The sequence below is a fragment of the Abramis brama genome (genome assembly GCF_963993115.1).
Source record: "Abramis brama genome assembly, chromosome: 16".
Taxonomy (NCBI): domain Eukaryota; kingdom Metazoa; phylum Chordata; class Actinopteri; order Cypriniformes; family Leuciscidae; genus Abramis; species Abramis brama.
The window spans coordinates 24,491,072-24,544,603 of record NC_139978.1 but is presented as its reverse complement, the minus strand read 5'-3'; the positions used below and the strand labels follow the sequence as shown (position 1 = coordinate 24,544,603).

General features: G+C 38.8%; 1 protein-coding gene across 1 annotated transcript; it reads left to right on the top strand.

Moving 5' to 3' along the window:
• Positions 1-598: 598 nt before the first annotated feature.
• Positions 599-46,118, top strand: cacna1fb (calcium channel, voltage-dependent, L type, alpha 1F subunit). The gene is made up of 48 exons (XM_084087166.1): positions 599-883; positions 4,377-4,701; positions 4,857-4,962; positions 12,469-12,608; positions 14,466-14,611; positions 16,892-17,044; positions 17,130-17,326; positions 17,446-17,549; positions 18,739-18,890; positions 21,006-21,080; positions 21,389-21,470; positions 21,822-21,848; positions 22,476-22,636; positions 22,850-23,075; positions 23,433-23,640; positions 24,385-24,505; positions 24,882-24,957; positions 25,361-25,427; positions 25,507-25,576; positions 25,810-25,912; positions 27,082-27,211; positions 27,750-27,809; positions 27,929-28,035; positions 28,349-28,436; positions 29,092-29,199; positions 29,318-29,370; positions 29,528-29,674; positions 29,773-29,974; positions 31,281-31,439; positions 32,233-32,343; positions 32,560-32,643; positions 32,925-33,053; positions 33,142-33,207; positions 33,353-33,444; positions 33,626-33,785; positions 34,410-34,537; positions 34,628-34,724; positions 34,806-34,908; positions 35,183-35,284; positions 35,964-36,091; positions 39,261-39,380; positions 40,703-40,962; positions 41,053-41,076; positions 41,187-41,309; positions 42,235-42,392; positions 42,484-42,596; positions 43,538-43,885; positions 44,663-46,118. The coding sequence occupies exons 1-48, from the start codon at positions 862-864 to the stop codon at positions 44,927-44,929; spliced, it is 6,228 nt and encodes a 2,075-aa protein (XP_083943292.1). The 5' UTR covers positions 599-861; the 3' UTR covers positions 44,930-46,118.
• The last annotated feature ends 7,414 nt before the right edge of the window (positions 46,119-53,532 follow it).

Sequence of the window (53,532 nt, the reverse complement as noted above, 5' to 3'; positions counted from 1 at the left end):
GTAGCAACCACAGCTGCCAGTTTGTATTTATTTTTATTTTTCTGCTCTGAGAAGCTCAACATTGTTTTTTCTAAGGATTTCTTTCTTTCTTTCTTTCTTTCTTTCTTTCTTTCTTTCTTTCTTTCTTTCTTTCTTTCTTTCTTTTAATTCCTCCCAAAATACATTTTTCTCTTGTATTATTAAGGTCGTTCCTCTCTGTAAACATTTAAATAAAATAAAGATGGAAATAGTAGGCTACAACTGAATTTTGATCTGCCATTCTCACATCCTAAATGCAACAGCGCACAAGAGCGCGAGGACACGCGCATAGGCAGCGCGAGTGCGCTCGCGCGCTCGTGTGTGTGTGTAGATTGATCCGTTGCGTTGGAAAATGAGCAAAGACTCGCCCACATTTTCTGTCGACGCTCCATAAAATCGTTTGCCCAATATCCCTGCCTTTAATAAGTTTCTAGGCTGCCTGTCCCTTTAAACGAGTCATTTTTTCTTTAATCCTGAATTGATGGCTTAAATGCGGAGAGAGATAGAGAACGGAGTGTGCGCTACAATCATCAACGGCTATATTACTTTTTTATATGTTTGTCCCTAACGCTCTCAAAGTTCATTTTCTTAGAAGACGGGAAATAATTGAACGCTTCTGATATTTTTAAAACATCTGAATCCAACTCCATAGATTCAAAATGAAAAGCCTTTAGAAGGTGACTGACAGCATCTTTGGACCACTCAAGGATTTTACTACTGGAAAACTTGCCGCTTTTATAGAAAAAGCACCTTTTTGGAAATATGTCTCATAAATGTGTGTGAAGGAACTGTCGTGAGGATCATGCATTCTGCTCCAATGAGGTCAAAGTGACAATATCCGACATGTATGAGGAGAACCGAAAAAGTAAGTTTTGTTTTATCGTTTTCTATTTTTAGTTTAGTTTTTATATAAGCCTATAGGCTACCCATATGTCGTGTAGTCGCTGTTTAAACTTGTCCGTATAATAGGCTATACGAAATGTACTCAGCTATTTTATTTCAGTTCCGTTTAGATGTTGACGTAGGCTACAGTTCATCAAACTAGCCACCTCAATAATTAAGTATTTGGTATTTTATTATATCTATAGGCTATATAACATCACAGTTTTACCCATACAAAAATAAAACACCTGACATGACATAAATAATTCTGTAGGCTAAACATGAACTAAACGACAGAAATTAATATAAAACACCAATTGATCATAACTAAACAAATAATAACTTTAAAAAAAAAATCCAAACAAATATGATGGTTTATGCAGGGAATTTTGGGAATACCTCTTCTCAAACTAAATGTAAAAAGTATGTTTTCTTTTGGATGGTATAACAACAAAGTTAAAAACATAATTTAATAAAATTTTCTGTAAATGTATTTCTTTGATGTATATAATTTTTTCAAATTGTCTTTTAAAATATAATTTTTAATGTTTTTTATGGTAAGAAGGTAATTTACAGTTAACTAATTAACATGTAGCTGTTTTGAACAATGTGAAATAGTACTTGAAATTAGGTAACTGCATTTGTCAGGATAATTGACAGTTGTACTAATTACATGAACAAGAAATGTTCTACATGCTAATTATAATGAAAGATGAAGGTTTTGAGCCCTGAGCTCTGTTGCGATCAAATTATGAATTTATTTTTCCAATTTATTTTTCTTGTTTGCAGCACCAGATGTTTAACTGCCACAGGGTTATATTCAGAGCACAACCTGCACATGCGCTTTATGATGAATTTCTGATTACAGGCAACCTGCAATTACAGATATCATTTGACTTCCGTCATTGCCAAGTAACCCCAGCACTGCAGGTTAATGCACATAGAGTGTAATGAAGGCATCTGGAGACAGCAAATGAATATTCTGCTGGTAGTAAGTTTGATTAAATGGGCCTCTAATCTTTGATCCCTAACTAGCTCAAGAACCAAATCCTTCTGCTTTAGAAACAAGCCGGCACATGAGAGTAGTTGTATGTCTCTTTGCACAGGTTTGTACCCAGCTAACAAAAAAGATGTTCTAAAACATCATTACAGAATGTTCTTGCAAACCTTCAAAATTAAAAATGTTTTTTTTTTTTCTGGTTATGCGAACGTTAAGCAAGAATTCCATTTTATCATTTTGCAAACATTATAGGAACGTTACTTTTGAATGTTCTCTGAACGTTCTGAAACAAGTAACATTTAAAAAAATGCTTGATGAATGTGCAAGTAAAACGTATCAGAAAAAAGAAAAAAAATCCATGAACGATGTATAAATAATGTTCTTGTGCTAACGTTTTGAGAACATTTTTAAAAACCAGATAACTTTAAACAAACATCTTATTAATGTTATTAAGAACGTTTGTTCAAAACTTTGACAGAACATTAGCCAAAGTTCTGAGAACATTCCTTGTTAGCTGGGTAGACCCCTTTAGGTCACTATCAAGGTAAATAAATCAACCTATAAAATAGCAATATGCCTTAAACTGAAAAATAATGCCATACTGAAAGGCACTGATAATAATCAAGTTCTCTATTTATGCCTGTTTGATCTTCATCTATCAGTGAGAATCCAAACATTTTCTCAGTATCCACATTTGCAGCTCATAGTCAGTATTATGCTAGTGAATTATGGATGCAAATAAAATAAAAAGTTCATTATTTTGAGGTCAGTTTTGTTTATTAGTTATGTTTAATATATAGCTATATTCAGTTATATTGTGTGCATTTCATAAATTTAAATTTCAAACTCATTCCTTTTTGAAATTATGGATGCTCAATTAAATATGATACTATGACTGAAAACCAAATGAACTTCTTTAAAGTAGAAAAGTCACAGTGAGGGTTACACAGAGCAGTAGCCTAAGAAAAAAAATTCCACAATACCTTCTTTTAATGACGTGCTAAATTGACCCCTCAATTTCTATTTGGAGCGTGTCTTTATCAGCGCAGTGCAGCAGTCATGATAGCTCATTTTACTAACCTCAAACAGGAGTTTATTTCACTCTCCTGCCTGCCCATTTTAAATGTTCAATGAAAGTACCGATTGCTGTTATCTCTGGCTGATAGGATTCCCTTCCGTCTCACTGAGGTCTTATGCATAAATTTAAGTTATAATTTGTTATCAGCTCAGTGTCCTCTCTCTCTCTCTCTCTCTCTCTCTCTCTCCCTCCCCCTACCCATGACTCTCTCTATTAGCTGTCAGCTAGCTATGCTAGAGGCTAACATCGTGAATCCACAGGTACTCACATATGAAACCGCTGGCCCAGAATCCCTCTCTGCACCCCCTCTCACAGTGGGAAGTAGGTCACAGCTGTTACTGTGTGGTTCTCCTCACCTAGTGCAGAGCCCTCCTGTTCATCAGAGACTGTGGCAGATTAGAAAGCTTTGTCTTCCTTACCCTCTTTAATATGACCGGAGTAATTCAAGTTTCATAGTTTTCAGTTACTTCAGTCACTAGCACTCCATGCCTGTGTCCAGATGACCAGGAACACATGCTGTAGCGTCTCATATTGATAAGATTAGGTGGTAAGACTTTACAATAATGGTCGGTCATTAATAGGTAACTAAGCAAGAAGTAAGGCAGGACAAATGAGTACTGCTACATTAACACCTCAGCTACTCCTGTTAACTAATATGGAAACAAGATTAGCTAATCAGTAAGTAAATTTAAAACTGAGATAGTTTCTTATTAGGGAATCAATAATTACTGAATTAGATTACTGAACTATTAATATAAAGAATTACCAATGAATTACTAATCACAACATTACCTGTCTTGAGATGTGAGCAATTGTCTTTTTTTACTCTGAACGTGGTCATAAAATGCATAGCATTTTAGCTATGTTGTTATTGGTGCTTTTGTGTGCCTTAGCCCTCTGCTAATGTACACTACTATCATTCAAAAGTGTGTGGTTGGTAAGATTTTGTCATATTTTAAAATCTGTAATGCTCACCAAGGCTGCATTTATTTGATGAAAAATACAGTAAAAACTGTCATATTGTCAAATATTAGTACAGATTAAAATAACTTCCTGTTTATTCCTGTGATGGAAAAGCTTTTTGTTTATAAGAACATATTTAAAATTTGATGTTACAAATGTCTTTTCTCCTTACTTTTTTCCTTTACATCAATTGAATGCATCCTTGTTTAAAAAAAAAAAAGTCTTACTGACCCCAAGCGTTTTGAATGGTCCAGTCTTTGACAGGTTTTCTCTGATGTCAAAAGAAACCAACAAAATGGCTTATTTTGATGTCACAACCTTACAAAAGAGTGCCTGTGTCAACAAGCATTTGTTAATTTTAGTTCTTAGACTGGTGGTTTGCTGTGTCATCCACACAAATGACCCTTTATTAAGTGACTAAACCTCTATTTTTAGGGAATGGGTACTCCAACGAGGAAGAGGAGGGTGGTGGCGAAGAGGAGGAGGAGGAGGAGGAGGAGGAGGGGGGTGGAGGAGGAGAGGGCGATGAGGGCGACGAGGAAGAAAAGGAGGATTGGGAGGAGAACGGACGGCCTAAGATGAACCGTACGGAAACGCTCAACTCCACCTGCAGCTCCACTGGAACGCAGAAGAAGAAGAGTCAACATATGAAGAAGCAGGTCCAGGGCTCCAACCAGGTCCAGCGCGCCCCCAGAGCTCTTTTCTGCCTTAAACTGAACAACCCCATCCGCAGGGCCGCCCTCCACCTTGTGGAGTGGAAGTATCCATTTACAAGCTTAAACCTCTACTGATAACGATCAATGTAAAGTGTTCCAATCGTTTACTGCTATAACAACTTCTAATTCGCTAAAAAATGCCTGTTAAATGTAATGCCACTTCTAATAAGATCATGTTTGCCTTAACATGTGACTCCAGACCATTTGATATCTTTATTCTCCTGGCCATCTTTGCTAACTGTGTTGCTTTGGGAGTCTCCAAGCCTTTTCCCGAAGATGACTCGAATGCCACCAACCATGACCTAGTAAGTATTGCTCTGTGTCTCTTGAGAGAGAGTGAGTGTGAAATTAGGGTGGTATGAATATCATTTCAGCTTAGAGAACTGAAAAAAGATTGAAGAAGAACATTTATGGTTAACAATCTTCTTGGTTGCAAACATTAATGGTCAGTTCCTGTAGTGGTAGTCCATCAATTCAAACTGGCTGTAATGTATTGGCTCTTAATTGAGATACAGTATGTATTGTAAAATTGTATGTTGTAAGGTAAACGTGTGCAATAGCCACCAGAGAGCGCGAAAAGGTGTTTCCCTTCCCAGGTGTTGTTTCATAATCAGATGTATTGGGATGGTGCCTAGAACAGACCGTTTGACCGAATTTCTGCTGACCCATTTTGGAGGTTATAGATCTCAGGTGCAGTCAGAAGCATGCATGTGTTTATGTGTTATGTAATATACATTTCTTTTCCTATGGCATATTCTATCAGGTCTTTTCTGGTTTCAGTCTGGTGTGTATTTTGGTAGCTAACTAGCTATAGTCCCTATATATATAAAACTAGCTATATATATATATATATATATATATATATATATATATTATTTAAACCTTGTATGGTGTTTGGGTCTGTAGGACCCGTTTTCAGTTTTTATCAAAAGACAAATGATTCGATGAATTATTTTTTCAAACTCAGACTCATTGGCCTTGGCTCATTTCCTGTGAGGAATATATATCAGAACACATTTTCAATGACCACACACTGTACACCCACCCCCACCCCTACCCCTACCCCCTACACATTTATATTACACACAGGATGTTCGGGTCCACTGGACCCGGGGCTAATAAAAGTTTGGAAATTGTAGGTCCTGTGTACCTTTACTCTGTCCTCCTCCTGTCAGGGCCTGCTGTTATTGTGTGTGTGTGTGTGTGTGTGTGTGTGTGTGTGTTCTTGTATATGGTTTATGAGGACACAAATGTGTATAATGACATGGGTATTACAACGTAATCATGGTTTATGAAGACATCTGTGTCCTCATAAACCAAACGGCTTAAAAAAACATATTATATGGTGTTTTTTGAAATTCAAAAAATGCCAAAAATTTTCTGTGATTGGTAGGTTTAGGGGTAGGGTTAGTGTAGGGGGATAGATTATACAGTTTGTACATTAGAAAAACCATTACGCCTATGGAGAGTCCCCGTAAACCACATATCCAAGTGTGTGTGTGTGTGTGTGTGTGCGTGCGTGCGTGAGTGTGTGTGTGTGAGAGAGAGAGAGAGAGATTGTGCAAGAGTGAGTTTTGTGTTTCTACCCCTGCCGTTCCCGCACAAGGTTGCAATTCTTAAATGTGATCTAACAAAGGTAAAGAGAAAATATTAACCATATATGCTGTTTAGATTGCTTGTAATTGGGATGAAGTAAACATCTGTTGAGTATTTTAATATAAAATTGTTTGATTGTGTTGAATTAAAAACCCCAAAATGCAGCGGGTCCACAAGACCCATGCATGAACACTGGCTGAATAACAAAAATATGAACACCACACAAGGGTTAAACAGAAAGTGGAGACGCTTCAAAGAAAGACTTTTGTTGGCACTTAAATCAAATCATAAATCAAATCTATAACAATTTACAGTACTTTCCATGTCATTTAGAATATACTCTTCCGTTCAACAATTTGGAATAATTAATACTTTTGAATGTTTTTGAAATGTCTCGTATGCTCATCAACGCCACACGTTAAAAAATAAATACGACCTCACGTTGTGTCAATCTCGTTTACACACTGTTTTAAAATCTAGGTTATTCCTGCAATGGTAAAGCAGAAATTTCAGCAGCCGTTACTCAATCTTACTACAATCTTCTCATTATTATCAATATTTAAAACAGTTGTGCTGCTTAATTTTTTTGGGAAACTGTTAAAAAAAAAACATTTTTTTTTTTTTTTTTATATGCACATTTTAAGCATTTTAACATTTTAAATGTCTTTACTGTCACTTTTGATCAATTTAATGCATCCTTGCTGATCAAATGAAAAATGAATTAAATCTTCCTGACCCCAAACTTTTAAACAGTAGTGTGTATGTAGTTATCCCTCTGAAAATACACACAAATCCCAGAGAAACGCACATAAAAGGGGCATTCGCCTCAAGCAAGAGAGTTTTGTCATGTGACTCAATTCAGCCACACTATTTCGATTCCTACTGCTGTTCCAGTGTCAGAAATTTCTGGAAGCTTTGTACTTTGAACTTCACAATTTGAAAATCAGGTGCCATTTTGATGTGAAAATCCTTTTTTTTTTTTTTTTTTTTTTGCTGTTTGATGATGCTGTATTACTCTGTAATCCTCCTCATCTCCCACAACCTCTCATTGTAACCCATCAGAGAGCGTCACATTTGATCCACTCAGTAGCCATTCTTAAAGGAATAGTTCACCTAAAAAAGAAAATTCCGTCATTATTTACTTATGTTGTTCCAAATCTGTATTACTTACTTTTATATTTTGAAAGTCATGGGCAATAAAACATTTTTTGAGTAAATGGTGACATAATTTTCATTTTTGGGTCAACTTTCCCTTTAAACACTTTTACCAGCATCCTGCGTTACTGTGTTGTTTATCTCGGCACCTGTGTCTGAGACTACAGGGCTTTAATTTGCTTGCAAGTTAGTGGCATTAAGGAAACAAATTGGCGTTTTTCTCCACGGCTGCAGTGAGGCATGCGACAATGCGAGGCTGCATGAGCTTGTGCACATTACAGCTTCACCTCGGCATGCAAAGGTCACTGAGATGAGAGAGAAATCGTAAACGAAAGAGAAGCGCCGCTGGCTATTGTTTCTTAGTTTGGACCAAATAAAAACACCTTTCGTTTAAGTCCAGAAATCCTTTCTCCGCATCGCGGCACACTAGCACTTTCACTGGACTTTACCGAATTATCCATGTGAGCTTCATAGTTTGTCCCGCTGTCATCTCGAGTGTACAGGCGTGTGTGACTGTGCCCCATTCGTACTGAAATGCTCGACGTGTTGTGAAGTTCTGTAGTGGAGGGGATCTTCCCTAAGGCTTGTGTGAGAGAAACAGGAAGAGAAAGAGAGGAAATGAGAGAGAGGAGACCAAATGCGATCAGGACTCTAGACACGACCCCCCTCGGGCACTGCCTCATGTCTGTCCCATCAGAGAATCACTTTCTTTTTATAGAGGAAGAATTTGCATTCAAATGTAAGAGAAGTGACACTGAAGTGACAAAAGGGGAACAACAGGGCAGAATGTGCAACCCGGATGAGAGATCACAGTGTAGCACGGACTAATTAACGAATGACAGTGTTTTCTTCCAGAGTCAGAGTCCCATTCCAGAGTCAGAGTCCCATTCACTTGCTGGATTGCATATAGACTAGATTTGCATTTCCAGAGGAAAATACCAGTGCTTTCTAGGCAGCAAAATATTAGTGCTGATGTGTAAAGTAAGCTTTGGTTCCGTGTAAATTAAATGGTGTGTTGTCGCCTTCATGTTTGCCAGTCATGACACACAAAGGAAACCTAAAAATTAGACAAACTCTTTTGTGTTACTGTACTGAGGAAACATACACTTACGACACACAAACTCAAAGCTGAACGGTGAGAGAATGGCAGAGGTGAACATCAGAGCTGAAACATTTGAATTCTCCGCCGTAATGCGATCTCGTAAATAATAAAGAGCAGTGATTGGATTAAAAGAGTTGATTCTCATGAATAATGTGGAGAAAAGCTCAGAAACTGATGATGTAGACGCATACTCTCTGGCCACGGCAGCCAATCACCACACACCACAGCCAATTAACGCATGTACTGTGCATCACATTTCGTGAAGTTGGTTCAACTTTTGCTTCAAAAAATGTAAAAAAAACAAAACACTTTTCCTTTAATAAGAAACATGATGAGTGCTATAGTTGTTTTCATTGATGTGCAACCTGTACATATTTGTTAACACCTCAAAAAATAGTTTAGGGTTTCATGACCCTTTAAGGGCTTTATTAAGAGTTAATAAAGAGTTTATTCAGTGTCAGGGCAAATTAGTTACCTACTTAAAAAAAATAAAGTTGGCCTGTGCTTTTTAGGAACATTATATAAGTTTAAATAAAAACTAAAAATAGTCATTTTTACATGCATTTATTTTGACAGCTCATATTTTGAAGTTAAATGAAAATACTGCATATTCCTTAGATCAGAAATTTTGAGTGCAGTTAGCAAGCTTTAGTTTTTGCCCTGCTTTAGAACCATTTAGTTTAATGAATCAAAAACAAATCAAGACATTTTAGCAAAGGGAACAGTAATGATCCTAATAGTGACTTAAAGATAACAAACAATAATAAATAAATAAAAACATCATAAACTCAATAAATAGAGCTAAACATGTTTTAATAATATGTCCTCATTAGTCCCATGACCAAACAAACAAACATAATGAAATTATTCAAGTGCAAGGGCTTATGGGTATTCCCCCAGTCACAGTGCTTCTCACTGGGCATGCTCAGTAGCAGATGCAGTGATATGAAGTTTATAGTGCTTAGCCTATTTCCATTGCACTTATTATATTTGACGTTCCTTGATGGTTCAAGAGGGAAAAATGACAGCTTACAGATGATACATGTATGCCCACTGTTGGACATTGTTATTGGACTAATCAACTCAACTAGTGAGTTTAAAGAGAAAAAGTGTGTTCACAGGAATTTAAAGGGATAGTTCACTACAAAAAAAGAAAATTCTTTCATCATTTACTCATCTTCATTTTGTTCCAAACTTGTATGACTTTATTCAGCGGAACAGAAAAGATGTTTTGAAGAATGTGTCCAAACAGCATTGACTTCCATCGTATAAACAAAACACTGAGACATTTCTCAATATATCTTTGTCTATGTTACACAGAAAAAAAGACAAGATGGTGAGTAAATGATGATATAATTTTCAAATTGGGGTGAACTTAAAGTTCACAGTACCAAAAGTGCCCACAGCACAACCAAGCTTACAACAAAAACGGATAAAAGAATGATGCTGTGAATTTAATATTAAGCTCAGCTTTTTAAAGATGCGCTCACAATGCAAGCTCAATCAAATCCACCTGCACTGTCGTCGTCTTTTAGTTTTCGGAGGACAACAAGACAACAAAATGATGTGAAAGTGAAAGAGACAGGGAGGGTTATAAAGACAGCGAGAGCAGAAAGAGTGGTGGTCAGGAGAGATTGTAGCTGCCTGTTCGTTTGGCTGCTCTAAATGCTCTTGGTCCTGATAAGCAGCTTACTCTTCCTCCCCTGTCTCTCATCACCCTTCCCCCATCACCCCATCCCTCTCTCTCTCTCTCTCTCTCTCTCTCCCTTTCTCTCTTTTTCGCTCTCCATCTTTGTTCTGATGCTTAAAGCCACATCCTGGATTCCAGGTGCAAAGGAGGGGGCATGTATTTAATGAGTGTGTGTGTGTGTTTGCTGTCAGTCTCTATCAAAAAGCCGGTTGGTCTTTCCCTATGCCATATTGTTTGTTATATTTTGCTGTCCATCATCTTGGTTTCCGTTGTCTTCGGTTCATTACTCAAAGGCATTCAGCACTCTGAGCTTGCATGTCTAATAACAAGGGCTGACAGTTGATTGCAAATTTTAATTGAAATAATTACTCGAGTTGCAGATGAATTAATTGCAATTAATTGCACTTATCAATATATGCTTAGAAAATCTCCTAAGGAAAGATAATTAAAAGATGTTAAACTATTGTGGGAGTCAAGTAAAACATTGAATCAACAGAAAGTGTCTTTAGAAGTCAAAATATAACTTATTTCCTTATTTCCATTCTGGCCTACGGCAATAAAAAGAAATGCATATTTTATAAAATATATAAATTAAAACTTGTTTTTATAATATATATAAATATAAACTAAAATTCTTTAAAATTATTATCATTATTATCATTATCACTTGCCTACAGCAATCCAAAATATATATTTATATATTATTATGATTATTATATATGCCAATTATTTGCATTTATTTGCCTGGTATTATTTTTTATCTTAATTATACTATTACAATCTTTTTAATTCACAGCCCTACTAATTTCATCCATCATTATTATACAAAATTATGCAAAAGTTATGTTTTGAATGCTGCCATGGTCTTTCTGCTCGTCTAAGAAAGGGAATATGCAGTTGAGAGCTTTAGAAATGGTTCAATGACATTCTGTTCCTGTCAGTGTGCAAAAACCTTCTGCATACTTCAGACAGAGACATACGGTCCAGCAAATGGAAGTTTATGCTGTATGCCACTTTACATCAAATCAAGTACAGCAGTGTGTGCATATGCGGTTATTATTGTCCATATGGTATTATTCTTCCACCTCTGTCACAGTCTTACACAGATGGTGTGGTTTTTTGTGGTTAGTTTGTTGTTTTGTCTGTATATGTTTGTTTATATGGAGGGAATGTGTATGCACACAAGTGTGCCGCACAGTGCATAGACTGTCGGCAAAAGAGAGGGAGGAAGAGAAAGAGAGGCTGACAGATTAGTAATCTTTTGAAACGCTTGCAGATTCCCCATTTTGAAGGCCAGCTCCAGCTCTAGACTTTGTCTCTCTCGCTTACTGTATTGTGAACAGGGGTCATGGGGTCATACCAGTGCACACATGTACATACACCTAAATATACAGCCTAATTTTTTACTGACAACAATTTAATATGATTATTTATTATATGCTTAGAATATTGATTTGATCATATGATTTGTGTGACACAGGTTTGTGACCATTTTAATTGAGAGACTACATAGACTATTTGTACTTTTAAAACTGTGTATATATATATATATATATATATATATATATATATATATTATTAAATATAAAATATAATTATAAAGTTAATTATAATTTTTTTAAGACATTTTGTATAAAAGTTTTTAAAACTGTATTAAAAGTTTAAATAAGCTGTTTATATAAAGTTGTTGCTGTCTGTGGGTTTTGCAAATATCTAACCAATGAAAATAACGATTTAACATCGTCTTTAATAACATGAGATTTTGGCCGAACGACAGAAAAAACGGAGCGCCCACATTGCTACAGTAAACTTTATAACCTGTCATTTGCTGAAAACATAATGTGATGCACTTACTGCTTCATATGCAGCCATTCTAATGACGGACAAATTATGTATATCCGAAATTCGCTGGTCAAAAACCTCGTAACTCCATTTGAGCTTGATTTTGGTCAAATGTTAATAACATAATGACACATGCACGTGTCTGACCACATATAAAGCCACAATATCAACTTTGACAAAACAGTGTACTAATTGTATAAAAAATTGCGTTTTTGGAGATTTGAGGTTTCTGCCCGACGGCGACAATAATCTAAATTATTGGTCACAAACTAATCAGGCCAATATTATCCAATAAAATTATTGTTTCCTATTATTGCTTATATCATTTTATTATTAGACTATATAACATTTTTATATTCTAAGTTTTATATAAATATTCTATAATATATCTATAAATATATATCTCTTCCCTCTGTGTCTTCTCAGGAGCAAGTTGAATATGTGTTTCTGATCATCTTCACCATCGAGACATTTCTGAAGATCCTGGCGTACGGCCTCGTCATGCACCCGAGCTCCTACATCCGCAATGGTTGGAATTTACTGGACTTTGTCATCGTCATTGTAGGGTACGGCACCATTTTCGCCACTCTACTCATCCATCACACTTGTTTATTTACTGTCTTTTTCATTTAAAAATGAGTCATAATAACCCGGAGTGACATCACTGCCTTTCCTCCCATGATTCACTTGCATATTAATTTTCATAGCTGATTTTTATTCAGGTTGTGTTATGGCCAACAGCTCTCTTATTCACAATTCTCCTCTTGTCCTGCTGTTCTCTTTACCCCCTTTTTCCTCATTTCTCCCTTTTCTCAACCTTTCCCTTTTGCTCTCTCTCTCGGATTATCTGGTCAGATCTGGCTGTCAATCCTCTCTCCAGCTCGCTCTCTCTTTGTGTCTTAATCTGACCTACAGAGACTAGGCGCTACCCTTAATTTCACACACCAGGCTTTACGGCACTGTGGTGAATATGTGTGTGTATGTGAAAAGAGTAAATAAACATTTCATGCACTAAAAAAGAATCAATCTTTCATAGTGTGCCACTGCTTAAACTCATTTTCTTCCTGTGAACACCATAGAGTGTATTTAAAGAGCGACAATCCCCAGAGCTCTGTCTGTCCTGCTAAAATGGGACTAAACAGCTGTTCTGGGGTCATTAATGGCCAGTTGGTCAAAGTGATGGTTAATTATCTAAAAGAAGATGACTGTCTCAGTCATTTAGCATCTTTTTGAGTATAATTTTGAGAGCTTTTTTTAGTACTGATTAGAGATTTCACTAAGCTCACAGTCAGAACCGCTAATGGGCAGGTGGATCTGTTCCAAACACACGGTATTACACATCATAATATTTCTGCTTATAATACTGATGATGCCATCCTAAGAGTATTTGTGCGTACATGTGTATGCATGAGAGCACACATAGCTGGGATGGGTGCCACGAATATTATGGCCCAGCCAGCTTCCACAACACTTCACAACATTCGTTGGAGAATCAAATTACGCTTGTCATGCAGTATGTTTCCAGTCCACTAAAAAGAACTTCACTTCAGTACCAGCTCATAAGAGTCATTTGTTTGGGAATCGGGCTACAATGGTCATGATATATGTTTTGATTCGCTAACAAGAACCAGCTCATAAGAGTCATTCATACGGGAATCAGGTTTCATTGGTAAATGTTACTAGAAAAAACAACTCATAAGAGTATTTTTTTGGGAATCAGGCTTCACTGGTCAATGTTAGGCCTACTAAAAAGAACCAAATCATAATAGTGGTTAGTTTGAGAATCAGGCTTTACTGGTCAATGTAAAAAAAAAAGAAAGAGTCATTTGTTCGGGAATCGAGCTACACTGGTCTCTGTATGTTTTTGATTCACTCAAAAGAATCATTCGTTTGGGAATCAGACTATACTGATTCACTGGCTGTCATTGGAGAACTGGACTACGCTGATTACGCTGTATGTTTCATTTGAACATAAACTCTTAGGCCAGTTCCAGTGTTCATTTTTACAGTTTTTATTTCGTTTTAGTCATAGTTGTTCTTTCTTTTGATAAGCATATCCTTTTTTTGTCAATAATTTGTCATGTCATAATCAATAGCTTAAGTTTTACTAACATGACTAAATGCCATCTAATTTTGGTGTAAAGTGTAAAATTAAACCAAATATTCATACACTCTACATATTAATTTAATAATGTAATGTATAAACATTTAACATATGACCTTGTTGTAAAAACCTGAACTCCTGTATTCAAATGTCCATTTTTATCTTTGATTCAATGAATATTCGAAGTTCCTATTTGAAAGTAACAACTCAAAAGATCATCCTTTTAAATGTAATATTAATTGTTTAAAGTCAATTACACATTTTAGTATTTTAGAAATATTTATTCAACCACAATTATGTTTTTTTTTTTTTTTTGCAGGTTGTTCAGTGTGGTATTAGAGACTGTTACACATAAGTCCGGTGAAACAACATCCCATACGCCGGGGAAACCTGGAGGTCTAGATGTCAAAGCCCTCCGAGCCTTCAGAGTCCTACGACCCCTCAGATTGGTTTCTGGAGTGCCCAGTGAGTTTGTGTTTGTAATAGAAAAATAAGGAAACAAGTTAGTAAAATCTGGTGTAAATTGCTATGAACTATTCAGCAATGGTGTATCACCAATGCAAGAGTGTTACTGACTGTGCTATTAAGTCTCTATGGATATTTGTATGGAGTGGTGTTTTGTGCAGTTATGATATTTGTGCAGCGATCATCAGGGGGCTGGTGTAGCTTGACCTCTCTAATGTCATGAAAATTTAGACCTGTAGATTTCAGTGTCCTCACCAGATGAGCTTGACTCATCGTTGCACCCAGAGGCTGTTCTGTTTCGCAGTAATTTCAAAATCAGATCCACGGCTACACACTCCTGAATCACTGACCAACTAACCAAAGGGCCATTATTGATTGTGTCTTTACAATACTAACATGATAAGAGGACGGTTTCAAAGAACACTGTCCGTGGTTCTGAAAACACAATTCCATTAGCTACTTTACTGGTGAGGATAGCGGAAAACAGGGATGTGTATCCTGGAACACGGAACAGTCAATGACTTATTCCACCACAGTACTATTAGAAGCTCTGATGTGGAACTTTCCTGCCTACCGGCATGTACGATGGTATCTCCCCCTCATGTGCTCACCCCCACGGTTATCCTGGCAAGTCTCCCAGTGAGGCAAGATGACATTGAATGAGGACACTTCTTCTCATTCATATACCCATTACATTTACAGGAAAACACACATTAAAAATTCCTCACTGTGTGCTCGTGTAATGCTATTAGGCGGTGCGGCGACTCAGTGGTCACTGTCACCTCACAGCAAGAAGGTCCCTGGTTCGAGGCCCAGCTGAGCCAGGAGTAATTTCTGTATGTAGTTTTTTGTTCTCCCGTGTCAGCGTGGGTTTCTTCAGGGTGCTCCAGTTTCCGGAGACTTTAATACGGAACACAACCATATTGAATAAGGCAATAACCGACAAAGGACTAAACAGAACAGGGAGTATATATGCAGGGGATAATCAGGAACTAAGATACAGCTGATGATAATTAACCACAGAAACAAACAAGACTTAAACCAAAACTAAACAGAGTAGGTAACTAATTTAAAGATACGCTATGTACGTTCTTCCCTCCCCCCAAAATTAACAAAATTTAAATAACGAGTCAATACGTCATCAATCCATCTTTCAAACCGTATAAATGTTTTTTCATGGAAAATTGCATACATATGTCACTCACCCGTGAGTGTCTTGTCATAGCCGTAAATAGAGAAAAGATGCTCCGGCTACGTTGACGCGTGTATGATGAGGGAGTGGCATAGGTCAATTGTCACAACGAGCAAGAAAGTTTGACATTGAGCACTCTAAATCTTGAACCTCCAGGGAATTACCCATTAATTACCCATTACCCAGTACAGTCTGCTGGCAAAAAGAGAACACGACAGAGCTCGTAATAAAACGAGAATCAAAATTGGCTTGGCTTTTCAGAGATGGGAAGAACTGAAGGATTTGAAATGTTATAAGTGACGCAGAAATGGTGTTTTTATTACTCAATAGATGAGTAATGTATTTTATTATACAGATGAATTGCCATATGTAGCTCTCTAACAGAGTTCATTGTAAAGCATTATCTATCGTGAAGGATCATTTAATTATAGTTGTTGTGCTGTGCTGGAATTTATTTTCAAGAAAGTACCGTGTCTATTTATGGGTACAGCTAGAGTAATGTCTTCAGCTAGTCAGCCTGAGATCCTTTCCATCTAAACTAGTTATATCTCTTAAGCCTAGTAGATAATGTTTTATGAGCACTAAGATAACCATATTCATCCGCACAGTCACACAGAGCTGAAGCACAACCAAAACAATGTTCTTCTGCAAAATGCATGCAGTTTTGTTGTTTAACCGCTAGAGGGCCAAAAGTTACATAGTGTACATTTAAAGGCACACTATGCAGTTTCCGTTTTTCTCAAACAGCGACCCCTAGAGTCGCTGTGGAGTACTTGTATTTAACGTTCTTTAACGTATCTCTGCACTCTTCTGACCGCGCTTTCTTCATTTTCTTCGTCGACTCTGCCATGATTCATGTCTGAAATGCATGGTAGTGTCTTCCATAGAGGCTGCTTCATATGTTGTTGATGTATGTGACGGTTTTGCCCCAAAAAAAGACCAAATACTAAATTGATATAATGGACATAAACAGACAGAATGGGAATTATTTTCTTCTGCACAAAATATAGGTTTCGGGTTACAGATTGTACTCCATTATGAAGGCCATGATTTCTCTGCTCTGTGTGTGTATGTGTGTGCGTGTGCAGGCCTGCAGATTGTGTTAAACTCCATCATGAAGGCAATGGTTCCCCTGTTGCACATCTCTCTGCTTGTCCTCTTTGTCATCATCATTTACGCCATCATTGGACTGGAGCTCTTCATCGGACGAATGCATCGCACCTGCTTTTATATAGGCACAGGTATCCACACATACTCACATAAAATATTCATGTGCGTTTTCTGTCACTCTCTGTCTTCCTCCATCTGTCTCTCTTATTTTTTCAGAAAATTATGCAGACGATGATCCACTCCCATGTGCATTTGCGGGTCATGGACGCCAGTGCAATATCAATGGCTCTGAGTGCAGGGGAAAGTGGGAAGGACCTAACGGTGGCATCACTAACTTTGATAACTTCTTCTTTGCCATGTTAACAGTTTTTCAGTGTATCACAATGGAAGGCTGGACAGACGTCCTGTACTGGGTAACTAAGCCGTATACATGGTCTTCAGCTTGACTGTAATGGGTCATAATTATATTTTAAGCAAGTGATTGTGTATGACACTAATATTGGTGCTTTTGCTTGCCTGTTCATCTCTGTAGATGAATGATGCTATTGGGTTTGAGTTGCCGTGGGTTTACTTTGTTAGCCTGGTCATCTTTGGATCCTTCTTTGTTCTCAACCTTGTGTTGGGTGTGTTGAGCGGGTGAGTTTACTTATATAGGATAGATAATTATGTGAATGTTTGGGGGAAAGTGTCTATGAGTGATTTTGCCATGGCTGATTTAGTCCCTATCACTTCATTTAATATCCAAAGCATTGATTCAGAATATTCATTTTAGCAGTTTATGCATTTTCTGGTCAAACTCACGTCCTTTGGCGTTGCTACTGTCATGCTCTTCTGTTTGAGCTACAGGAGCAGTTTTCCCACTGCTGATATATCAAGGGTTAAGGTTGGAATTCTAACCAGGAACCCTTTGTACTCAAAGTGAAAATGTTCCAGCTAAACTATTGCATCATCATACTTGACATATACACTATTGTTCAAAAGATTGGGAGCAACAATATTTTTTTAAATGTTTTTAAAGAAGTTTTTTTATGCTTCCTCAATTTATTTGATCAAAAATATGGTAGAAGCAGTAATGATATATTAAAATAAACTCTTTTCTATTTGAATATATAAATGTAATTTATTCCTGTGATGGCAAAGCTTAATTTTCAGCAGTCGTTACTTCAGTCTTTAGTCACATGATCCTTCAGAAATCATTCTAAATCATTTGGTTCACAACATTTTTTTTAAATTATGTTGAAAACAGCTGTGTTGTTGAAACCATGATAAAAAACAAATCTGGATTTTTGATGAATAGATGCATGGCAACTCGGTATGCAGTTGTTTTTGTTAATTTTTGCATATGTCTAATAATAATGTTTCTACATTTCAATTTTGACTTGGGAAACAGCAAATACTTCTGCCTTATCTCTGGATCAATACATCACATGGGACAATTTATTGATTAAAACAGTTTGTCCATATCCCAATTAATTCATGTGCTAAGCCTTCATCATTTCATGACATCATACCATCATACCTGTGCATCATAACTTTGCATGTCTGTGTGAGTGATTATTTAACAGAGGACAGCAGGAGATGAGCAGATATCAGATGTTAATGTTTTTACTCACCTGAATGGAACAATCCCCAGATGCTGAGAGCAGCAGATTTGCAGAGTCTGATTTCCTGCAGACTGTTCCAAAGCGCACAGAATTCCCTAAAGATACCACCTCGTGCAGCTTCCCCTTCGTTAAACAGAGTGTGAAAGTCCACAGTGTGTTTTTTGCCTCTGCATTGTGTGTGTGTTTGTTTTGCTTGTCTAACAAGCTATACTTGTGTGTAGAGAATTCTCTAAGGAGAGAGAGAAGGCGAAAGCTCGTGGAGATTTTCAGAAGCTCCGTGAGAAACAGCAGATGGAGGAGGATCTGTCTGGATATATGGACTGGATCACTCAGGCTGAGGACATAGATGAGTTTGATGAAGACGGAAACAGACGTAAGATCTCTTCCTCTGTTCCACCCTCTAGAACCCTTTGTCCTTGATATCAATTGTTCATTGTAGAAACATTGATATACACACTCAAGCACATTTAAAGATGAATTGTGTAATGTATGTATTTTTTATATGATAATAGTTTCCCTTATCCCAGTTTACCATACAGAGACAATAATAAGTCAAGTAAGACAGTTTTTTTTTTTTTTTTTTTTTTTTTTTACTTCTTGATCCCAAGGGCCCCAAATATTTTTATCCCTTTGTGAGGGCCCCCTACCTAAAATATTATGGCAGCTATATAATTTAATGTATGAAGATTCATTTACATGGAATGAGAGACATAAGCCCCTTTCACACAGAGATTCTGGAAAATACACGGATAAAGTGACCCGGGATTTGACCCAAGTTGGTTTGATTTTGGTTCATTCACACTGCCAGTGATTTTCCGGAATCAGAGAGTGCATTCACACACGACCCGTAAAAATCCCGTAAAGACACGTGACATCGATGTGACTTGTAATGTCTCAGCAGCGTCTTAAGTTTGCTTATGAGCTGCGATTTCTCTCTCGAGAAACCACGCTTGTGCATTTTTTTTCTCTGATTCGATCATAAACTTGCGCATTACGTACCGTTTCACTAGCTGGCGAACGATCCCGGCTTCAGCGGCATCACTACGACACGGCATTATTACGGCTTTTGTTCACACAGCGCGCGTTCCGGGACTGAACACGGCAATGTTACTTGGTCCCCAACCCGGCATCGATGCCGGAATCAATCCCGGGTCGTGTTTGCGTTCACACAGAAGGCATTCTGGAAATTTGCCCGGATCATCGCGCTGTGTGAAAGGGGCTATAGTGAGCATAATATAATACAGACCAAGGCCAAAGTAATATATATACTGTTAATGTTAGATGTATTTTTTTTCTTACTGTTTAAAACTATGGTTGTCAATAGAATAAAATAGTCATGATTAATCTCAGGATTTCAGACCAGTCTGAAACACCAGCAAAATTAAACAGTAATAATATAAAATATTCTAAATATGTTGTGAAATATTGAAAAGTGCTAAAACACATTTAAGTAAAAATGTTTACTCTGACTTCCCTTCAAAAATACATTTTGTATTTTTAGCACCCGTAAACACCCGCTTATGGCCCCATGGGGTCCTTGGATCAGTGCTGTTTTTGTTAAAATATATATTAAATGAAACTTGACAACTAACTGAAATAAAATAATTTTAATTTGAAGTAAATTAGTTGAAGTAGTACTAAATTACCCAAAGTAAAACTGAAATAAAAATAAATTGTATCCATATAGAATAAAAAAACTTAAACTAAAATTAAAATGAAAACCAGAAAATATAAAAATAAAATCTATTTCAAAATATTAATAAATAATATAATTATCAGGGATAAGTCTGTTTAGTTTCATTGTGTTTTGAATTAGTTTTCCCTGTTCCCGTTTTGCCTGTGTTCCTGGTCGTTATTAGTTTCCATGGTCTCTAATTTATCACGCACCTGTTTCTGTTCCAGTTAATAACCTCACTCTGTGTATTTAAGCCCTTAGTTCCTCTTAGTTCTACCAGAAAGACTTGGGAGGCAAGATAACGAATGAGTACGATTTATTTAACAGTTTGAATGCAAAATGAAATGTTAAAGTTCTTTGGCGTAGGCCCCGTCCGTAATCCAAATCCGGAGGGTAGAAGACACTTGCAGTTCCTGCCTGAAGATGAAGGCAGGGGCGGAGCCTACCCCCGATGGGTGGATAGGGACCTTGTTGATTTTCTCCTGGTTTATTAAAAAGACTTAATTCTGATTTGTGCGTGTTCATCTACACATTACAATTATAGTTCTTGAATAATACTAAAATATCACTGCCCTGGACCCCATTCATACTCAAAAGTATGAATCATTATTCTTGCAGATCAGTTTACAGTCACTATTGCCAGAAATAACACATTTCACCTTTTAAATTAGTTCCCGATATACTGTTAATAAATTAAACATTTCATCTCATCATTGATGTTTAAGGTAAAATTTTGCCCACCTGCCACACTTTTGCCATTTTTCCATGTCTCTCACTCTTTTCTCTCTCTCTCGATCTTTCAATCTCCCTCAGGTGTGACTTTGCGTGACCTAGCTGATAAGAAGAGGGGGAAATTTGGCTGGTTCAGCCACTCAAACGAAACCCACGGTACGGCCAATCAGAATGAAACGCATGACCTCTTCACTGTTCACTGCCCCGCTGTACTATATATAGCCCCCCTCAACTTTGTCTGGTCTAATTGTATGATTTACATCTGGGGCTAGAAATCACATCTCTCGGTTGGACCCATATTAAGTGCTTTGACCCTATTTCAGAGAGATTGCTTTTCTCCAAAACTGTGCCAATGTGTGGCCGACATTTTTTTTTCTCTTTGTCTCTCTTACACCTCTCTTTTTTACAGTCCTTTTCTGTCTCTGTGTATCTTTCACTTTCTTCCTGTTTTTCATTCGCTATAGCAAGTCTTCCAGCCAGTGAAACAGCTTCCGAGAACACTGAAAACATAGATGAGGAACACACAGATTGTTGTGCTGCTTGCTGGTAATGCATATATATACTCACACATACATACCCACTATAATTAGAAACAACATTTTTCATTGTGTTGTCATGCTGGCTTGCTAATGGAAGTTGTTATCAGCCATAATGGAGTGTCATCTCTAAATTTCTCAGTTGCGGCTCATTATGTTCTCTTTTCTTTGTATTCTTTGTGCTCTTGCAAGTCAGTTCATTACTCTGGGCTTCTTCGGCTGTCTTTGATTCAGTATCTGAACTGGATCTTTGTTAAACGCAATGCATCAGTGTTAACATTTTGTCAATTGCTCTGTGTTGTGATTGTCTGTGATCTCATTGTCGTTTCGTTTTGTTTTGTCCACTTTTCTTTGACTTCAGTGCTCGCATTATGAAGATCCCCTGCTGGTGAGTCGTTGTGAGGACAAACTCGTGGTTCAGTGTTTACCTGCTACTCTAGATGTATAGTAAACTTTACTTTGGGAAATACACTTGCAGACAGTTTTTATTTCTTAGTTACAGCATAAATTAGCTAAATTTAGTGAGATTTATGCTCAAAACAAGAAGAAACAATGTATCAATGGGGGAAAAAAGTATTTTCATGATCTGTTATTTAAACCTTTTTTCTTTTGTCAAATCAACTTTAATGTGGTTATTAATGTGGTTCAGATAACATAATATTTTGAGTTTCTATTCATTAAACCAATCTCCTTCATTGTATTAACTCAAATGTTTTATTTCAATAAACTCAAAATTTTAAGGCAACAAGGTAACTTACTTTTTCAAGTTAAACCAACAATAATTTTTATAATTATTACATGCCCTCTAAAACGGCTCTGATCACATGGTTCATGACTTATTGTTTGGATTTTATGTATATCATAACAATATGTATATTTTGGTGAAATAATAAACATATATATACAGTATATATATATATATATATATATATATAATAATAATATGCATATATTTTTTAATATAATAAAAAATGTATATAGTGATTATAGGCAAATTTTTTGTGTGTTCGCTTAGTCGTGCCCTGCGCCGCTGGAACCGCTGCATTCGAAGAAACTGTCGTACAGCAGTAAAATCTGTGACATTCTATTGGGTGGTGCTGCTCCTGGTCTTCCTCAACACAGCTCTCAGTGCCTCAGAACATTATAACCAACCAGAGTGGCTCACTGAAATTCAGGGTATGTAGCTGTTACCAAACATCACCTTGCTGACATAACGTGTACTGTCCCACAGCACCAGCCACACTTTTATTCATAGACTTCTATTAGCAGATTTTTTTTTGTTGCTGAGTCTGGTGTTACCAATGAATGAATTTACATGTTGACTAAAATGATTGAGCTGAGATCACATCTATTTATCTGCCTCTCTTTCTTTTTGTGTCTCTCTCATAGACATTGCCAATAAGGTTCTCCTGTCATTGTTCACAGTGGAGATGTTGTTGAAAATGTACAGTCTGGGGTTGCGGGGATATTTTGTTGCATTTTTCAACCGTTTTGACTGTTTCGTCGTGTGCGGTGGGATTCTGGAGACAGTTCTGGTGGAGTTGGAGATCATGCCACCTCTCGGCATCTCAGTGTTGCGCTGCGTCCGCCTGCTTCGTATCTTCAAAGTCACACGGTACTCAGGCCTCTTAAACTTGCTTCTTACATGAATGGGTACAAAATTAAAAAAAATTGACACTAAAAAAATAAAAACTCAAATTCGGAACATGTCTAAAGAATTTGGTATTTTCTAGAAATTTCATAGACAACATTAACATGTCGATTTTAAAAATGACAAAAAATATGTATAATTTATACACCCAAAACGTTTATTGGATTTCTTTTAATAATTTCAAAATCGTGCTGGTTGGCCTCCATGTGTATTCTCTGTCCCCTGCAAACTCAGTCTGGTCCTTTCTGTTTCTCCTGATGTTTCTGTCTTTCCTCATTACATTTCCACCCTGTTAATTCTTGCCCCACTTGTCCTCTTCAGCCATTGGACGGCTCTGTCCAATCTGGTGGCCTCGCTACTGAATTCAATGAAGTCCATTGCCTCCCTGCTGCTGTTGCTCTTCCTCTTCCTCATCATCTTCGCTCTGCTTGGCATGCAGCTATTCGGAGGGAAGTTCAACTTTGATGAGACGCAGACCAAAAGGAGCACCTTTGATGCCTTCCCTCAGGCCCTGCTCACCTGCTTTCAGGTAATAAACTCTCATACAACAATGAAAACATAATGTTAGGTTACTTAACTCTTTCCCCACTTTTGACAGAATTTTATGGCAATCCATGTTTTCAGTGTTACGGTAGTGGTCGCTATTACGTAACTTCTGAAAGAGTATTGAATCTCCAGATCAAAACATAGGCTAAGAAGCAGAAACAAGTGATGGAAGCATTGATTATGTTATGCACATGTAAAATAACGTGATCATCAAACATTAAACTGTATAAAAATCAAAAACGTCTAACATTACCAAATGAAATGGTCTCGATCTACTCCATCTACCTTTTTTGATCATAGTTCTTAATCCAATGTAGGTTTTGTCAAAAATGCAGTTTCCTCAGGTTTTTGTTGAAAATATTTAAATATTTGTTCAAACTTTATGAGTTTTTTTTTCAGAGTTTTTGTTCTTTCTTTTGATATATTGTATGTTCAGGTATTCATATAACAAAATATTCTGGTGGGCATGAACGTTTTGTGAAAAAATGCACCCGCTGACTGGCAACTTTTTCAAAAACGCTGGCAGGGAAAGAGTTAATAAGCAGAAATTCTAATTTTCACTAAATATTCATCAATAAAGAAAAACAGTACACAGATAAAAACAGAAATTATTGTTAAAGAAACACAGTATAAAAAGTATAAAATAAAGTTTGTCAGTTGTTTAATTTTTTTTGTATATCTGAGGTATTTTTGTGTTAAATTAAAAAAAATTTCCTCCCCTCTATAGATATTAACAGGTGAAGACTGGAATGTAGTGATGTATGATGGTATCATGGCGTACGGCGGCCCGGTTTTCCCTGGAATGATCGTCTGTCTTTACTTTGTGATTTTGTTCATCTGTGGTAACTGTATCCTTTCCCTCTAAAACTGGATTTCACTGGCTTATTTATTATGCATTAATTATGTGTATGTAATATCATAAATTAACAGCAACAGTTTAATTAATTTACTTTTATGCATTGTAAATAGTTTGATCCAAAGTGTCATAAGTTGCGTTGTATGTATACATGCTTTCCCTGGGATTTGAACCTGCCATACACACTACTGTTTGAGTAACAGGCATGCAGTTATTTCCAACTAGTAACAGATGTCATTGCTTACTGATTAAAAACGAACCATATCTCACCATCCTTCAAAAATCCTCATTTCTGTGTTTTGTTGTTGCTGTTGGATGTGGTTTGCCATATTTTTGTATTTGTTGGGTCTTAACCTCTGCTCTCTCAGATATCTTGCTGAACGTCTTCTTGGCCATCGCTGTCGACAACTTAGCAGGAGGCGATGGAGACGAGAAGAAGAATGAGTGTGTTTTTAAATCATCTCAGATCATATAATCTCAACTAATCTCTTTTTCTAACTGCCATAAATATTACATCATTAATGAATACATTTACCATTCTTTAACATGTACCGTGGGGTCCAAAAGTCCACATTGAAAATATGGGATTGAAGTTTAAGCCTGAAAACAAAAACAAAAAGTAAAACATTCTGATGAATAAGAAACATTTAATAATCTTTCACTAAAGCAAAACTGAGACAAAGCAAATACTAATACATTCTTTGTTATTTTTTTAAAATCAACGTTTTACTATAATTGTTATTTTCAAATTGTTAAAGCATTTTTGACAAAATAGTTTCAGACATTTGGGACCCCACTGTATATGGAAAAACAAAGATTGTGATGTGTGATCTATTGATCCTGACAGAGAAAAAAAAAAGGGAGAAGGAGAGGGAGAACAGGCTGATGTTGAAGGAGAGAATGGAGAGGTGAAGGTATGGAAATCCAACTCTTCTGCCGTTGTTGTTGAATAATCATCACATTGAGGTCAATCTTTCATTTTGTTTTCAACAGGTGGACGTGGATGATGAATACGAGCAGGAGGAGGAGGAGGAAGAGGAGCACGTGGAGGGAGATGATGAAGGTGAAGTCCATGATTGCTAGATGCCATATTGCGTTTGAACAGATTGTTAATTCTAAAATGTTTTGTAGTTATTTAGCAGACGTTTGTGACCGTAATTAAGAGTCCCTCTGGAGTGTCCTGAGGTTTAGTGTTGGCTGCTCAAGGGTACAGTGGTGACTGAGCTAGATTGTGATCTCATTAACTCAGTTTTTCTCTATCTATATCTCTTTCCTTCTGTCCTTCTCTGCTGGAAGAAGGGAAAGTTCAGCTCAATGTTGCTGACTTTGCTCCTCCTAAAGAGAAAGTTCTACCAATCCCAGAGGGCAGTGCGTTCTTCTGCCTCAGCAAGACCAACCCGTGAGTGTGCAGTTTTAATCACAAACTCAATGCCATTTTAAAGAGATAGTCCTCTCCAAAAGTGAAATTCTTTCATTATTTACGCGTGTCATTCAAACGTGTATTGTATGAATGTCTTTCTTCTGTGGAACAAAAAAGAAGATAAATTTCTCAGTGTTTTTTTTTTTTTTTTCATGCAATGGAAGTCTGGTCACCAAAACTGTCTGGTTACCAACATTCTTCAAAATATCTTCTTTTGTGTTCTGCGGAAAAAAAGGTTCGGAACGCCATGAGGGTGAATAAATGATGACAAAATTTAAATTTTTAACTATCCCTTTAAAATTAGAAATTTATATATAAATATTTTCATTGTGTAATTTTTTTTTCATATATAAACAATATTTTTTCTTTTTTACAGCATGACAGTCAAATATAGACACCCATGGTCCAAAATACTAGCCATATTTATTTATTTTTGCCAGCTATAAATCAAGATTCTGCATTATGCCAGAGGAATTAGTTTGCTGTTTGTCACTCACTCCATCTCAAACATGGACATTATGATTATGTTCGTCATACTTTAATTTAGATGGCTTAACACCGTGAGTGTGTCAGTTCTGGAGGAATTCATCAATAAAATAAAACATTTGGCTTCAGATTCTTATAGTTCTTATAGTAAAGTTCTTATAGTGCATTTTCCTCAGAAGTAACAGTCAGTCATCTTGTCTTCAGTAAACGATTAAAATCTCTTTGGCTTTAATAAGATAAACAGCAAAAATCATATTTGACCTTAAATATGTTTTATTTTTGTATTGTTAAAAGCAAAAACAAGTCAAAATCCAGTGTTTACGAACACAGTCACATTTTTGGAATGTTTCCAGATTTCAAGAAGTTTTTATTGTCATTTGAGATGCATTGCATATTTAACATCATGCAAAATACACAATATTGCCTGGAAATGCATCTAAATGCACTCATTTTCACTCACTCAGATTGTGAACTATGTGACACTCATTATGTATTGAATAGTGAATGAGTGGTTTCGAACATAGCATATTCATGACCATATAAATGCCTCTGTTTTCTCAAGCAGCGTGGCAAATAAATGTAATTAAAATAAAGTAATATTGAATTTTGGACCATGTAGACAACACATAGCTGACCACAGTTCTCTTTGTGTCTCTCTCCAGGATAAGAGTGGGCTGCCATATCCTGATCCATCACCACATCTTCACTAATCTCATCCTGCTTTTCATCATTCTCAGCAGCATTTCTCTGGCTGCGGAGGATCCTATCAGAGCTCACTCCTTCAGGAACAATGTGAGATTCCTGCTTGCTTGCACACACATGCAGGATCATTAATAGTTATTTACTGCAGCTGACCTTATTGGAATGTTGGACAAGCTCTTCAGTGCCAGCTGAGGAATGCCATCCTTCAATCAGCTGACCGTCAAACACACACACAGCTTCTGTAGCTCTGACACACACACACACACACACACGCATATCTTAACATGATTTACCCAAGTAGGACATGTTTCTGGATCAGAATCCTTGTTAGTTCTGGAACAACATTGGTATCAACCAATCAGATTTGAGGTTTGGGGTCAAGACTGGAGTCAAAGGCTCGAACAACATGCTTATCAACCTATTATTTCCCTGAGGGTTTCGGAAAACATTATGGTGAGGGCTCGGATTGTTTGGTGGAAATCTTCAAGAACAAAGGATGTTGATCCAGGACTGTGTCCTACTTGTCTAAATCACGTATACTGTACACAAATAAACATGTCACATACATTCTACTGTACATACTGTACCATCATTTTTCATATTAGGAGAACTGAATTTCTCTCTACAGGTTCTGGGTTATGCTGACTATGCTTTCACTTCCATATTCACTGTGGAGATCTTACTGAAGGTACCGGTCAATCAATCATTCAATCGTTTTTGTAATGATTTCAAACCGATAAGATAACAGCAACAGAAATGTTGTTACACTGAAATGCCCTCATCTTTTTTGTTCCGTTATCCCTGTAGATGACAGTGCATGGCGCATTCCTCCATCAGGGTTCCTTCTGTAGAAACTGGTTTAATCTGTTGGATCTTTTGGTGGTCAGTGTGTCTCTGGTCTCCTTCTTCTTACAGTAAGTCCACAACTCTCATACAGTCATCAAAAGTTTCCTGTTCATAATTTGTGTAAACAGGTGAGCTGTGATATCTGATGTATCTGTATGTATCGCCCTCTGGTGGAAAAAAGTACATAGTGCTCTATCACGCTTTGAATGCAAATGTAAAAAAAATAAATAAAATGAAATTTTAGAGACGATGAAGAAGAAGTCCACATATACAAAGTTAAATCTCTCTCTCTCTCCCTCTCTCCCTCTCTCTCTCTCTCTCTCTCTCTCTCTCTCTCTCTCTCTCTCTCTCTCTCTCTCTCTCTCTCTCTCTCTCTCTTAGTTCAAGTGCCATCTCTGTAGTGAAGATCCTAAGGGTGCTCAGAGTACTAAGGCCTCTTCGAGCAATCAACAGAGCCAAAGGACTCAAGGTACATATTTTAGTGTTTTTGTGTGTATGCCCTGTGGTGAAAATCAAGTTGTAATGTTGTGTATATATGTTGTGTTTTTGATATGCTTTAAGACAAACCATGTGAAAGTTCATAAGTCAACACCACTGCTGAGTATTTTCTCCTTAAAACTGCAGTGAACCAAAGACAGTCTCAAAAACGCAGGTTTAAACCGCCTGTTTCCTACTGTCACAAACAAGTAACCAATCAAAGTTCTTGGCAAAAGTTTCAGAGGAATGTTTATATGTAATTCCAATGACCAATTTTGACAATATTTCTGTTAATTATAACTTCCTCATTATTTCCAGGAACCTTCATCTGCCAGAATAACCTCCTTTCTCTTCATATTTACATCCTCTAAGCTTTAGTATACAAAAGTTTGGGGTCCTGAAGATTTTTGAAATGTTTTTGAAAGAAGTCTCTTACACGTGCCAAGACAGCATTTTATTTAATCAAAAATGCTGTAAAAAGCAGAAATATTGTAAAATATGAATTTTTTATTATTTTATTTTTAATCTTGCTGACCCCAAATATTTTGAATGGCCATGTAATTCATTTTCATTTTCAACGTCAGTGTTATGGTGTAAACTCCATTTCTCTGATGACTGTGTGTGTGTGTGTGTGTGTGTGTGTGTAGCATGTGGTACAGTGCGTGTTTGTGGCTATAAAGACCATCGGGAACATCATGATTGTCACCACTCTACTTCAGTTCATGTTTGCCTGCATTGGTGTTCAGCTTTTCAAGGTAAAACACTCACACACAAAAAGGCTGTGTACCTCCTGTGCTCTCAGAAATTTAACATCAGCATAAATATTATGTGTGAATGTACTTTTTAATGCGTCATTACTGATGTATTTTGTAGGGTAAATTTTATCGTTGCACAGATGAAGCTAAAAACACTCCAGAACAGTGCAAGTATGTCATATTTCCGCGTCTGTCATTACATTTTAATTCTGTTCTTACGTTAACAACATGTGTGTGCCTTTGGGCAACATGCATGCTTATGTGTCATGAGTGTTTGTGCATCCATTTGTGCCTTCAAATTTTTTATGTGTGTGTGTGTGACACACAGGGGCACATTTGTGGTGTATAAAGACGGAGATGTGAGTCATCCAATGGTGAAAGAGCGGATCTGGCTCAACAGCGACTTCAATTTCGATAATGTATTGATGGGAATGATGGCCCTGTTCACGGTCTCCACTTTCGAGGGCTGGCCAGCGTGAGTCTGCCCCTCTGTCATCTTCCTCCATATGTCACTGAAGGTCACCATGGCCATGTTTATACAATATGCTCCACATCCTGTTTTTCCTCGTTCAGGCTGCTCTACAAAGCCATTGATGCCAACGCAGAGAATCACGGCCCCATTTACAACTACCGTGTGGAGATCTCTATATTCTTCATCATCTACATCATCATCATCGCCTTCTTTATGATGAACATCTTTGTGGGTTTTGTCATCATCACTTTCCGTGAACAGGGAGAGGCTGAGTTCAAGAACTGCGAGCTGGACAAAAATCAGGTTTGAAGAAAGTATTCACAACCAATTCACAATTCAATTCAAATTCACAACCAATTTTACTTCCGTAATGTAAAATACACTATTGTTCAAAAACCTGGGCTAAGTAAGAATTTTAGAATTTAATACTTGTATTCATTAATTTGATATTGAACTTTCTTTTCTTTAAATAATCCTAATATATATATATATATATATATATATATGAGAAGCAGCCCAACTGTTTTCAACATTGATGATAATAAGAAACGTTTCTTGAGCACCAAATCATCATCATAGAATGATTTCTGAAAGATCATGTGACACTGAAGACTGGAGTAATGATGCTGAAAATTCAGCTTTGCCATTACAGGAATAAAGTACATTTTAAAATATATTAAAATAGAAAAAACTTATAATATTTCACAATATTACTACCCTGGAAATCCAGAGTTCTCGCGAAAGGACAAGTTGAATTTGCTCAGCGAGTTTACTCTGGCGTCGAGTAATGGTGCTCATTAAATATGCCCTTGTATCCGAGCTGCACCAATCACATCGGGTTATCTGATATAGGCGGGCCAGAGGCGAGCTAAACAGATGACGACAGCAGTGTGACGTCGAACTCATTAGTAAACATTGCAAGATGCCTATGGATGAACACCAGTTGTTTGAAATGGCTTTGGCCGCTACAATGAACGAGTTAGACTTGGCTATTTATCTAAAAGAGGAACAGAAGACGGCGCTCTAATCGTTCCTTTGCAAGAAGGGCGTTTTTGCTGTTTTGCCGACCGGATACGGCAAGAGTCTAATCTACCAGTTAGCTCCGCTGGTAGCTAAGCGGATGGGGCTTGTTGTGATTGGTCGTAGTGTTATTCAATTGCGTGCAGTGAGATTTTCAAATGCATGCTTGGTGCCGCCCCTCGAGCCGGACGATTTTCATTAGTCGATGCCAGACCATTAATCTTTCAGATTTAGGTGTGGATTTCCAGGCTAAAATATTACTGTATTTTTATCAAATAAATGCAGCCTTGGTGAGCAAAAGAGACTCCTTTCAAAAACAATGAAAATTCTACCAGCCCCAAATTTTGGAACGGTAGTGTATGTCCTAGCGAAATAGGGTATTTAAATAGGGACACTTTTTTTTTTTTTTTTTCTTTGGAGTAACATGCACAGATAAGTTGTTTATAATAAAAACTGAAACGTGTATTAACAGTAAGTATACAAGTTTTCATGTTCACTTCTCATTTTGGATAATAGCCCATTTGAGTTGAGTTGTGCACCAGTCCAGTGTATATTTTCTCACACTGTGTCTCATTTTTGTCATTTGCAGAGACAGTGTGTGGAATACGCCCTGAAGGCCCAGCCGTTGAAGCTGTACATCCCCAAAAACCCAGTGCAGTACAAGTTCTGGTCTATAATCAACTCCACAGGGTTTGAGTACATCATGTTTGTGCTGATTCTCCTCAACACTGTTACTCTGGCTGTGCAGGTAAACAGCTGAGTCTGACAACTCTTACAAAAGCTGTATAATCAGCATGTAGAACCATAGACAAAGACATCTATTTTTGGTAATGTGAATCTGAGCTTATATGAGCTTTCTTGGAATCCAACCAGTGCGGAAATAGTATTGAGAAATTGAAGTTCTGTGTGATAGGATTATGGTGCTTTCATGTCATACCAGAATTACCAATTGACTAATTAAACAAAAGGCCTGTTCACACCAAGGATGATAACTATAACAATAATGATTTTAAAAAAATCATTTTAAATGTAAAAGAATAGCAGAGTCCACAAAATCACCTATAACAATAACGGAACAGAAGTTGGAATCACTTTTAGAATGATTGTTTTTCCAGCTGATGAACAATAAAAACATTGGCAGCCAATCAGAATCCATCTTGCTTTAAAAAGCATTAGCATTTAAAGAGACTGCATATAATAAACAGAACTATCATGCGCTGATGTGGACGCTAATTATAGTTATCGTTATAGTTATCTTTATAGTTATTCTTGGGGTGAACTATATGAATTATATGAAGTCAGTGAACTGATTGTTTCTTAATAATATAGGATAATTAAAATAGTCTTAAAATGGCATAATACCATCAACATGTGATTACAGAAGTCAGTGGCACTGATTCATTTGAAAAAGTCATTTCTATACTGACATTAATCTAAATGTACAAGTCTATGAAGTAGAAAAATGAAGGACGAATGATTTGAGGCTGATATTGAGTCGAATGCTAAATGTAGAATCACACTGTTTCTGGATGCTTCCACAGCACTATGACCAGTCAAAGTTTTTTAGTCACGTGATGGACATCCTTAATATGGTTTTCACCGGCCTTTTCACTGTGGAGATGATCATTAAACTGATGGCTCTCAGACTCCGGGTCAGTCCTTTCACTCACTTGCAGATATGATATATGTGTTTGCTAGCTAATAAGCTACCGTCGATAAAGTTACTGATTTATTTTCTTAAAACCAATTAGACACTTTTCAAACCATGCATTCTGAAGCTTAAGTTAGTCTTGAACTTTTCAAGTGTGATGTTCTTAATATCTGGTTGATATTTAAATATGATATTTAAATCCCCCCCCATTTCGCAGCATTACTTTGTTGACGCATGGAATTCCTTTGATGCTCTGATTGTTGTGGGAAGTGTGGTGGACATTGTAGTTACAGAGTTCAGCGTGAGTTTCTCTTTTTCTTTATTTAATCAAATAATAGATATCATAAGTTAAAATAGTAAAGATTACTTAGCATATTGTGCAGTTTTAGTTAAATTCAGTTCATAATTTGTTTAAAATATTTTTTTTGTCACAACCATCTTTTGAGCCTTAGATTCTAATGATGATCATAATTGTCTTTAATTCAGACATTAGCTCACTTATAGTTGATGCACAAATTAGAATCACATTGTATGTTTCCTGTTTGGGACATATGTGAATTTTTCTCCCTTTTTTCTCCTTAGAGCTCAGAGGACAGTTCTCGTGTATCCATTACTTTCTTCCGCCTGTTTCGTGTAATGCGATTGGTTAAGCTACTCAGCAAGGGGGAGGGCATTCGTACACTGCTCTGGACTTTCGTGAAATCACTCCAGGTCAGAAGACAATGATTACAAAAACATTTTTCATATTTTGAGCAAGTGATTTAAGTTTAAATTTTTTACCATTCTTTTTGTCCCTCAGGCCCTGCCGTATGTTGCTCTTCTGATCGCTATGATCTTCTTCATCTATGCTGTGATTGGAATGCAGGTAATTAGAGGCTGTGGAAATGTATATATTATTGTCCATATTTTATTATAATTTTAATTTATATCATTTTGATTATTTTTTAAATAAACAGATGAACAACTGTTGAACAATTTAAAAAATAATGAATGATTTCTCTCTTCGTCAGACATTCGGAAAGATTGCCATGCAGGACCACACGCAAATCAACAGGAATAACAACTTTCAGACCTTTCCGCAGGCTGTGCTGCTTCTATTCAGGTGAGAGAGTGTGTTTTTCTGTAGCTCAAACAGTAGAGCATGGTGTTAGCAATGGAAAGTTCTTGGGGTTTGATTCCCAGGAAATACATGAACTGATAAAAATCTATACCTTGAATGCAATGCAAGTTGTTTTGAATAAAAGCATCTGCATAAATGTAATGTATGTGCTCTTCATTTGCAGGTGTGCAACGGGTGAAGCGTGGCAGGAGATCATGTTGTCCAGTCTTCCAGGGAAACGCTGTGACCCAGAGGCAGACTATGAGCCTGGTGAAGAATTCACCTGTGGCAGCAACTTTGCCATTGTCTACTTCATCAGTTTCTTTATGCTCTGCGCCTTCTTGGTAATTGCACCGAATGTTGTTGTTGTTTGAATTAACTCTATTCTTGATAACTTTGCAGTTACATTATAGCTTTATAATTTCCCAGCTTCTCTTTTCATTTCTTTTTTAAGAAAACTTTTCAATTGAGAAGTACGCAGAATTAAGAATTCATTCTGTCGTTTTAGTAAATCATGGTCACAAATTAAGAATTCATTCCCACAACTTATTAATTGGCTTCCCTTGTTTTAGTAAATAATAATAATGTTGAACTAATTTAATTCAATCAAAATGAGGGAACGAATTCTTGCAACATGGCAACAATTTAGTAAAACAAGGGGAACAAATTCTTATATTGTGTGCACGATTTACTTACAAATTAGTAAAACATGCTGAGGTATTACTAAATAATTGTAAATTCGTGGCCACGAATCCCACAATACACTTACAAAACATTTACATTTACTGAAAAATCAGTTTCTTTCTGACAAATGTAACTGACAAATGTATGTCCCTATAAAAAAATAAAAATAAAAAAAAATATTATTGTTGAGCTCTTCATAGTAATTATTATGCAGGACATAGTAGCCTTTCATTGGCTAAAATGATTTCAATGTGATTTGCATAGTCTTTGTTGTGTATTTTCAGATTATTAATCTGTTTGTTGCCGTCATTATGGACAATTTCGACTATCTGACCCGTGATTGGTCAATTCTTGGACCACATCACCTGGATGAGTTCAAAAGAATCTGGTCAGAGTATGACCCTGAAGCCAAGTAAGACTATCAGTCTCTCTCTAATGCCTTTTATTTTTAAACAAAAAAAAAACTGCTTCAAGACAGATTAAATGTGTGTTTGTTTTCCAGGGGTCGTATTAAGCACCTGGATGTTGTGGCTTTGCTCAGGAGGATCCAGCCACCACTTGGATTTGGGAAACTCTGCCCTCATCGTGTGGCCTGCAAGGTAAAGACACGTGCACAAAATCCATCTTGTGTGTTCTCTTCCCTTATCATATCTGTCTTTGTGTCTCTCTCTTTCTGGCAGAGGCTGGTTGCAATGAACATGCCCCTGAACAGTGATGGTACAGTGACCTTCAACGCCACCCTGTTCGCCCTGGTCAGAACTGCGCTCAAAATCAAAACTGACGGTCTGTACGGGCGTAAACACAAACACATACTCATACACTTCATCTTTCTGTTACAGAGCTACAGATTATTCTTATGAAGGTGTGCTTTGTATATAAATCCATAAGCCCTTCTGTCATTGTCATCTTTTTTTTTCTCTCTAAATTTAACCACATGCAGTAATATAGGTTACCAGATAGAATATTAATAGACAGTAAAGCTTTTTGTATAAGCACAGAAGCATGATGTTCTTATGTAGCTCTGTAAGCTCATGTGGCTGTAATGTGTTGTTCTCAGGGAACCCTGATCAAGGGAATGAAGAGTTGAGGATCATCATTAAGAAGATCTGGAAGAGAATAAAACCCAAAATCCTGGATGAGGTTATTCCACCCCCTGCTGGTGAGTTTTTCTCCATTACAAACAGTATATCTAGTTCCTCATATCAGTCAAATGACCACATGGCACCAGGGTTGGAATTTTTTTTAATGAATTAATTGACTCCCTTTCTAAATGCTAATTTTTAATTTGAATGACAGTAAGCGGAATTTAATGAATTGCAAAACGGTCACACAATAACAAAATGCACAAGAGCATATAAATCATGTATCTATCTGTATTGTAAATCTACTTCATGCTGTTTGGATTTATTATAAAAACTTTGTTGTAAATCATTCTGGCAGTTTTCTGGGAAATTAGATGTTCTTCCATCATGGTCCATAAAATTAAAGTTAATTTAAATAGACATTTTTGTTGGTAGAATTTCATACAGTGATTTATTAATATCTAAGGTTTCTGGAAATGCCTCATATATTGTGCATGTGAAAACATGTTTATAAGTGATTTACTCTAAAAAAAAGGAAATGAAGTATTAAATAGAATATGTATTATTTAAAAATGTAATTTTTACTGTTGACTTTACATTACATTTTTGCCTCCAGTTTTATTTAATTGGCATTTATACCACATCCTCAGTTCAGTTCTCAATGCTGCACAAACCTAATACTCATACAAACATAAGAAATTACAATTTTCAACTGTGCTGTTTTATTTACATCATTCAATGTTGCTTCTGTTACAGATGAGGAAGTGACTGTGGGTAAATTCTACGCTACGTTCCTGATCCAGGACTATTTCAGGAAGTTCCGTAAAAGGAAGGAGAAAGTGGGTCTGGAAGATTCAGAGAATGGTAACCCTTCAGCTCTACAGGTAGATCTCTTCTACATTTTATTTTATCTGGGCACATACCGTACATAAATTGGCTAAATCACACATTTTATGCAAATGCCCCACATTTGTCCCCACATGGGTTCATACAAATCCCATACTGAGAGATGATCCACTGAAGCAGACTAAACCAACAAAAGTCTTCACTATAGATCTGTGACCCTGGCAGTCTTCATGCCCAGGATCACTTTACACACTTTTTCTGATTATTATTCTCTATGGGTGTGCTATCATTGGAAGGTTGAGGTTGCATGTGTGGGTTTTGTGTCCATGCTGCATGCATTTAATCATTCTTACAGACCATTTCATCTGTGATAAGGTGGCTCAGGTTGCTTTTCAACAATCTGCCAATCTTAGAGTAAAAATGTTGCTACACGCATTTAATCCTGAACAAAGAGTTATTGCTCACGACTCAGGTGGGACTTGAACCCACAATCCCCAGCTCCGGAGGCTGACGCTTTAGCCTTCAGGCCACTTGGCCTTCTTTCAGCATTAGCAATGTAGTCAGTAATGCTAAGTATAAACCACAGCATTGTGATTTTCTCTTCCAGCCTCAATCATACTTATATGATCTCAGCTACCGGTAATTTATCAAGGACTCACTTCAACTTCATCAGACAGGTCATCTTTGATAGGTGGATATTAGCTTTTCTACAATTTTAACCTGAGGCAACACAAATTTGAGGTTTGCTACCTAGGTGGGACTCAAATCCACAATCCCCATCTCCAGAAGCTGATGCCTTATCCATTAGGCCACTGGGCCTTTTTTTAGCTTTAGCCATGTAGTCTCCAGTGGTGGACAGTAACAAATTATTTTTACTTTGTTACTATACTTAAAGGTGCAGTGTGTAAATTTTAGCAGCACCTTGTGGTGAGGTTGCGAATTGCAACCAACAGAAGTTACGGTGGCCGACAGGAAAAGATGTCGTCGTCGTCGTCTGAGACAGCAGAGAGTAGCCAGTTAAGCAATCAGGTTTCTTTACAAAGATAAATTAATAAATTATGTTTATTTAATTATTCAGTAAAATGATATGTTATTGCGAATATTATTGTTACTTGTTCATCATTGTGTCAGTGTTTTATTTGCTGACTTTAGCTAGCTTCTTTGCACGAAGAACAACATAGTGACGAAACGCGCTCTGTAGTAGTTTGTCCGTTTAGGGCTACCGTAGAAACATTTTGGTGCAAAATGGCTATTTCAATGGGACCCGCTGTGTTTGTAGATAGAGATGGCTCATTCTATGGTAAAAAAAACATAACAGTTCCATATGTAAGGTCTTTATACACCACTGAAAACATAGTTATGTATATGATTTTGCATTTCTGTCAACAGATCCTCCAAAAAATTACACAATCCACCTTTAAGTACATTTTTCAAGTTTCATTTTTGGGAACTTCTACTTCAGTACATTCCACAGTATAATATTGTACTTTTTACTCCACTAAAATCATTCCTTGTTATTTTGAACTGAAGAAATCGTCACCTGCTTCAAGATGCAATAGTGGTGTCCAATTTGTGAACAAGCTGATTCATTTGAATTAACCTATTTAATCGGTTCCCAAATCGCACTGAAGGATTCATTTGTGAATTGGAGTGATCCGATTGCATCTATTCTTCAATTCTTCGATTCAAATGATCCGGTCAGAGCGAGTCTCCAGTTTAACAATTCACTGAATTCACAAGTCTGACTCAAAATGAGCCAAAAACGGGAGATGCTTGGAGCTTGAGTGAGTGCGCGACTGAGGCTGCTCACTGCAGAGCCATGGGTGGAGTGTGAAGTCCGGCGTAATGGGTGGAGCTAGAATGTCCAATCACACCCTAACCCTACCCATAACTCTATCCCTCCACCCATAACTCTATCCCTCCACTCATTAGATCCACAGAAGTGGAGCTGGACTAGGTCAAGCTCAACCCATAACATCCAGAAAGGTGGAGCTGGATGTCATTTGGCTCTGCAGTGAGCAACACTTTGAGCTACTGATGGAGCAAAAAGTAAGTTACTAATGCCGAATTTTAGGATTTCTAAATGAAAATCATATATAGGTGAGGACTCTGAGTTGTTTGTAAACTAAATCTGCTGTAAAATGGCGAGTTGTTTAAGCACATTGTATAAAATTCTTAAATGTGAACGTCTGAACAGTGTAGGTTTCAGGTAAAAACTAAACATAATGTTAAAATAACGCAAATTAATGCCCATGCATCTTCCCCGCTGCTGTAGCAGTTTCAAATTATATAAAACTAGTGTGTTTGCATAGCGTTCTTAAAATGTTAACACGTTTCGTTGTTTTCAATTGTTTGCATACTTGAATGATATGTGTATGATACGTTTTTGTAATACAATAAAATGTTTTTTTACTTGCGGATCAATACATATTAAGTGTCTGCATAATCTACCTTATTGACTAGTGCTGGCTACTTGGAAATTCATAATTATTACTAATGATGTCAGACTGATCTGTAACCTATTTAAGCTCTATCTGTGTGTCTAATAAACTATCTGTGTGTCATTAAAAATCAAGTAAAACTGAAAAGGATGAATTTTTCTGGAGTAATATTTTAATAGGATATCTGTACTATCCTCAAGTACTTGTTTTGTGTACTTCATCCACCACTGGTTTAGTAATATTAAGTATAAGCCATGCCAACACAACAGTAATGTTATTTTATCTTCTAGCCCTACTTGGTTTTAAATTATCATTATGTTTGCAACCTCAGTCCTTTTAATTTGATCTCAGCAAATTCATCGAGCAGGACTCAAGGATCTTTGATCTAAGTGGCTGATAGCTTTTCTACAATTTTAACTTGAATCTGTAGGATTGTAGGTTTGGCAACACAGATGTATGGATTTTGACCCAAATGGGACTTAAACCTACATTTCCCAGCTCCAGAGGCTGCTATCAGGCCACTAGGCCTCTGTCCTTTTTACAGCAAAATTTTTTTTAGAACCCGTTTGAAAACATGCCAAATATGAAAAAAACCTTAAATCTAAATCTGTTAAGCTGCTGGGCCACCATTTAGCGGCCAGTTTCTGAGGTTTTTTTTGGTAATTTTGGTGTCTGGAGCCTGATTGCATGTGCTGTATAACTCGGCTGTATGGTGAGCTGCATATATACTGTGGTACCTCTCTCTTTCCGCGTGCATCTGTGTCAGGCAGGGCTGCGAACTCTGCAGGACTTGGGGCCAGAAATGAGACTGGCCTTGAACGAAGATCTGGAGGAGGATGAGGATGGTTTGGAGGAGGAGCAAGAAGAGGATGATGCTCATTATAAGGTGCTTATCACTTAAACCATCGAGATTCTTTTGGAGCAATTGAATTAGTCTGTTTTTTAATCAATTAACTTAATTTGTTTTGCATAATGAGTTTCTCTTATTGATTCACTAAATAGAAAATATTACATTATAACCAGATTATTCAGAATAATGAGGCACATGGTCTATTGAGACGGATGGTAATTTGAGTACCAGATTTACTCTGACAGGAGCAGATATCAGGTAATTAATAGGGGTTCGGGCTGAGGATTTTTTGGTGTGTGTGTAGATGTTGTGGCTTGGTTGGTAAAATGAAATGTATATGAAATGAAATGCATATGAAATGAAATGAGTATATAAACTATTGCATTGCCTTAAAGGGATAGTTCGCCCAAAAATGATATTTAAGCCATGATTTACTCACCCTAAAGCCGTTCGAGATGCATACGTCAATCTTTTTTCAGACGAACACATTTTCAGTTATATTTACATATTTAAAACTTTATAAACTAAAATAACTGGCTTCCGGTGGCGGTCGGTGCGCGTTCACAGAGATGAATGCGTCGTGACGTAGAACGAACGTGACAGCGGAGCCAGAGAGCAGAGCAAAACAAAACTCAACGTTCGTTCTACGTCACGACCCATTCATCTCTGTGAACGCGCACCGACCGCCACCAGAAGCCAGTTATTTTAGTTTATAAAGTTTTAAATATGTATATTTTTACGACAAAACCGCACGGATTACCCTCAGAAGGCCTTCGTTTATCCCCCTGGAGACGGATGGATTATTTTTGAGAAGGATGCATGTACATTTTCCGACTTGAATCAGCTGGACCCCATTGCTTCACATTATAACCACTGAAAGATCTAAGACATTTTCTAAAATAACTGAAAATGTGTTCGTCTGAAAAAAGATTGACGTATGCATCTCGAACGGCTTTAGGGTGAGTAAATCATGGCTTAAATATCATTTTTGGGCGAACTATCCCTTTAACGTCAACCAAACAGTGTATGATTGATAATAGTTTGCTTTCTTTAAAGTACACCGCATGCATGATAAGTTGAATAATTTTTGGCAGCACACTTTTAAAGTGCTCTCAGTGTTTGCATTGTTAGCCACACAAAAAGCTTACGACCCAGGTGGGACTTGAACCCACAATCCCCAGCTCCGGAGGCTGATGCCTTATCCATTAGGCCACTGGGCCTCTGTTTAGGTCTACTTTTGTTTATCTTCAGAAATAATCAAATCCTTAAAATTGATCAGTGTCACATGATCCTCCAGAAATCACTATTTTAATATAACTTTTTTGGTGTTTTTTGCACTCACATTGCTGTCCTCTTAGAATGAAAATGGCTATGCGGGCCACACTGAGCCCTCAAACAGAAGCCGGCGCTCCTCTTTGGCCACTACTCCCAGCGTCGCTCCTGTTCCTGTCCCAGGAGATGGCATCTTGAATGGGGGACTGGGACGTAGGAGCTCCCTTGCAAAAACACAGAATGGGAACGGTGCTCTGGAGCACGAGAACCTCAGGAGGAGAGACAGCACGCGTTCCTCCCTTCATTACCAACACAAGAATGGTGTGATCGACCAGCTGCCCAAGAGGTAAATCTAGTTGGTTGCATTGCATTTATTCATATTATACATTATACCTCATATTATGTCATTTGTATTTTTATACTGTTTTTTTGATAGACCATCATACTACAAATACCCAAGGTAAGCATTCAGCAGATAGTTTGTAGCACCTCCCAGCAGGACCTTTCTCTGTTCTGTCTCCTGTTCTCTCAGTCTCTTGCTGACTGCTGGTTTCCTCTTTTCTCCCTCAGGAGGGACTCCAGAGACCGGTTCTCTTCTCCGCTGTCTCGGAGAGAGGAAGGTGGTGAATACCCTGGAGAGCAGCGCTTCTATGGAAAAGACGAGGACAGCGAGAGTGTCATCTCTAGAGAAAGGTACTTATAAAGTCTTACCTTTGCCTAAATGAATGAATTCATATTTTGTTGGCGATTAATTTAAAGGTACTCTATGTAATTTTTATTTTTTTTGATCAAAATTAAGTAATCATACTAAATAAAGTCAATACATTATCAATCCGTCTTCCAAAATGTGTTTTTGTCTTACCCTGATTGACTATGATAAGCCTATCATAAGTGTTTATATTTTAGACCTGATTGGATGGTTTGTTGTAAATGTTGTAAAAGCGATGCAGAGATGGTGAGTTAAGGTATTTTATTGAAAATATAAATTGCCATATGTAGCTATCTAACAGAGATCATTGTAAAGCATTAAGAGTCATTTCATTATGGTTGTTGAAGCGCTGTGCTGGAATTTATTTTCAATGTAGTACCGTGGTTATTAATAGGTATAGCTACTGTAATGTCTTCAGCTAGTCAGCCTGAGATCCTTTTCATCTAAACTAGTTATATCTCTTAGAGATGGATTACCCAAAAATGAAAAATCTGTTGTCATTTACTCACCCCCAAATTGTTTCAAACCTGATTACATTTCTTTGTTCTGCTGAACACAAAGGAAGATATTTTGAAGAATGTTTGTAACCAAACAGTTGTGGGGCACCACCGACTTTCATAGTATGAAAAAATATACTATGGAAGTCTATGGTGCCCCACAACTGTTTGAAGAAATGCATACACGTTTGGAACAACAACTAAAGTAAAGGGTAAGTAAATGATGACAGAATTTTAATTTTTGGGTGAACTATCCCTTTAAGCCTAGTAGTGAATGTTTTATGAGCAGTAAGATAACCATACGCATGCAGAGCCGAAGCACAACCAACACAATGTTCTTCTGCAAAATGCGTAGTGTACATACATTTTATAAACAGTATTATAAAAGAAATAACATGTTTTTCGTCTTCAGGCATGGTTATCCAGAGGACAGCACAATTTTCCCAGGACATAGAGATGTGTATGATGGCCACTCTATGAGACACCCTGTCTACGGTAATCATCATGGAAACAGTTATGAAGAAGGCAGGAGGACAGCACGGAGACGCCTGCTGCCAGCAACACCTACTGGTAAATCAATTCTAATGTTGTTTGGAGGTAATTAAGGATTGTGCCCAAAGTTAATCTGTATATTTCATTCTATTGTTTGTCCATTTCTCAGGGAGAAAGACTTCATTTAACATACAGTGTTTAAGAAGGCAAGGTAGCAACGATGACCTGCCCATCCCAGGAACGTACCATCAGAACTCCCCACCCTGCAGAGTGCGTTCACAGGTAATGTTACTATATAGACTATAAACTAGTTCATTTTCATGAAATGTATTATTTTAGTATTCACATGGATTTTTTTTTATTTATTCGTTTTATTTATATTTTATTCAATAAGGTGGCTTGGATAATAAAATAAAACTAAAAAATAAAATCCTTTTTTTGTAATATGGAGATCACATTATCCCACTTATTTGATGCTTTTCAAATGCCTTTTATTTTGTTGTTTTACACTTTTCTCAGATCTTCAATGGAATAAGAATTATTTTGACAACTATGAAAAGAAACAAATAGTGATTATAAATGTACACATTTTAATATTTATTGTGTGAAAATGATTTTTATATATTAAATTATGCTTCACCATCAATTTCAAGTGTGCGCTTCACTAACACTGCTGTCTGTTTGGTAAAAACATTTTGGAAAAAAGTGTATTGGGGCAAAATTGTTGGTTACAAAATTGTTGGACCCCACAGCTGTACAAATATGTGACCGATAATTTGTGTCAAAATATTTTAATTATATGTATTTAGGATACATTAAAATACTACTTGTGAATGTAGTCTAAGTAGAGAAATTAAACAAGCCTGTAAGTGTTTTATTTTCCAAAAGCCCTCAGGGTCTAAAAATGCCTGTAGTTAAAGAAACACCTTATGTTCACACAGTTTTTGGAACTGAAATGAATATTTACGAGTTACAACATTACTTTTGAGGCCTTCAGTACGAGTTGAAGTCGCGCTTGATCCCACGTTCAACACAAAGCTGTGTGTGGAACGCAGATGAAACACCATTCATGCATTTCTGCAGAAAATCTGTTTTACTCTTTAGAGGAATCGTGTTGATACTGTCTCAATATGAAACAGATCACTGCGATCAGGATTATAATGACAGCATTGAACATAACCTATATTACTCAATCTTTCTTTGTTTCTTTCTCTCGCTCTCAGGGATACGGCAGTTACGATTCTCGTCGCAGCAGCGCAAGATCGTCCACGGGTTCAACAGCATCCTGGGCGAACACCGGCCCTCGACGGGGTCGTCTCCTCTACGCTCCCCTTATCTTGGTTGAGGAGGAGGGAGCAGCAGGGGCTGGTAGTGTGGGCATCTGGGACAAAAAAGATAGTTCCGTTGGAGTGCCTGCGTCGGTTCGGCACCCCGGTTCGGGATGGTACTCGGGACCCTCTGCTGGTGGAGGGGGGCAGCCGTATAGAGCCTACACCACCCTTAGAGTCCCTACCCAACTGAGTCCTCACTACAGCGAGAAGAGAGGCAGCGCTGACAGTCTGGTGGAAGCGGTATGAGTGGAGAAACACTAGAGCATGAGAGCAACATTACAGTAATAACAAAATAACATTACAGACACATTACAGCTGGACTACATCAATATTACAGTAACATTATAACATGTTACAACTAAAACATAATTAACGCAACCTCAAGGGAACATTTCAAAAGTAGCACAGCAACACTGAAGCGAACACTGGAGCTCTATATAAAATTATTAATGCTGCTGTGATGGATATATAATATAATATCTATCTATCTTTATATAATTAATAAATGTATAATAATGTAATGTAATATATTTAATAAAATAATTTATAAATATAAAAAATAATACAATAATATTAATATATATATATATATATATTTATTCCTGTGATGGCAAAGCTGAATTTTCAGCAGTCATTATGGAGTAATATCACATGATTTTTCAGAAATCATTCTAATATGCTGATTTAGTGCTCAAGAAACATTTCTTATTATTATCAATGTTGAAAACGGTTGTGCTGCCTAATATTTTTGTGGAAACTGATACTTTACTTTCAGGATTCTCTGATGAATAGAAAGTTCAAAAGAACAGCATTTATTAGAAATAGAAATCTTTTGTAACACTACAAATGTCTTTACTGTCACTTTTGATCAGTTTAATGCATCCTTGCTGAATAAACGTATGAATTTCTTTAAAAACAATCTTACAGACCCCAATCTTTTGCACGGTAATTTGGACAAGGACATGTATAATGCCTTCACTCTCAGTCACTTCAGATCTTTCTTTTTCTCATCCACAGGTCTTGATCTCTGAAGGTTTGGGGTTGTATGCCAAGGACCCAAAATTTGTAGCCTTTGCCAAGCGTGAGATTGCAGATGCATGTCACATGACCATAGATGAGATGGAAAGTGCTGCAAGCGATCTCCTAAGCCGTGGGGGCTCTGGGGAAACCCAAGGCTTTCGGAACCACGCAGATATGGGACCCATATACAGTGACGAGGAGCCAATCAGGAGCCATGAGGAAGAGGAGCTGGCTGATGAGATGACTTGTGTTACGTCTTTCTGAATAACAAAAAAAGAGCCAATCAGGACATCAGTGGGTGGAGCATCAGAATCCTGACTGACCAATCACATTGTTCATGCTGCTCTGAGTCAGAGAAAGAATCTGGTGAGAAAAAGGAGGTTTTGCTCAAAAATATTGTGAGCGGATCACACTCAGTCTGTGAAAGAGACCAGCTCCGGTTTACCCTGTCTATATGGCAGTTTTAAATTCTTTAAATACAAATCTCTGAGAAGACTCTTTTTATATAAACTGATTATCATGTTGAACATGTTTTATATATGTAAATGTGTTTTTACTCCATCATTCTTGTTTGTCTGTCTATTTTTAAACGTCATTTACAGAGGGATACTCCTACCTAAAATATAAAAACACAATAATTTAAAGTATTTAAATAAATAATTTAATAATTTTTATTAAAAAAAAGAACAATAACAACATCAACACTTATAATATTTTTTTTCGTCAGGTTTGTCTTGCATTTTGTGTGTATGTGTATTTTTTTTCCAGTTGTCCATAATAGGCTCTTGTGCTTGATCGTTTTTGAATGTGGGTTGAGTCTTTAAATGGTGTTTACTCCAATTCTGACTTGAAATTCAATTTTAAAATAAAAATATCAGCTTGGAACAAAAAGCACACTGTGTAGGAGCAACAAATCCTACTTGTGTCGGGTTTTCCAGAGCCTGGCCGGAATTTTAAGGACATTTTTTAGAACAGTGAAAAGTTGTTGTTGTTTTTTCTTCTTTTTTTATTTTATTTTATTCATTTTATTATTTTGTTTCTGCTGTTTCATACATGTGGATGATTTTGAAATATTGTTGATATGCCTAGCCACTTTAGTCTTGTCCGTTGCCTATAGGCCAGCCATAGCAACAATGATCTATTCAGTAGGACACAGTTCCCTTTTCATAGGGCTCATTCAATACAAATGGAAAATACTGAACATTTGCTAAAAATAAAATGACCACACATTGCAGATGTGAATTTATCTGTCATACCACATTTCTATGTAATCCCCAGCATTTGCTCCCTTCCAAAACAATTTAACTACTTTAGTGTAAATATACAGAACGTTATTAATAAAACCACTTCATATTAATAACTAAAGATTTATATGTGTGATTTGAATGAGAGGTTATTTATAAAATATATAGAGTGATGTTTGTAAACCAATATAAAGAGGAAGTGTTTCCACACTTTTTGCAATCTGTCTTTTTTATATTGTCTGATGTCTGTTGGGCAGTAATTTTATTGACTTCACCAAATGTAATAAATTAGTAATTAATCATTTTTAATTATGAAAACATGGCAATCCAACTTATAGCATTTTGTGGGAAAGCTTTTTGCAAAGCCATTTTGTGATGCAAACGTTTTCTGATTGCATAAAGGCCCAGTGACCTAATGGATAAGTCATCAGCCTCCGGAGCTGAGGATTGTGGGATCAAGTCCTGGGTTGCTTTTTACTGTATGTGTCGTGAGGCCTGGAGTAAAATATGAGGAGGACTCAAATGCAGTGAGGAGAAGTGAAAAGTTTATTAGAAAACTTTGTGAACAATATAATAAATTCTGTGACACAGTGAGTAATCATGAAGCCTCCCCGATTTGCGGTTCCAGAGAAAACAGGCCGCAATCCTGCGGACGTGAAAAGAAGCAGAGACCAACGTCAGACAGAGAGAACCCAGGAATGTCCAGCAAAAGACGAGGACAGGGACCAGCAGGTGAACTGTCCTGCACCGATCTTCACGTCTAGGAATCCTGAACACAGATCACTGGTAAGTAGCACAGCAAACACCAACAGACCAGAAACACACACACAACATAAAACAATCCACATTTACATTTTACATTTAGTCATTTAGCAGACGCTTTTATCCAAAGCGACTTACAAATTAGGACTAGATTAAGCGAGTCATCATGAAGAGGCAAAAACAACGCAAGAAGTGCTCAAAATACGAAGTTCAGGCATTATTCAGAGTAGCATAAGCCCGATAAGTGAGGTTTTAGAGGGAAAGGGGGGAGGATTTTTTTTATTATTTTTTTATGCGCTTAAGTGCTCACGGAAGAGATGGGTTTTCAGCTGTCTTTTGAAGGTTGTCAGGGATTCTGCATTCCGGATGAGGGTGGGAAGAGCGTTCCACCAGCATGGAACTGTGAATGAGAATGTTCTGGAAAGTGATTTTGTGGCTCTCTGTGATCCACTGACAAACACTGGTAGACACAGCTGGGGATATAAAGGGTTGAGGAAACGAGCGACAGGTGGGGAAGATCAGCTCGTGATTGTGCTAATTGCCACCCTCACGAGCTGCAGAAATGACAGGACCAAAACAAACAACAGAGAGGGACCGGTGACACACCCTGACCCGTGACAGTCTGGGAGGCGGTGGAGCAGAGGTCTGGGGCTGAAGTGGGGAGCGAATAACGGGCTTGACCTTGGAAATGTGAAACACCGGGTGAATTCTCTTAAATCGGGGGGGTAATTTGAGCCGAACCGTCACCGGGTTAAGCACCTTGGTTATAATGTATGGTCCAATAAATTTGGGTCCCAGTTTACGTGCGGGAAGTCTGAGGGGAATGTCCTTGGTAGACAACCAAACTTTTTGCCCACACACGTAAAGTGGGGGCCTAGACCGGTGACGGTCCGCCAATGCCCTGTTCCTTTCGCCAGTCCGGGAAAGGGCTTCTCTGGCGAGCCTCCACGTACGAAGGCATCTCTGAATGAACGTCTGCGCGGATGGAACAATGGCGTCGGTCTCTTGGGAGGGAAATAACGGGTGCTGGTAGCCTAAACAGCACTGGAAGGGCGACAATCCCGTAGACGAGACCCGGAGTGAGTTATGTGCATACTTGACCATGGTTAATCTAGAACTCCAAGTCGACGGTTCTGCCGACGCCACACAGCGCAGGACTCTCTCCAAGTCCTGATTAGCTCGCTCAGCCTGACCGTTAGTCTGCGGATGGTAACCGGAGGATAAACTCGCAGTCGCCCCCAACTGTCGACAGAATTCTGTCCAAAATCTAGACACAAATTGGGGACCCCTGTCAGAGACCACGTCCACCGGGAGGCCATGGATGCGAAAAACGTGGTCTAAGACAATGGCCGCTGTCTCCCTCGCTGAAGGTAATTTGGGGAGGGGAATGAAATGAACCGCCTTCGAGAACCTGTCGACCACCGTGAGGACCACGGTATTGCCACTAGATGGGGGTAGACCTGTGACAAAGTCCATGGCTATGTGTGACCAGGGTCTGGAAGGGATAGACAGTGGCCGGAGTAGCCCTGCTGAGGGTCGATTCAAGCCCTTACCCACCGCACACATCGGACAAGCCGAAACAAACTCTCGAGCGTCCCCCGCCATCGAAGGCCACCAGAACCGTTGCTTGATTAACGAACATGTTCGAGCAGCTCCCGGGTGGCAAGCTAGACTGGATGAGTGACCCCACTGAAGTACGCTAGTTCGGACCGGCTCCGGCACGAACAACAAACTCGCTGGACATCCCGTGGGAATAGTGACGTCGCGTAACGCCTCACGAACCCTGGACTCCACCCCCCAAGTAACCGCCGCGACCACCCGGTTGGGAGGCACGATGGTTACTGGAGAGGTGGATCCAGCTTCTACTTCAAAAACCTGTGAGAGCGCATCGGGCTTACCGTTCTTACTACCGGGGCGATACGAGATGTTAAAATCAAATCGGCCGAAAAATAATGCCCAGCGAGCCTGCCGAGAATTTAGTCTCTTAGCGGAACGGATGTATTCTAAGTTCTTATGGTCGGTCCAAACTATGAATGGAACCCCCACGCCCTCCAACCAGTGACGCCACTCCTCCAGCACCAACTTAACAGCCAGTAACTCCTTATTCCTGATGTCGTAATTCGTTCCGAAGGAGTTAGACGATGAGAAAGAAAGGCGCATGGGTGTATTCTGTTGTCCGAAGGGGATCTCTGAGACAAAATTGCCCCCACTCCTACCTCCGACGCATCCACCTCCACAACGAATTGACGAGACGGGTCAGGGTTGGTGAGAATGGGAGCCGAAACAAAGCGGCTCTTTAAGGTTTTGAACGCCTCTTGAGCCTGCGTTGACCAACAGAATCGAATTCGTGTGGAGGTGAGATTCGTCAGCGGAAGGGCGACCTGACTAAAACCTCGAATGAAACGCCTGTAAAAATTGGCGAACCCCAGAAAACGCTGGACCGCCTTGCGATTCTCTGGGGTGGGCCAATCCGCAACCGCCTTTACCTTGGCCGGATCCATTCGGATGCCTTCAGGTGACAGAACAAAACCCAGGAACGGAACCGACCGTGCGTGAAACTCACACTTCTCCACCTTGGCAAATAAACGATTCTCGAGCAGCCGCTGTAACACTCGCCTGACGTGCTGGACATGGTCGCGCTCGTTCTGGGAGAAGATCAGGATGTCGTCGAGATACACAAATACAAACCGGTCGACCATGTCTCTGAGCTCGTCATTAACGAGTGCCTGGAAGACCGCCGGGGAGTTTGAGAGTCCAAACGGCATGACCAAATACTCAAAATGACCTGTGGGGGTATTAAAAGCGGTCTTCCATTCGTCCCCCTCCCTAATCCAAACCAGGTGATAAGCATTGCGCAAGTCCAACTTCGTAAAGATAGTCGCCCCCTGCAAGAGTTCGAACGCTGAAGACATCAACGGCAAAGGGTGGCTATTCTTTACCGTGATGTCATTCAGCCCTCTAAAATCTATACAAGGATGCAGCGACCCATCTTTCTTCCCCACGAAGAAGAACCCCGCCCCAGCTGGAGAGGAAGAGTGTCGAATTATACCGGCTCGCAGAGAATCGTTGATGTATCTTTCCATGGCCTCCCTCTCAGGACCAGAGAGCGAGTATAAGCGCCCCTTAGGCGGAGAAGTGCCAGGAAATAATTCAATCGCACAGTCGTATGGGCGGTGCGGAGGGAGAGAAGCAGCTCGGGACTTACTGAACACCGCTCTTAAGTCATGGTAAACCTCCGGTACATCCGCCAGGTTTACCGGTTCCTCCTGTGGGGTAGAAACAGACATTAACGGAGATGATGCCGACATTAAACAATGAGACAGACAGAAAGGACTCCATGCCAACACTGAATTAAGAATCCAGTCAATGTGCGGGTTATGCTTGACCAGCCAGGTGTGCCCCAACACCACTGGAGCGGAAGGAGAGTGTATAAGAAGACAACGAATCTCCTCGGTATGATTACCCGAAATAGTCAGGTTGACCAGCTTAGTGGACTGGGTAATCTCAGTAAGCGGGGTACCACATAGGGTTCTGGCGGCAATTGGTTCAGCCAGGAGAGAACGTCTAATGCCCAAGCGGTCAGCTAGTTCAAAATCCATAAAATCACCCTCCGCTCCAGAGTCAATAAGTGCCGACACTTGGTGGTTAACCCCCTCCAACTGTAGAAAAGCCGGAAGAATGGATTGGCCACCAGATGGCAGTTGTGTGTTGGTGACGCTCACCATCCTCTGTCCCTTAGACGTAGAGCGTCGTCTCCTTCTGGGACATTCCGCTGCCATGTGACCCACCTCTCCACAGTAGAGACACAAGTTATTGGTCAAGCGATGACGGTGCTCTATAGCGGTTAGATGGGCTCTCCCGATCTGCATGGGCTCCTCCTCCGGGAGTCCCCAGTGTTGTGAAGCAGCTCCTCTCGTGACTGGTGTCTGGTTGATGACGTCCTGAGGAAACCCCACCCTCCGAGTCTGGGCGCGGAGGGAGATCCGGTTATCGACCCGAATGGCGAGATCAATCAATCCGTCGAGTGATGTGGGCAGTTCCAAGGAATAATTCTCATCCTTGATGTACTCTGCTAAACCATGAAGAAAATGGTCCCACTGTGCCTTGGGATTCCACCCACAGGAAGCCGCGAGAGTATGGAACTCAATAGAATATTCCGATTCGGAGCGAGTCCCCTGTTGTAACAGCGACAACGCTCGGGCCGCCTCTGTCCCCAACACTGACCGATCAAAGACCTTGCGAAGCTCCTGAGCGAAATCCTCATAGGATCTACAGCACTCGTTCTCATTGTCCCACATGGCTGTTCCCCACTCTCTCGCAAGCCCTGCCAGGTGCATGATCACAAACGCCACCCTGGATCTCTCCGTTGAAAAACAGGAAGGTTGGAGTGAAAAAGTCAATGAGCATTGTGATAGAAATGAGCGACACGAATTAGGCTCACCAGAATAGGAAGCAGGTGGGTTGAGTCGAGGTTCGGATCGGCGAGGCGCTATCCCTTCAGAGTTAAGTGGGACAGGTCCAGTAGGAACCACTGGAGAGCTGGTCTGCAACTGTTCAAGCTGATGAGTAATCGCCGCTAGCTGTGACATCTCTGACATGGCCTGGCGGGAAGCCGCTAATTCCTCCTGCTGTCATCCCAGCAGAACTCCCTGTTGGGCCAGGGCCGACGCAATTCCGTCTCCTCTGCTGAGTCCATGATGGGTCAGTGGATTCTGTCGTAAGGCCTGGAGTAAAATATGAGGAGGATTCAAATGCAGTGAGGAGAAGTGAAAAGTTTATTAGAAAACTTTGTGAACAATATAATAAATTCTGTGACACAGTGAGTAATCGTGAAGCCTCCCCGATTTGCGGTTCCAGAGAAAACAGGCCGCAATCCTGCGGACGTGAAGAGAAGCAGAGACCAGCGTCAGACAGAGAGAACCCAGGAATGTCCAGCAAAAGACGAGGACAGGGACCAGCAGGTGAACTGTCCTGCACCGATCTTCACGTCTAGGAATCCTGAACACAGATCACTGGTAAGTAGCACAGCAAACACCAACAGACCAGAAACACACACACGACATAAAACAATCCACTGACAAACACTGGCAGACACAGCTGGGGATATAAAGGGTAGAGGAAACGAGCGACAGGTGGGGAAGATCAGCTCGTGATTGTGCTAATTGCCACCCTCACGAGCTGCAGAAATGACAGGACCAAAACAAACAACAGAGAGGGACCGGTGACACACCCTGACCCGTGACAGTATGTGTTTATTAGACGTGTTGTGTGCCCCAATTGATTGTCTGATTGGTTGTGGTGGCGGTGTTGCAACAATCTATAGAGATATTCTTAATGTTACTCTGAAAACAGGACACAAGTTTTAATACATTTGAAGTGCTTGTGCTAAATGTACTTTCAGATTAAAAAAAATCCCTTGTATCTCTTGCTTTGGCTACCGTGTTTGGCTACCCTATTTTGACTTCCTTAAAGAATTTGCAGATTTTCTCTCAGACCTATTGGTCAACGTCAATAAAGCATTGACTGTTGGAGATTTTAACATTCACGTAGAAAATAAAATGATGTGTTAGGGGTTTCGTTTACAGATTTCCTAAACTCCTTTGGGGTCAAACAAAACGTCACTAGCATGGAACCAATCCTACTGATATTGTCACGGGTGTCAAATGAAGAGAAGGATTTGCAGGTTAACAGTGTTTAATAAAAACAGAAAACTCACAGCCGTACACAAAATGATAATCCAAACAGGTGACACAGAGAAGGCCACAGAACAACCAGTGACATCAAACAATGAACCAGCAAAAAACACACAAAGACACAGCTTATATATGCAGGTTAATGGGAAACAGCTGGTGACAAATGATCAATGATTAACAAACAGGAGTATGGGAAATGCAGTTCATGATACATATGACAGTGAGGGGAAGAGACATCTGGTGGCAACTCAGGGAACAACACTAATACAATAAACACAAAACACAGTCTCACACTGTGACAGTACTCCCCCCTAAAAGGAGTGGCTTCCAGACACTCCATAAGACCAAGCACAAAAGTTCAGGTGGGTGGAGGAACGGAGGTGGATCTGGGGGAGGGATGGAGGGTCTAGAACGCCAGGGTGGGGCCGCAGGCGGTGCAGGGAGCCAGGGCGGGGCCGCAGGCGGGACCAGAGACCAGAACGGCGCTGGAGACCAGGGTGGTGCTGCAGGCATCTCCAGACACCAGAGCCGAGCTGCAACCCATGGTGGTGCTGGCGGTAACAGGAACCTGGGCAAAGAAGCACAAGAGGCCCTATGGGCCAGGTTAACTAGGGCAGACAGTTCAACTAGCTTGGGGTCGGCCATCTCGGGCCAGGCAGAGAGTTCAAGGAGCTCGGGGACGGCCATCTTGGGCCGGGCAGAGAGTTCAAGGAGCTCAGGGACGGCCATCTTGGGCCGGGCAGAGAGTTCAGGGAGCTCAGGATCGGCCATCTTGGGCCAGGCAGAGAGTTCAGAGACCTCGGAGTCATCCCTCTTGGGCAGGACGGAGAGACTTTCAGTCGTGACAGGAAGTGCAGTAGACTCATGTTCAGACCTCTCAGCTGTGACAGGAAGTGCAGTAGACTCAGGTTCAGACCTCTCAGCCGTGACAGGAAGTTCAAGAGACTCCGATTCAGACTTAACGGCCGATTCAGGTTCATGGGCTTGAGAGACATCTTGCTGAACAGAAGAGCAGAAAGCAGACCACACACACCACAGAGCCATGGTAAACACAGGAAATACTGAGTCCAATGAACATACCTCTGGTGCCTTCCTGAGAACAGATGCAGGCGTGATGATAGCCCTCCTTAGAACAGGTGACGCTGAGACAACAGCCATCTGGAGTGTA

Bases quoted from the DNA above. Each gene is read 5' to 3' on its own strand.
- cacna1fb (XM_084087166.1), top strand. From the start codon at position 862: ATGTATGAGGAGAACCGAAAAA. The intron at 21,849-22,475 runs GTGAGTCGTTGT...GTGTTCGCTTAG, and splicing joins ATTATGAAGATCCCCTGCTG to TCGTGCCCTGCGCCGCTGGA. The intron at 31,440-32,232 runs GTAAACAGCTGA...ATGCTTCCACAG, and splicing joins CTGTTACTCTGGCTGTGCAG to CACTATGACCAGTCAAAGTT.